The following is a 72,089-nucleotide window of genomic DNA, read 5'->3' as shown; positions in this document are numbered from 1 at the left end:
ATATATTTATATATTTAAACTAACAACACACTATCAGCTCATCTTAAATGGGGATTTTATTTTTCCTTGGTCGATTCTAATAGATGACCCTTTTGAAAAGATCTGCAACGCCCAAGTAGTCAGACCAAGGTGCTCAGCAGGGATTTTCTTTTATAATCAGGTCAAAAGGCAAATTTTAAGATAATCATCTGTTAAGCTGGTTTCCAATCAATAGAAAATGAAGAAGTCATCTCCCTGATCAGTAAATTAGAAAAAAGGAACATCATGCCTACCTTGTGATTTGTAGAAAGCTAGTATCCAAGCCCAGAATTACGGGGTGCTAGAGGAACAAAATGCTCAGGAGAGTAGAAGCTTTCAATAATCATAGGCATGGCTCATGTTACCCTCATTACCCTAAAATATGATCTCATTTGGAGCAGTGGTTATCATGCCACTTGGGATTCTTGCATTCCATGCTGGAATACCTGGGCTCAACTTTTGACTCCTCAGCTCCTCATTCCAGCTTCCTACTAATGCACATCCTGGGAGGCAATAGGTGATAGATCAAGTACCTGGGACCCTACCACCCATGTGGGACATCTGCTGTGAGTTCCAGGTTCCTGGCTTTGGTCTGGCCTAGCCCTAGGTGTTGCAAGTATTTGATGAGTGACCCAGTGGATGATGGTTTATCTCTTTGTGTCTCTTTGTCTTTGAGTCTCTCTCTCTCTCTTTCTCTCTGTCTCTCTGTCTCTGTGTGTGTGTGTGCCTTTCAAATAATATAAATAAATGAATAAAAATTTGAAAGATTTATTTTTGACAAATATTTATGAAGTTTTATATGGCTAGCTTCTCCATTGATGAATAAGCTGTTCTTTGAGGAGTAGAAAATTAGACATAGACAAACAGTTGATTCTGTTTAACCAGGAATTGATGTATATTATCACAAACATCTTGCTAACTATATTTCACCTTGATGTATGTGTTTAGGGGAGAAGGCATGGAGGGAATCACATAAGTGTTGCATTCACACCCAGGGCTTCTAAGTCTTAGCTTTCCTACATGAATTCATTTTACAAATAATCAATATTTAACACTTTACAAAATTCAAATACTTTCAAAGAACATATTAAAAAGAAACAGGTGAAGCTACTACCAACTCCGATGTGATTAAGACCTTGACCTAATGCCACTATTTTGAATCAGTCAAATTTCTCAGTTTGAGGACTGGTAACCAACTCCTTTGAGATTTAATGAAAGCTGTGGATATTCTCAAAAGAAAAATGCAGAGAAGAGACACATACCATTTTGGACACCTTTAATGAATTTCAAGGACCAACTTTGTAACAAAATGTTACTTATTTCAAAAAAGCCATATGTATAATAATACAAATAGCATCTTGTATTCATACCTTTTATAATTTTCATATAAATGTATTAGCAAAAACAATTCTTTGTTGGATCTCCCTGCTTTTCAAATAAAAAAATAAGGTCACCTTTTAAAAGACCCCAAAGAAATCCATTGTAATAGTGTTCTTCTACTGCCATCTAGTGGACATCTTGTTGAAAAAATTAACCAAAGACTACAAAGGAATTTTTTTCCATCTAATTTTCACCACCCCCACCATACCTCATCTGTGTTCACCATTAACATCTTGTTACACCTACTCCATCCTTCTCACTACACAATCGCATCCACACATTTTTTCAAACCATAGAAATGCATGTTGCTTACATCAAGATACTTCCTAAAATATTTCAACATGCATTTTCCAATAAGATTGACCTCATTAAATCACGTCAACACACCTAATAAATTCATCATAAATTAAATATACTTAAAAAGATTTATTTATTTGAAAAAATTACAGAGAGAGAGGGAAAGACAGCAAGAGATCTTCCATCCACTGGTTCACTCCCCCAGCACTGGGGCCAGCACTGGGGCGAAGCTGAAGCTAGGAGCCAGGAGCTACATCTAAGTCTCCCACATAGGTGGCAGGGGCCCAAACATTTGGGCCATCTTCTGCTGCTTTTTGCAGGCCATTAGCAGGGAACTGGATTGGAAATGGAGCAGCTGAAACACAAACCACCTCCCATATGTGATGCCAGCATGGCAGACAGTGGCTTTACCCATTACACCACAACACTGGCCCCATAAATTCATTATTCAGAATCCATTATATACTAAAATTTCCTCTGTCACAGCCAAAATATCTTTTACAGCATATGTTTTTCCAATCCAAGATCCATTCAACATTTACTCAGAGCATTTTGATGTTGTGCTTCTTTAGTTTTCCAAGTCCAGCACAATCCCCCTGACTTCCTCTTTCCATGTGACATCAAATATTTTAGAGTTGAGATCATCTGATGTGGATCATTCTAGAATTACCTGTTTCCTCATAATAAGATTCAATTTAAACATTTACAGCAGGAACATCATGTGAGTGACTTTGTAAACCTCTCACTGGATCATAATGAAGGTACATGTTGTCAGATGGAACCACTATCGGGGTTACCAAGCTTGGTCACTTGGTGAAGGTGATGACCACTTAACATTTCCATTGTAAAGGTACATCGTTCCTTTTAAAGACATAATCTATGTGCGCTGGTGCTGTGATATAGTGGGTTAACCTGCCGTCTGCAGCACTGGCATCCCATATAGGCACCAGTTAAAGTCCCAGCTCCTTCAATTCCAGTCTAGTTCTCTGCTAATGTGCCTGGGAAAGCAGTGGAAGATGCCCTAAGTGCTTGGGCCCCCGCATCCACGCAGGAGACCCAAAAGAAGCTCCTGGCTCCTGGCTCCTGGCTCCTGGCTTCAGCCTCACCCAGTCCTGGCTGTTGCTGACAGTTAAGGAGTGAACCAGAAAATGGAAGATCTCTATCTCTCCCTCTCTAATTCTGACTTTTAAATAATTTTTTTAAATATATACATAAAGCAATCTGTGTAATGAAATTTTGAGAGCCATTTACAACAATATCTTACTCAGTCATATCAGCATCTTCAGAGGATCCTCATCTAGGCCAATTATTATTTTAGGTTATGAAATGGCATTTTTCTAATTAATCATTCTTTCCACATTTAGTAGCTGGCATTCTTCTGTTTAAGAAAAAAGTATTTTTGTTTTTATTTTTTCTACTCTCTTTATTTTGAATATTACTATAGATTCATAATTTTCTTCTTATTCCAATGTATTATAAGTTATTACTATATTTTTTATGTTTAAATTTTTCCAAACTGGTTACGTAGATGTCCCTTCAGGTTGATCCTTAATGTCCTAATGTTTCCCTCATTCTCTAATCTTACTTTTTTGGTACAACACAATATCCAGGTTTGTACTTTCCCCAAAATCAGTTATCCCTCCAAAAACACTTGATTCATTTTAGTGGAAAGTCATATATAGAAATAAAGATCTACATTTGTGGTATGTTCATGGCTACTGCAGAATTATTGCTCCTATATCCTTTTAATTAATGGAAGGATATACAAGGAAATATCAAAACACACACATTTTAATCATGTTTCAGAAGACTTCATCTAACTGTGACTGAGTAGCTTGTCACAGGTGAATATTTTAACAAGGAAAACTAGAAAATGTATAGTTTTAAAATATCTTTTGTGAAGGAATCAGAGGGCTACTGGGGCAGACAGGTCTTAAGAAGGGGATATCGTTATGATGAGCCTTGCTTTTTGGACACTTCTTTTCCTTCAGGATATTTTTGGAATGAAGTATGAGTCTGAGAAGCTAGCAGAGCAGGTTTAGGCTACCTCATGGGACTAGGGAGACTAAAAGTCTGGAGCTTACAAGGCAGATGTATGTTGAAGGAACAAGATAACAGAGAAATAGGAGGAATAAAATCCAACATTTAGAATCAGTTTTCTTCTAGAGACATGTACAATTTAACATGCGCAGAGAATGAGACTAAACGGAAATCAGCAAGCATCAGCAAAATAGAGCATGTTTGTGACAGGCTCAGTGTGCCAGCTGAAAACATAGGAGTCCATATCTGGCAAAAAGGAGAAGCCCTGGCCAGCCCTGCGGCTCACTAGGCTAATCCTCTGCCTGCGGCGCCGGCACCCTGGGTTCTAGTCCCAGCCAGGGCGCTGGATTCTGTCCCAGTTGCTCCTCTTCCAGGCCAGCTCTCTGCTGTGGCCCGGGAGTGCAGTGGAGGATGGCCCAGGTGCTTGGGCCCTGCACCAGCATGTGAGACTAGAGGAAGCACCTGGCTCCTGGCTTCAGATCAGCGCAGTCCAAAGGCCACAGCACGCTGGCTGCAGCGGCCACTTGAGGGGTGAACCAATGGAAAAAGGAAGACCTTTCTCTCTGTCTCTCTCTCTCTAACTCTGCCTGTCAAAAAAAAAAAAAAAAAAGGAGAAGCCCTTGCAAACAACTTTGATTCTTAGCTGAATTCCTAGATAATCACTCTAGAAGTAGGCATGAACCAGGAGTAAATTGCAACACACAAAGACTGCCAATTATCCTTGAATCAGCAAAGACCTTAGCTGAATTGATGTGATCTGATTCCCTGAAGCCTGGCAGTGGAAAGGGGAATCCTCATTGGAGGAAGATAACATGATCTGACCCCTTTACATTTTTTCCACACATATTTGAATATTTGGTATTTAATAAAAATTTACTGGGGGCCTGTGCTGTGGCATAGTGGGTAAAGCCGCCAGCAGTGCTGGCATCCCATATGGGCAACGGTTCGAGTCCCAGCTGCTCCACTTCCTATCCAGCTCTCTGCTATTATGTGGGAAAGCAGTAGAAGATGGCCCAAGTCCTTGGGCCCCTGCACCCACATGGGAGACCTGGAAGAAGCTCCTGGCTCCTGCCTTTGGATCCGCGCAGCTCCAGTTGTTACAGCCAACTGGGGAGTGAACCAGCAGATGGAAGATCTCTCTCTGTCTCTGTCTCCGCCTCTGCCTCTCTGTAACTCTGCCTTTCAAATAAATAAATAAATCTTTAAAAAAAAAAAAACAATGGTACACCAATAAACAAGATCATGAGAAAAAAAAGAGAAGTCAGAACAAGTCAGAACCAAAGATAGGAGATTTTGGAGTTACTAACAGATTTTTTAAATAATTGTGATGAATATGTTCATAAATAAATATGGCAAGAGAGACTATGTCACCAATGAATTGGAATCTATAATAAAAAGCTAAATGGAAAGTCCAGATTAGAAAATACAATAGCTAAAAGTAAGATCTCAACAGATAGACTTAACAGCAGATGGAGCAACATTGAAAACGAGATTGATACATTAAAAGATGAGTCAGTAGGTAATATCTAGAAAGAAATGTGGGGGCAAAAAAGATGGACATTCCTGAATAGAGTATAAGAAATATATTAAATGTTGGTAAAGTCTAATACAAGTGTATTTGAGGGACTCAGAAAAAGGGCAGAGAATAGGGCAGAAGCAGCTTTAGAAGAAGTGGGCAAATTCCTTGACTAAGTTAATATTGAGGAGCTCAATAAAACTGGCACAGGATAGTCCTATATCTATGAACGATATGAAATCTGTTATTAAAAATATCCCAACAAATTAAGACTCCAGGCAGAAATGGTTTCACTAATAAATTATTTCAAACATGTAAAGAAATAACATTAGCTTTACACAAATTCCCCCCCCAAAAAAAAAGACAAGAAAAAAAAGGAACATTGATCATCATATAATTTTACAAAGCTAGAATAACAAAATATTAAATATTTCAATAAATAAGAATTACAAACTAGGGGTCAGCATTGTGGTGCAGCAGGTTAGGCTGTCACCTGTGGTGCTATCATTCTATAGTTAAAGTCCTAGCTACTCCTCTTCTGATCTAGTTCCCACTAATGTGGCTGGGAAAACAGCAAACAGTGGCCCAAGTACTTGGGCCCCTTCTATCAACATGAGAAATCCAGATGGAGTTCCAGAACTCCTGATTTTGGCCTGGCCCAGCCCTGGCCTTTGTGGTCACTTGAGAAGTGAACCAGCAGATGGAAGAATGATATTTCTCTCTCTCTCTCTCTCTCTCTCTCTCTCTCTCCCCCCCCCAACTCTGCCTTTCAAAATATAAATCTTTAAAAATGAAAAATAATATGAAGAGACTTTTAAAAGTTTATGGAAATGGAATTTAATTAAAAGATAACTTTATTTTGTTGGAAAGATTTTAGAAACCATGTATAGTTTTTTTCATTATACAGATTTCCATGAACTTTTCAAAGACTTCCTCAGGAACATGTGTGTGTGCGCATATGTGTGCGTGTGTGTGAGAGAGAGGGAATCAAACCCTGAAATATTTGTGAACAATATATCACAACAAAGGGAAGCTAAAGAGATGTAAATTTAGGAATGTCATGTTCATAGGTTGGAGTTTTGATGTCGTTAATCTGTCAATTCCTCCCAACTTGATTTATGGATTCCATTAAATTCCAATATAAAAAATCACCACAAATTTGATAGGAAAATTGATACACCTATATTGAAACTTATACAGAAATGTAAAATTCCAAGAATAACCAAAACAACTTCAAAAAACAAAGCTGCAAGATTATACAACCAGATATTGGGACGCAATATAATGCTACAATAATTACAATTAAGACTGTGTGGTACTATGGAAAGTATAAGCAGATGAATACAGCAAAGTAGAAATCATAGTAGCCCACAATTATATGATCACATGATCTTTGGTAAAGTCTTTACTAAGGTACAGAGCAGGCAAGAATGGTCTTTTTAGTAAGGGGACCTGACCCAGATGGATAATCCCTACAGTTTCCCAGAGAGCCAAAAGCACACACATAAACACACACACATAAACACACACAAAGAAAAGATATATAAATTGAACACCATCAAAGTAAGAAAGAAAATGTGCTTCAAAGGACACTATCAAATGGTGAGAAGACAATCCATGGAACAGAATAAAATATTTTCAAGCCATATATCCGATAAAGACTTTTATCCAGTGTGGGGAGCAACTCGGACTAGACTGTTACTGGAATTAAGACTTACTCTATGCATCTGCTCTCCCACAATATGGCGCTGAGAAGGGAGTAACAACTTCTACGCAGCTGCCTCTCGCCAACTTGAGTGATGACCTGCAGGAGCTGATGCTGCTCCTGATTGGAGGAAAGCAGCATACTCGGCGTGTGGGTAGCAGAGTTGGGATTGGTGAAAGAGGACTATAAAGGAGGAGAGAGACAACATGCACCAGGAACATCTATCTGAAGGAACACCTGAGCAGCCCCCGAGAGAGCTGGCCGGCGGTGTGCCGCTCCCCCGCGGAAGTGGGGAAAGTGGCAGGGGGAACCGCCCTTCCACGGAGGTGGAAGGGTCGGTAGCCAACCCGGGAAGAACCAGCAGCAAACCCGGGGAGGGCCGAGCAGACGAAAGAACAGCGCAGGGTCTTGTGTCGTTCCTCCAAGAAGAGGGGGAGCGACAATCCAGAATATTGAATAATTCTTACAATTCAGCAATGAAAAGACAACCCAATAAAAACCAGGCAAAAGATATGAACAGCATTTTCTCCAAAGACTATTAAACATTTGACCAACAAACACATAAGAAAATGATCAACATCAACAATTAGGAAAAAACAGATTAAACCATAATGTGATACCACTTCATATCTACTAGAATGGCTACGATCAAATACATTAAAATTTTTAGGCATGGTAGTATTGATATGGATGATCTAAGCAGGGAATTAGGTAGGAATAAATGAGCTGGGAGATATTTCCACAGCTTTTGTCTTGCAGCCCTGCACTGTGACTCCATACTCTTATATGTTGATCCAGTATGCCCACTTTCCCATAATGCACCTGTGTCTCATTTGGGACTGGGACTGGGACTGGGAAGGAAGAGAGGTTATGATGAACACGTGGAACTTAAACTCCATGTGGAGATGTCATGAAACTCCAGAAAACATCTCACATACTAAACCTCAGGCAAACTTCACCCTGTTTGCATATTCAATTTGAGGACAACCCCATAAAGGATACTATTGCACAGGAAAGTGGTCTCTGTTTTTTGGCCTTTCTCTTGCCTTCTCCCACTCCCTCTCTCCTCGCAAGCACCCTTCAGATCCTCTCATAGCAAGTATCTCTCTTCGCGGGGTTGCCCACACTCATGCGTGAATGTGTTCACTCTCTAAATAAATCATGCTCTCATTTGTACACCTTACTTAATACATCCACTTTGAATTGTTCTCATGTAGAGACAAGAACTTGGAATAAAAACCAGGAAATATATTCTCATAGAGGTATCAATGACACTGAACTTCTGCTTCTAGATATATATGCCCAAGAGATTATGAAAACCTGTTCATGCAAAAACTTGCACATGACTATTGATATCAGCTTTATTCATAATAGCCCCCAAATGGAAGCAATCCAAATGTTCAAATTAATGAAGTGTGGTATATCCATAAAATGAAATATTATTATGCTCTTAAAAAGAATAAACTGATACATACAACAACTAAAATGAACTTTGAATACATTATACTAAATGAAAGAAGCCAGGCACAAAAGATCACATATCATGTAACTTCAGTTGTATGACTTGTCTAGAATACAAAGTAGGCTGGTGGTTGCAGGGTCGGGGGGAAGTGGCAATGGGAAAATGACTGCTAATGAGTATGGGATTTCGTTATGGAAAGAAGCAAATATTCTGGAATTAGAAATTTGATGATGGTTTCATTGATGCAAAACTTCGTGACTATACCAAAGGAAAAAAAATCCCACAGAATTATACACTTTAAAAGGTGAACTCTGTACCTTAGGTTAAGGGTCTGAGAGAACCAAGCCTAAACAGGTCCTGTAGTGTCTTTTGCAGAAGCATCCACAAGTTGTGAGCCCCAGAGTCCCAAGACAAACACAGGCTCTGAGAAACCCCAAAGATACTGGAGGCTCTAGGGGTATAAAAGCACACCAGATAATAACAACAGATCCCAGAATAATCAGATGCTCCCCAGTGGTTTTACCCAGCTCTTGAATTTGTCTTCTCAAGCCACATATTCTCACAAGCATTGATCAAAACCATACCCTGAGTTCTGCCTGTTTCCCGGATTAAATTCAGATGTTCTGGAGCTGGTACTGAGGGCACAGTGGGTTAAGCCACCCATCTGCAGCACTGGCATCCCATATGAGTCCCAGCTCTTCTCCTGGCTGCTCCTCTTCCAATCCAGCTCTCTGCTTGTGGCCTGGGAAGGCAGTGGAAGATGGCCCAAGTGCTTGGACCCCTGCACCCACATGAGAGTGACCCAGAAGAAGCTCCTGGCTCCTGCCTCCTGCCTCCTAGCTTCATATTGGCCCAGCTCTGGCCATTGCGGCCATTTAGGGAGTGAAGCAGCAGATGGAAGATTCTCTCTCTCTCTCTCTCTCTCTCTCTCTCTCAAATAAATAAATAAATCTTTAACAACAAAAAAAGGTGAACTCTGGGGCCAGTGCTGTGGTGTAGTGGACTAAGCCCCTGCAGTGCTGGCATCCCATATGGGCACCAGTTCATGTCCCAGCTGCTCCTCTTCTGATCCAGCTCTCTGCTATGGCCTGAGAAGGCAGAAGAAAATGGCCTAAGTCCTTGGGGCCTCGCACCTGAATGGGGGACCCAGAAGAATCTCCTGGCTCCTGGCTCAGCTCCAGCCATTGTGGCCATTTGGGGAATGAACTAGCAGATGGAAAACCTCTCACTCTGTCTCTACCTCTCTCGGCAACTCTTTCAAATAAATAAAAAAAATTTTTTTAAATACTATACTAAAAGAAATTCTCAGAGAAATCTTATCTTTCTCCTCTACCCTTATTCCTACCCATTCCTTTTACATGATAATTTTTTCTTGCTTTCGGGTTTGTCTTTCCTGCGTCTTTTTGTAAAGATAAGTATATGTTCTCATTCCCTTTCTTACACGGAAGGTAGCATGTTATAAACTGCCTTGTATCTTGCATTTTTTACTGATTAACATAGCCAGGAAATCATCTTCTGCCAGCATGTAAAGATGTTTCTTATTCTTTCTATGGATACAGAGTACTCCATCAACTAATCCCTAGTCAGTGGTCATTCAGTTTATTTTCAATATCTCCTATTACAAACAACACCACAATAAATAACCTTGGTGTAAATGTTGTTTCATTTCTGTGGAAGTGTACTGTCATGCTACAGAAGCCCGAGGTCCAAGAGAACTCACACATAACATTCACTAGTTCCAAAGCAATCACCCAGAAGTACAACTGGGAGAGACATGGGTTCATGGGTTTACTCTACTTACAGAAGTGACTGATGGCAGCCAATCAGTCAGTAATCTGCACCTCCTTGTCATGGTGCACAGCATTAAATAGAAAGCATTAAACAACAAGCATAATTGGTAGTCATGGTCAAAGTAGCTGGGCTTTGTTCCCTAGTGTTCTACAGTAACAAGGCTATCAACTCAAGAACACAAGATGCCCCTGTATTCAACTTAAATTGCCCCCCAACCCAATGGTACTTTAAATGTTTACTCTAGGGAGGCATTTTTTTTTCTGGAGAACCTACCACCCCCAGGCATAAAATGCTCTTTCTCATGGGGGAAGGTCAGCCTTATGAACTTTCTCCACATGTATCTTTTGGCAAAACTACTAAAAGTGAGGTTGCTTTGTCAAAGGATTAAAATATTGCTAATATCTCTCTATTGAAGTCATTATAATTTCATACTACCACTAGCTGTGCTGGAGTTCGACTGTTTTCATAGAGTATTGCCCACAGAATGTGTGGCCAAGCTTGCCAGAACAACTCTATTCTCACTCCCAGCTCATGATTGCACTTCCTACTTATCTGAGAAAATTAAAATACTAAGAACCTCCATAGACTCCCATTGATGCCACCCTTTTGTCCATGCTGCTGTCTTATGGATTTCCATAGGCAAGCTGTCCTTACTCCTGTCTATTGTCACCTATGCATTTGAGCCGTCCTCTAAGAAAAGGAAGAAGAAATGAACGAGGAGGCATATAGAGAAGGGAGAGGGACTTCCCTTATGGTGGAGACACATGAATAATATGGAGTTGGGCAGGGAGAGGAAAAAACATACTTTCTGCTCTTAGTAAAGCAATGAAGACATTCTCTGTTAACAACATGGAAATAAACTCACCTCTTAATAGTTTCCTACACATTGGCCGGCGCCACGGCTCACTAGGCTAATCCTCCGCCTTGCGGTGCCGGCACACCGAGTTCTAGTCCCGGTCGGGGCGCCGGATTCTGTCCCGGTTGCTCCTCTTCCAGGCCAGCTCTCTGCTGTGGCCAGGGAGTGCAGTGGAGGATGGCCCAAGTACTTGGGCCCTGCACCCCATGGGAGACCAGGAGAAGTACCTGGCTCCTGCCATCGGATCAGCGTGGTGCGCCGGCTGCAGCGCGCCAGCCGTGGCGGCCACTGGAGGGTGAACCAATGGCAAAGGAAGACCTTTCTCTCTGTCTCTCTCTCTCACTGTCCACTCTGCCTATACAAAAAAAAAATAGTGTTCTACACCAGTAAATATCAAACTTCAATCTGCATCAGAATCACCTGAAGGGCTGTTAAAACCATTTCTGAGGGTAGGGGCAGAGTTTAGCTTAGCAGTTAAGACACTCCTTGGGAAACCCACATCCCATATTGGAGTGTCTGGATTGGAGTCTCAACTCCACTGCTGAATCCAGTTTCCTGCTAATGTGTACCCTAGGAGACAGCAGGTAATGGCTCAAGTAGTTGGGTTTCAGTCATCCACTTGGGAGACAAGGATTGAGTTCCCAGCTCCTGCCTTTGGCCTGGCCCAGCCTCTGCAGCTGCAGGCACTGGGGAAATGAACCAGCAGATGGAAGATCATCTCTGTCTTCCAAATTAAGTGAACAAACTTTAGAAACAGAATTTCTGATTCAGTAGGTTTTGGGTGGAACTAGCTAGAATTTTCATTTCTAGCATATCCCAAAATGGTAGTAATCCTACTCTTCTGTGGGGTCTTTGAAAAACATTTTTCAAAGCAGTGGTTCATTTTCACATTTTTTACATAGCAGGTCTAAATTCAGCACAATTTGCATTAACTTGTTTATTTGCCAATAAATTCCAAAGGTAGAAATGATTTCCTTTTCAATTATGAAATATAATACCTTAATACACACACACACACACACACACTCCCCTCTTGATTTCATTCCTCCCACCAACCACAGCTTGTTTTCTTTGCTCTTCTTTGAGGCAAAATTTCTCAAGAGTGCCTATCTCTGCCGTTTCCAATTTCTCTATTCTAACTTGAGTTCATTGCAATCATGCTTTCACCCCTATGACTCCATGAAAATTGTTGTCATCAAGTTTTACAACAACCTCCACATGGATAAATCTACTTTCAAGTCTAAGCTCTCATCTGACTTAGCAGAATTTGATCACTGATCATATCATTCTCCTTTTTTCCCTTGACTTCCAGAACACCATATGCTTTGTGTTTCCCTCCACTTCCTTTGAGAATTTCAATCTCTTTTGTAGGCTTTCCTCTCTTTCTTCACACCAATTTTGCTATTAGTCCATGGTTTTTTTCTGTAACTATTGCACTCACCTTACTACATGGATTTAAATATCATCTGTAAGCTGACGATCTATAAGCTGACAATCCCCAAATTTCTATCTCCAGACCTGAACTCCAGACTTACAACTTCAACTACTTACTCAACATATGCACTTGAATGCCGATAACTTACCTCAAAGTCAACATGACCAATTTCTGATCATCCCCTCAAACCTGCTTCTCCTGCAGCCTTTCTCATATCCATACTGATAGGAATTCCATACACCTAGTATTTCTTGAATTACTCTCTTTATCTTACACCTCATATCCAATCTGTCAGGAAATGGTATAGACATTTCATTCAAAATATTTCCAAAAATATGACCTTCTTAACCTCACTTCTTGTTTTTTTTTAAGATTATTTATTTATTTAAAAGGCAGAGTTAGAGAGAGAGAGAGAGAGAGCTGTCTTCCATCCACTAGTTCACTCCCCAAATGGCCACAACAGCCAGAGCTGAGCCGATCTGAGGCCAGGAGACTGGAGCTTCTTCAGGGTCTCCCACGCGAGTGCAGGGGCCCTGGGACTTGGGTCATTTTCCATTGCTTTCCTAGGCTATAGCAGAGAGCTGGATCGAAAGTGGAGCAGCCAGGACTCAAACCGGTGCTCATATGGGATCCCAGCACTGCAGGTGGCAGTTTTACCTGCTACACCACAGCGCCAGGTCCCTTAACTTCACTTCTTACCTGCTACTACTCTGGTTTGAGCCACCCACATTGATACAATAGGCTCATCACTGACATCCTGCTTCTTTGGCTATTCTAGAGTCTATTCAATACAACAACCCCAGTAATCAAGTGATTCTATTAAAACAAAAGCCAAGTCCCTCATATCCTCAGCTCACCTATCTACACTGACCCCATCTCACAAAAGCCCAAGTCTTCATTAAGGTCTTCGGGGCCCTTGATGTCACCTTACCCAATACCTCTGCAATTGCCTCATCAAATACTCTTCCCCTTGCTCTAAATCAGCCACACAGGCCATTCAGGCTGTTCAGCAAACTTATCAGACATGCACCCATTTGGGGAGTTTTACTCCAGCCATCTCTTCTGCTGGCCTGCACCTCCCTTAGATATAAGCTCTAACTCCTTTACATCTTTCAAATCATTCCTACTTAATGAAGTTTATCCTGGTTATTCAGCAGTACAACATGTGCTTCCCCTCAATTCCACTCTAAACCCTTCTCTTTCTGTTCTATTTCTTCTTTCTTCCAGAGTACTTTAGACATTCTAATGTATTATATAATTTACTTACTATTCTTACTGTTTCTTCTCTGCCTTACACCCATCTAGAATGTAACCTCCTTGAGGTCAGGACTTTTCATTTTTTCCCATAATGTATCCCAATCACCTAGAACAGTGTGCCCAGAATATGGTAGGTGATTTATTCATATTCACAGAATCAATTACCTAATTTTCCCTAATTCTTCCAAAAATTCACTGCCACTGCTATTCCCCTCAAGATGTTACCTTCCAGTATTCCCAACCTGCAGCTTCCATTCTCTCCACTGCACTTAACCCACACTATGTTCCAAAAAGAAATGGAAAGAATGCTCTTTTCTCCATAGGACTCAGGCCTAGTTTATGGTGTCAGAGGAAGAGCTATTGCTGCACATCAATCCCTTACCAATAGTCTGCCTTCAGGGACCACAAAGGAAACTGAAGTTCTACCAGGACCCAGACCCAATGTAATGAACCTATACATTTGAATCTTAGTTTTGGCTCAGAAACAAATTTCTGCTATAAAATGATGTGATTGAATTAGGTGAAGTCTTGTCCTTTCTAGTTCAAAATGTTACCACATTTCAACATAGTTTCAATTGTTAAGGTCATTTCCCAATGTACCAATTATTTGTAATGCTTATTTCAAGTATGACACTTTACTTTTTAAAAATTGTAAGTCAGATCACCTAAAAACTATTCTGTGAACTGTTTTATTATGAACATGCATCCCGTGACTTTTGATACCCAGTGACTTCATATTCTGATTGATTATTCATTAAGTGATTTTTTTGTCTCTCAAATGAATCAACTGGTTATTTGAACTGTGTAAATAAACTAGTTTGTAGCAGAGCATTGTGGAAGGGCATTTCTCTAGCTACAACAAGACATTGTGGCATTTATAAAAATAAAATAAACTACCCCATGACATTAAAGTAAATTTTACCTGAAGAACTTTGGCTAATTAGATAATTTTCAAGAATATAACTATGTGATACATTTTTACAATAAAATCAGTACCTAAGCGTACATAAAATTATGTAATCTGCTTTATAAAACTCTGTTCAGGAACATTTTTCCATGTCATTATACATTTCATTATTCTTAAGGGCTGAATAAGGAGAATTCTGGCAAATGAGCAGATTGAGCTGATGTGGATCCAACCTCATCCTTAAACGATCTAGGAATTCTGAACAAAATATAATACCCAGAGTCAGGCATTTGGTGCAGCGGTTAAGATGCTACAAGTGCTTAGCATCAAGTCCCAGCTCTGCTCCTGATTCTGGCTTCCTACTAATATGCATTCTGAAAGCAACAAGTGATGGTTCAAATGGATAGTTACTTGATGCACATGTAGTAGAACTGGATTCAGTTACTAGCTACTGAACTTCTGGGGAGTGAACCAGAATATGGGAGATTATATATATATATATATATATATATGTTTATATATAAAGATATATATGAAGATTTTATATATATATATATATATATATATATATAATCTTTAATACATAGCCTAGCTTGAAAGAAAAGTAAATTTCCAGAGATCATAAGGGAAGAATGAAATAAGACCCAGAACCAGGGTGACTATCCAAGCTTTACCATGAGAAATTCCACATCCATAAAAGGTTTTTGATATTTATCAACTGCTTTCTTCTGCACTTTTTCTGAAAACTGTGTAATTTTTCCCAGTTTTTCCTTTGATATGATTATATTCAAATATGTTTCAAGACTGGAACATCCTTATGGAATATCGTGGAGTGGCTGGTGTCATGGTGCAGCAGGTAAAGCTGCCACATATGACACTGCATCTCATATAAGCACTAGTTTGAGCCACAGCATCTCCACTTCCAATCCAGCTCCCTGCTAATGAGCATGGGAAAGCAACAGAAGATAGCTCAAGTACCTGGGCCCCTGCTACTCATGTAGAAGACCCAAATGGACTTCAGGCTCCTGGCTTTGGATTAGCCCAGCCCTGGCTATTGTGCCCTTTTCAGGAATGAACCAGCATATGGAAGATCTCTTTCTCTGTGTGTCAGTATGCCTTTCAAATAAATAATTCTTAGGAAAACATATTGTTGAATTATAGCTATATGATACATAGATAGATAGGTACTTATAGGATTTTTGCATCAATGTCCTTAAGTTAAATTTGTCTCTAACACTCTTTTCTTGTATTATTTTTAGCTGGTTATGACATCTACAGTGTGTTAGTTTCATAGATACGATGAGCAGTGTTTTCTGTTATTCTAATTTCTAGAATAATTTTTGTAGGATTGGGATTTCTTTTTCTAAAAGTTCAGTAAAATTCACCCAAACTATTAGAGTCGGGCCCCAGGAGAAATGAAGAGTGCAACGAGAAGCCTTTACCCTAAGCTCTCTGCCACCTGTAAAAACTGTCTCCTACATTTCCCTCCATATACTGGCCCTGCCCAAAGGTCTTTGATAAACTTTTAGTTTTTAAGTGTATGTCCCATTAACTTCCCTGTCATTCTTTTGGCATCGATAGTTGTGAAGGTAGTGGAGGGAGCTACATATGATAACCTGTCTGCCATACGTGACAACTTATGTTCAATGCAACCTTGGTTTTCTGATTTAAAGGAACTTTGAAAAAGGAAACTGAGGCCTTTTAAAACTTTAATTACTTTCCATTGCTCTTATGAAACATTGAGAATTACCTTTTGCCTTCCCAATGTCATCTTTTTTCGTTACTTGCTCGAAATTCCTTACAACTTTGGGAAACTCTTCCATGCTCTACCCATCAGAGGGAATATTAAGCACCTCTCCTGTGAAATCTGTTTATAAGTGTAAGACACTGTTTACAAATGTCTACCTCATTAGTTTGCAAGTTTCTTTGGAGCAAGGGCTGTGGTTGTTCGTTTCTATGCTTTTCCCTGCATTTAACAGTGTCTAACATACAATAAGCACTTGTTAAATTGTATGAAACCAGAACCATAGAATTTATTATCCAGAAGAATCTTATAACACCAAATGTGTACTATCTCAGTTATTTTCTGAGAACTTTACTGGTGGAGAATATAGGCAAGGTTATTTTTCTTCACTTATCATTTGGGTCAACATCACACAAGTAGAAGTGACTTAAGTAGAAGGATTTAGGAATTATGACTACCAAATAATACCTATTAGAATTCTACTTCTCATACTTACCCTCAGCTATCAAGCCATAACGTCAATGTATTTGGAATATTATAATCCTCAATTTTAGAATTTAAGTTTACAGATTCACATTGATAAGGTCATTTCTACCCACATATTCAACCTTAGTTTATTCTGCCAGTAAATGAATAGTGGCTCTGTGGTTCTGTCCTCATGGTGCACACAGTCAGTTTTGATGGTGCATTAAATTATTAAGATGCATGTATAATGAATTTCAATTAGGCAACAAATACATATACAAAATGTAGAATTCATGACAGTAAAGATGCTGTTCTTTTTAGTTTACTCACCTCTGTATCCCCAATTCCTAGAACAATGCCTGACAAAAAAAGTTATGCAGCATTAGAACATAGACAAGATACATTTACAAAATGCCATTATGGACACAATGTTCTTTACTACATTAAAAAGAATCCCTTATTGTGTGATTCATTAATTTTACAAAGATAGTAATATGATGTTAATAGGGGAAACGGGTGTGAAGTATATGGAAGCTCTTTGTAATACTACTTCAATTATTGTTTTGTAAATTTAAAACTACTCTAAAATAAAATGAAAATAACAGAGAATCCCTTAGTTAACAAAGCTTCATTGGAGGCTGACATTGTAGCATAGCAGGTAAAGCCACCACCTGTGATGCCAGCATCCCATATGGATGCCAGTTCAAGCCCCGGTTGCTCCACTTCTAATCCAGCTCCCTGCTAATGTACCTGAGAAAGCAGCAGAAGATGGCCCACATGCTTGGCCCCTGTACCCACATGGGAGATAGGGAGGAAGATCTTGGCTCCCAGTTTTGGCATGGCCTAGGCCCTGAGATTGCAGCCTTTTGGGGGAGTGAACCAACAGATGGAAGACACCTCTCTCTCTCTCTCTCTCTCTCTCTCTCTCTCTCTCTCTCTCCCTTTCTCTTTCTCTCTCTTTGTTTCTCTCTCTCTCTAACTCTGCCTTCCAAATAAATAAATATTTAAAACCAATAAAGCTTCATTGTCAATCATGCTGACATCCAAGAGAGATACTGTCCTCATTTTCCAACTTACTGAAGTTTACATCTTTCCAGATTCTTTACTAGACTCTGGTGGTCCAAGGAATATAGTGAAAGATCTTTGGCTTTCACCAATTGGTGATACTTGGTTCAGAGTCATAAAGTCTGGAGTTAGTAAGAATGTTTGTGATCTCTGGTTGTAAAATAGTCACCCTAATCAGGTTAAATTTAGGCTCTGCTTCGGAAATACTTCTCATTTAGCTAGTTGTCTTTTCATTTAGAATATATATGGTAATGGCTGCGAGAAATGAGTCAGACTATTAATGTGTCCATATTACTAATATGCTTATGATTTGCCCATCTATCTTTTGCAGGGCTTGATCATCCATGTCAGATATGGTTTGGTAGTGCATTACACACTGATATTGAGGATAGCACTTTGAATAACTATTTCCTTCCCACTCTTTTGAGGGTCTCTTTGGCTTTTAATCTGAATAAATATCAACCCTCAATTTCTTTAACTTTTCATCTCTGATCCAGCATTTATTCCACATCACTAATTGTTCAGCTAGCACCCTAAGCTCACATTCTTTGCCCACTTAGAGATAATCATTTTTCTCATGCCCTACAACCTAGATTTTAATTTTTTTAGAGAACAGATGCAAATATCCTCTGTATTGTTTTCAAAGCACTGCTTCAGACTAGCCTTATCTTCATAGATTACAGGTGATTTCACTGAAATTTCAATCTTATATTCTAAAGTACATGCTTCCTTATGCAGTTGTTTTATTACTTATTTTTACCCAAAGAACTTTTTTACTGTTGTTCTTTTTCATTTGGTTTCTCCTGAATGCAGCTTTTAAAACTTAGAGCGCCAGGCATTGTGGCGCAGCAGGTTAAACTGCCACTTACGATATCCACATCCCATATCAGAGAACCAGTTCAAGTCCCAGCACCTGTTTCTGATCTAGTGTCCTGCTAATGCACCCTGGGTTGGCCCCTACTATCCACATAGGAGACCCAGATGGAGTTCTTGTCTTTGCCCTGGCCCAGTCTCTTGGCTGCTGTGGGCATTTGGGAGTGAACCAGCAGATGGAAATATTCTCTCTCTCTCTCTCTCTCTCTCTCTCTCTCTAGCATATGGAAATATTCTATTTTCTCTCTCTATCAAACACACACACACACACACACACACGGAGGCAAAAATAAACAAGTAAAAAATTTAGATCAGCAGGATCATATTCTTGAAGAGTAGCTTTAAAAGCAACTACTTGTCTACTGAATTCTGCTGATTATTTGATATAAGTAACTTTTGTATTATTTCTTTATTTTTTTATTTTTTTTTTATTTTTTGACAGGAAAGTTAGAGAGAGAGAGAAAGACAGGGAGAAAGGTCTTCCTTTCCATTGGTTAACCCCCCAAAATGGCCACTACGGCCAGCATGCTGTGCTGATCCGAAGCCAGGAGCCAGGTTCCCCCCACCCCGGTCTCCCATGTGGGTGCAAGGCCCAAGCACTTGGGCCATCCTCCACTGCACTCCCGGGCCACAGCAGAGAGCTGGACTGGAAAAGGAGCAACCAGGACAGAATCCGGTGCCCCGACCGGGACTAGAACCAGGGTGCCGGCGCCGCAGGCGGAGGATTAGCCTAGTGAGCCGTGGCGCTGGCCATAAGTAACTTTTTTTCTAAGATTTCATTTTGACTTGGAAGTAACCACTCATCATAGCAAAAAGAAATCCACAAATCATCATTCTTTCTAATTCAATCATCCAATAGATATTTTATTCATTGATCACCTACTACATGCCAGACACCATCCTAGGCACTTGGGATTGTGATAGTTAATTATGTGTCAATTTGACTGGATATGCCCAAATATTTGAACAAACAGTATTCTGGATGTGTTTGTGATATTTATCATCATCATCATCATCATTATCATTTGAAAGATAGAATGACAGAAAGTGAGATCTTCCATCCATTGTTTCACTCCCCAAATGGCCTCAATAGCCGTGGCTGGGCCAGGCAGAAACTAGGAGCCAAGAATTCCACTGGGGTTTCCCCTCGGGTAGCAAGAATTCAAGTACTTGGGCCATTGTTCTCTGCTTCCTAGGCACTGGATTGAAAAAGGAGCAGCTGAGACTCTCTGATATGGGATGCTAGTATCCCAAGTGGTGGCTTAATCTGCTGTGCCACAATGCCTGAACCTGTGATGGTGCTTTGAGGTGAAATTAACATTTTTTAATCAAATGACAACTTTATTTTGATGCACAAAAGTTTGACATCATGCATATGAGGAGGTATTCAAAAACTTCTTGGAAAATGCATATTATGGAAAAAGTAAATTGCTAGATTAAGTAAGGCAGATTGTCCTCCCTCTGTGTGTCAGCCTCATCCAATCAGTCAAAGGCCTCAGTAGAACAAAAAGGGGTAATCCTCTCCTGAGTGAGCAAGAATTCCTCCTGCTTGAATACTGGGACACTCATTCTTTTTGAGTCTCAAATCTGTCAGCCTCCAGATGAGAACTATATCACTGGTTCTCAGACCTTTGAACTTGGGCTAGAACTAAACTATCAGCTCTCCTGGGTTTTCAGCTTGCTAATACACCCCTCAGATCTTAGAACTTATCTACCTCCATGATCACATGAGCCAATTTCTTATAATAAATCTCTACATAAACACACACACACACACACACACACACAATCCACAGTCTCTTTCTTGGGAGATCTCTAATTACAGAGCTACATTACTGAACAAGATATACAAATATACCTGCTCTAATAGGACATACATTCTGACGGGGGGGGGGGGCACATAATAAACAGTAACCATAAAAATAATTTAATCCTAGTAGGTCCACGGGTGAAAAATGTTATGAACAAAAAGGAACAATGTAGAGTGGAAACCAGGAGGGTAGGCTTCAGATTTTAAAAACTACTTCAGGGGCCAGTTTTTTGTAGCACAGTGGGTAAAAGCCCCAGCTTGCAGTGTCAGCATTCCATATGGGCGCCAGTTCAAGTCCTAGCTGCTCCACTTCCGATCCATCTCTCTGCTTGTGGCCTGGGAAGTCAGTGGGTGGTCCAAGTCCTTGGGCACCTGCACCCATGTAGGAGACCCAGAAGAAGCTCCGGGCTTTGGATCAGCTCAGCTCTGGCCATTGCGGTCATTTGGGGAGTGAACCAGTGGATAGAAGCCTTCTCTCTCTCTCTCTCTCTCTGGCTGTACCTCTCTTTTTTTAAAAAAGATTTTATTTATTTTATTTGAGAGGTAGAGTTACAGACAGTGAGAGGGAGAAACAGAGAGAGAGGTCTTCCCTCCATTGGTTCACTCCCCAGATGGCCACAACAGCTGGAGCTGCGCCGATCCGAAGCCAGGAGCCAGGTGCCTCCTCCTGGTCTCCCACGTGGGTGCAGGGGCCCAAGCACTTGAGCCATCCTCCACTGCTTTCTCAGGCCATAGCAGAGAGCAGGATTGGAAGAGGGGCATCCAGGACTAGAACTGGCGCCCATATGGGATGCCAGCACTGCAAGCAGAGGATTAACCTACTGTGCCATGGCGCCAGCCTCCTCTACCTCTCTCTTAACTCTTTCAGATAAATAAATCTCTTTTTTGACAGGCAGAGTTAGACATTGAGAGAGAGAGAAAGAGAGAGAGAGAGAGAGAGAGAGAGAGAGAGAGAGAGAGAGAGAAAGGTCTTCCTTCCATTGGTTCACCCCCCAAATGGCTGCTACGGCTGGAGCTATGCCGATCTGAAGCCAGGAGCCAGGTACTTATCCTGTCTCCCAGGCGGGTGCAGGGCCCAAGCACTTGGGCCATCTTCCACTGCACTCCTGGGCCACAGCAGAGAGCTGTACTGGAAAAGGAGCAACCAGGACAGAATCCAGCGCCCCAACTGGGATTAGAACCCGGGGTGCCGGTGCCACAGGCAGAGGATTAGCCTAGTAAGCCACAGTGCCGGCCTCAAATAAATAAATCTTAAAAAAAAAAAAAAAAAAAACTACTTCACCAATAGGACTTTCATAAATTCTGGCCAACTGAATTCTTATTTTTCTTCTACTTTTAAACCATTAATCATAAGCTTTGCTTGTTATTTTCATCCTATGGACTCATACGTACACAATCATAAAGACTGTGTCTTTTTCTAGTGAAATAGTTCTTGAAGATAAGTTACCTTTAAATCAAGGTTCAGACCCATTTTGCATATTTTGAACATTTGATCATGATTTTTCTTATGGTCACCAGGGACTGATTAATGTTCCTGGTTTCATGCAGTGTATTCCCTTCTAGTTTTGCCTTATTATTTCTTTTGTTCACAAGATTTATATTGTAGTTGCCTGGGCCAAAACTCTTATCCCCATCTTTCTTATACTATATACGCTACTCTTCATCAAATCCTGACACACTATATACTTTCTTACACTATATACGCTACTCTTCATCAAACGTGAGTAAGACCACCTCACCACTTTTACTGTTACTACCCTGGTATGTGTCACCACCAAATTTCCTAGCTGCTCTCCCTACTTCTGCACCAGTCTGTTAAAGTCTTCTCTCAATAAAAAACATAGTGCTCATGTTAAAACAAAAGGGCCGGTGCTGCGGCTCAATAGGCTAATCCTCTGCCTTGTGGTGCTGGCACACCAGGTTCTAGTCCCGGTCGGGGCACCGGATTCTGTCTTGGTTGCCCCTCTTCCAGGCCAGCTCTCTGCTGTGGCCAGGGAGTGCAGTGGAGGATGGCCCAAGTGCTTGGGCCCTGCACCCCATGGGAGACCAGGAGAAGCACCTGGCTCCTGGCTTCGGATCAGCCCAATGCGCCGGCTGCAGCATGCCGGCCGCGGCAGCTATTGGAGGGTGAACCAATGGCAAAGGAAGACCTTTCTCTCTGTCTCTCTCTCTCACTGTCCACTCTGCCTCTCAAAAAAAAAAAGTAAGATTCCATTACTTCTTAAAAGCTATTCAATGGCTTCAAAAGTCAAAGTGCCAAGTAAATCTGCCTACCCATCCCTTATTGTCATTCCCCTGACTTCAGCCCCCACATCTATCCCCCTTGCTCACTCTTCTTAAGCAATGATAGTCTCCTTCATATTCCTCCCCTATGTTCCTTTGAAGCATGCAAGGCAAGTTCTGCCTCAGGATCTCTGTACTTGTTCCTTCTCTCTGGAATGCTTATACCCCAGATAGCTGCACAGCTTGCTTCCTTATTTCCTGAGGTCTTTACTCAGACACCATATTCTCATTGAGGTCTTCTCTGAGCATCTTAAGTAAAAATACAAACCTTCCTCATATACCCCAGTCCTTTATTGTGCTTTATTTTTTTCTCCTTAGCACATATTATCTAATATACTATATATTTTACTTATCTTTTTGTTTTCTGACTACTTCACTAGAATATGAACTCTATAAGGGCAGAGATTTTTGTATGCTTTGTTCACTTCTATCTCCCCAGCACTATATTTTCTGATACATATTGTTGAACCAATGAATGAATACCCAAACATATTTGTATCCAAAAGTTGCATTGAAAAATATGGATTTCTCAAATCAAAAGGGAATTAGCAACAGGTCTGGTATCCATCAAATATCTCATAGCTTCTCCAGAAGCTGATGACACCATTGCCTTGAGAAATCTTGCAGTGCACCCAGTGTTCTTAATTATGGGATTGGGGGTGGTAGTTGTTGCCATCAAGCACACCTGCTCAGTAAATACACATTTCCCAGGCACAATGTCTTTTTTATTATTATTGGAAAAGCAGAGTTACTCCCCAATTGGCCACAACAGCCAGGACTGAGCCAGGCAGAAGCCAGGAGCTCCCTCCAGGTCTCCCATGTGGGTATAGTGGCCCAGACACTTGGGCTTTCCTCCCTTGCTTTTCTAGGCACATTAGCATGGAGCTGGATCAGAAGTGGAGGAGCAGCTGGGACTCAAACTGGCAACCATATGGGATGCCAGACTCACAGGTGGCAGTTTTATCTGCTATGCCACAACGCCAGGCCCTACAAGAACTCTTTTACACTCATTTTATCTGAAATCTGTGGAGCTACCTGGATCTGAAATTTCTGTAATAAGAGTTGCTTCTTTTATGATCACCAAACACCAAGATACCTTCCTGCAGAAATGCAATATATTAGAGAAATAACTGGATCATAGGAAATTTCAGTGTCCTCTCCTTTTATTCCTTCTTATTCTCTGAGAAACTACTTTTCTTAGGGCCAGCTCCGTGGCGTCGAACGTTAAGCCTCCGCTTGTGTTGCCAGCATCCCATATGGACTACGGTTCGAATCCCTGCTGCTCCACTTCCAATCCAGCTCTCTGCTAATGTGCCTGGGAAAGCAGAGGAAGATGGCCCTAGTCCTTGGGCCCCTGCACCCACGTAAAAGACCCGGAAGAAGCTCCTGGCTCCTGGCTTCAGCCTGGCCCAGTCCTGGCCATTGCAGCCATTTAGGGGAGCAAACCAGCAGAATGGAAGATATTCTCCCTCTCTCTCTCTCTCTCTCTCTCTCTCCCTCCCTCTCTCTCTGTATTTCTGCCTTTCAAATAAATAACTAAATCTTAAAAAGAAAGAAAGAAACTACTTTGGCTAGCTACCTCAGTTATGAACGCCCATAGAACCTGGTACTCATCCTCTCATATCCCTGTCATTACTGCTTTCCCTGGCTTCCTCTTCAGCTAGAAGAGCACTATGAAGGTAGGGTCAAGTCTCTATTGGTCATAACTATATCTCTAGGACACAGCAGGGGCTCAGTGAATGTTGAATGAATAAGGAGTCTACATCAACTTAAGTGCTACACACTTCAAAAGAGGAAAGTAAAGCATAAAAATATATTATTTTTAAAAGTATAATCAATTTATACATATCACAGAACACAACTGTTTTCTTAAAAACATGAAGAAAAGATAACAACAATATTTATTTCTGGATAGTGGGACTCTGAATAGTGGTTGATTTCTTTTTCTTTCCCCATATCCTTATCTACCAAATTTCCTATAATGTGTCTCACTCTTATGGTGGGAAAAGAATGTTATAAAATAAAAAGGGCAACACTACTAAAATGTTTTCATCTATTTTCCTCAAAATAGTTTCATATATAGTGAAATATGATCACTAGGTTCCCTCCACACACACTTTGCTTGAAGGTGAATAACAGCATGAACTCCTTATTTAGCACCAGCAGAAATAATGTTGATAAAATAACCCAAGTTGCAAAATTACATCACCAAGTTAGGGCTTGAAATGCCACCAATGTTTTACAAATAGTTTCTAAAATCCTATAAGAATTATTTTTTAGAAAGAATCTGGGGGTTAAACCTCTGCCTACAGTGCCAGCATCCCATATGGGTGTTGGTTCGTGTTCTGGCTGTTCCTCTTTCGATCCAGTTCTCTGCTATGGCCTGGGAAAGCAGTGGAAGATGGCACCAGTGCTTCGGCCCCTGCACCCATGTGAGAGACCCAGGAGAAGCTCCTGGCTCTTGGCTTTGGATCGACACAGCTCTGGCTGATGTAGCCATTTGCGGAGTTAAGCAGCAGATGGAAGTCCTTTCTGTCTCTCCCTCTCTCTGTCTGGGAAGGAAGGAGGGAAGGAGGGAAGGAGGGAAGGAGGGAAGGAGGGAAGGAGGGAAGGAGGGAAGGAGGGAAGGAGGGAAGGAAGGAAGGAAGGAAGGAAGGAAGGAAGGAAGGAAGGAAGGAAGGAAGGAGAGGAGGGAGGGAGGGAGGGAGGGAAGGAGGGAAGGAAGGAAGGAAGGAAGGAGAGGAGAGGAGAGGAGGGAGGGAGGGAGGGAGGGAGGAAGGAAGGAAGGAAGGAGGGAAGGGAGGAAGGAAGGAAGGAAGGAAGGAAGGAAGGAAGGAAGGAAGGAAGGAAAAACAATCTGTACTCTGGTTTGATGCATAAAAGAGAACTATCAACTTTATTTAACATTTGAAAGTAAACATGACAAAACTAAGAATAAATTTTGGGCTTTTCAAAGTGCCCCAACAAGTTTGAACTGGGAGAATCTCCGCTGCTCTGGAACACTGGTGTTCATCTCAACGGGAAAATAACGCTACGGGAGAAAAGTAAAGTAGGTTAAACAACTTGAAGGGACAAATATGCACACATCATGCTTTGTTATATAAGGAAATGACTGAACAAAATTTTCAAGCTCTTTATATTTGATATTATAATCAACTTCAGCATTTTCAGTTTGCCAGTACACCATTTTATATTTCTGTGAGGCATATACACAAAATAGACTATAGCAAATACCATAACACAGATAATTTCTGAAAAACAAAGTTAACTTCCATGCCCTAGTGAATGTCCCACAGAAATACATTGTGTTAAACTAGTTAAAATCTGACATGTGTGCACACATATATGTTGTATTAAATTATATAATGACTAGTGCTCAAACAGTATTTTGCACTTTGTGTTCTGTGTGGGGGCAAATTGATGAAATCTTAATTTATACTAAATTGATCTTCTGTATATAAAGAGAATTGAAAATGAATCTTGATGTAAATGGAATGGGAGAGGGAGTGGGAGATGGGAGGGTTATGGGTGGGAGGGAAGTTATGGGGGGGGGGAATCCATTGTAATCCATAAACTATACTTTGGAAATGTATATGTACTAAATAAAAGTTTAAAAAATTTTTAAAAAGAGTACTTCATAAAGTTTGTGGAAAGTGGAATTAAAAGATAAGTCTATTTTGATACAAAAACATTTTGAAATCCATTTTTCATAATATGTATTTTCCATGAACTTTATGAAGATACTTCCCACAAGGTAACATATTAGTATAAATAATAATATACATGTATTATTGTAACATATATTTATGTATTATTATAGGTAAATTATGTATGTATGTTACTATATCCACATTATATTTATAATATTTTCATCTAAGGATTATCTTTCATTTCTCCTGAGATAAGTCATTTTTCATATTCATCTAATTTAATCTCATTCCACATAATGGTGAACTGAGGTCCAGGAAAGTTAAGGGACTCGCCATACCTACACTATAAATAATGACAAAACTAGGACTATAATCAGAGTCTCCTGACACAAAGTTCAATGGTGTGTTATTCTACTCCTTTGCTTCCCTGTAATGGAGGCTAGGAATCAACATCTTAAATTGGAGTAGTGCATTACAATTTCCAAAGCATTTTCACATATGCTGCATTGTTTAAGTTACACAAAAAAATCTCAAATGATGGCATCAGGGAGCTGAACAGTAATGTACTTGCTCATGGAGACACTACTAGTAAACCTATTTTCTCACCAACCATTTTATTCTTAGTTAGCCTTTCTTAGTTACTTTTGGAGGAGACAACACAGGCCAAGTCTAGAGGATTTGCAAACCTGTTCAAATGAAGCCAAGGTAGTCCCTGGTATATGATTCTAGGATCCCTCTCTCAACCCCTCCTAATATGGCATTGTGCAGGTCTGGAGAGCAGGCAACTAAGAGTAACAACTAAGATCCAGTATTTTATCCCAGATCTGTCAGACTCCTAAGACACTGCTCCAATGATACATACACATTGGAGACCACAGCCATGATTACTTAGCAAGGGTGTGTATCATGTAGCCTAAAAGAGCAGGCAGATTTCATTGTTTTGTTCCCTCTGAAGGGCTGAACTATTTATATGATACAATGTGGCACTCAAACAAGTTGGTACTTGCCTTGTCCATTTTTCTACCACCCAAATATCACTTATGATAATACTATTTCAGAAGCTGGCCTTCCTGTGGTCCAAACATTATAGAGTAAAAATAAGTATCAGTCAAACCAAGATGTTAGAACTATAAACCTAACAAGAATCAGAGGTTGAGCCCTTAAATGCTCTATGCTATTGTCAATTACCTTTGGTCTCCTGATCCTTTCCATCACTTCTCTCATCATCCTTTTCTTTATCTATCACTTCAGCACCCCTCTTATGTTTGCTTTTCTGTTTCTTTAACTCCTTCAAAACTTTCTTGGCTTTCTTTCGTAAAGGATTGGCCCATTTGCTGTAATATGAAAAGTTCGAGAGAAACCTTATTTTTTTTTAACAATGATAGAATAACAATGGGGGTTATAAACAAAAGCATATTTGCCCAGAGAATTCTTAACACTTGCCCACTTGTTTTTTTTAACTCACTAGGTTTAATAAATATGAAGAAAATATTGGACATGGTTCATTCATATTTATCATTGTAACCATCATTATTATTCTGTATACAGTAATTTTGATCATTTGCTCCTCTACAACAGGAATATTATCCTATTTCCTCTGCTAACATCAGAGTTACAATCCTTTTCCCACCCAATTTAGATATTATCTTGCCTAGGAAGCCTTCCTTTTCACTCCTAATATAGAAGGTTTTGCCCTTCCCATAAAATTTTCGCCCTTTGAAACCAAACAGAATTGGTTCACATTACATTCACATTTACAATTTTCAAGACACTTTCACCCACTCTTGTTATCATTTGGTATTCAACCTCAAACTTTCTTGTGATTCTACAGGCAGTGGGTGGAGAGGCACCTAAGAGGCAACCACATTTCAAGAATTTGGCTAGGTGTTTTACATACTTTATTTAATCCTCACAACAACACTAGAGATGTATAATATTTCCTGTTTTTGCAAATTACTAAACTGGGGCTTGGAGAAATAGAAAAACTCACCCAAGGTCTCATATAGTTGGCAAATGGAGATGGAAGGATTTGGAAGTGTGTCTAACTTTAAAGTACAGGCTCTCTCTGTTAGACCACACTGCACTGTCAGCTAATAATGGCTAATAACAACAGGTATGATAGACTTCCTACATGTGAAGCCTGTATACAAGCACTTCATCTGCATGTTCTCATCTAATCCTTCATGACGATTTGATGAGGTAGGTACTATTTTTGTCATTCTTATTTTTCAGACGGGAAACTGAAGCACCTGAGGGAAAACAACTTTCCCAAGATCACCAAACTACTCAGTAGTGGAGCAAATATTAAAATTCAGACCGGCCTAAATCTGAAGTACAATCTCTCTCTCTCTCAGTGCTAATCTGACTCTGTCTCCTTGCCAAGCTTGTAAGTTCCATTAGGCTAGAACCTTACCTTATAACTTTTTATACCCCAAAGAGGAAATAGAAATGTTCATTGATTTTTATCAAGAAATGTTAGCCGATTTTGATGTTCATTGGACTTTCACTTTCTAAAGCACTAAATATAAGCCAAGGAGAAAAAAAATAGGAATGTTCATGGAAAAAGTAAGGAAAGAAAACACACAAAAAAAGATCTGCACACAATATTATGAAGAGGTAATGATAAATAAATAATAATTATATCCTCAGCTTAATTATAGGTAGTATACAGAAGAACATACCTGGACCATGACAGTTTTGCTTAGGTACACAGCGCAACTCACTCCTGATCATGTGAGACCCAGAGAAAAATAAGCCTGTCTTTGAAATGATGATTTTGAAGGTAATACTCACTTTTCTCCCCTAAAACTACATTACCTAGTTGTCACTGAGCTCTAGTAGGTAAGACAGATGTGGAGTAAAGAAACACCTTTTTCTCAATTAATCATAAAAAGTCTCAAGGCAGAAATGAAATAGTGAGTTAAAGCCAAAAATATTTTATATGATTTACCTATGGCCACTTTATGTTGCTGATGTTGTTACCTGCAGCCTCAAAAAATAAAAATAATAATAACTGAAACTACTATACAGTTCTCAGTCCCTTGGAGATAGATGTGTTTCATAATGCAGGATGTTTTTAGATTTCAAAAGGTAGTGTGACATGATATACGATCATATGAACTCCCATGGGATCTGAGGCAGCATCTCATAATCAAACATAGTAATGCTTCTGTAACAAAATATATAAATATTCATGCTGTGGTGTAGCAAGTAAAGCCATCGCCTGTGGTGCTGGCATCCCATGTGGGCGCCAGAGTCCCCGCTGCTCCACTTCTGATCCAGCTCTCTGCTATGGCCTGGGAAAGCAGTAGAAGACGGCCAAGTCCTTGGGCACCTGCACCTGCTTGGGAGACCCGGAAGAAGTTTCCTGGCTCCTGGCTTCAGATGGGCGAAGCTCTGGCCATTGCAGCCAACTGGGGAGTGAACCAGCGAATGGAAGACCTCTCTCTCTCTCTCTCTCTCTCAAGTGAACCAGCAAATGGAAGACCTCTCTCTCTCTCTGCCTCTCCTTCTCTCTGTGTAACTCTTTCAAATAAATAATAAATAAATCTTTAAAAAAAAATAATAGGTGTAGCAAGTGTAAAACAAGGAAACAGCTAGAAGACAAGGCACCCATGTCAAAGAGTAGGATTCTGAAGTGCAGTATTTCACAGACTCAATTTTTAGTGACCGACAATGTGTGATATATGGGCATGAAAGTGGATGTCCATTGATGAGTTTAGTGGGTTGATATTTTCCCTGTGTTTCTTCTAAATCAAATTAATTCATTGATACAAATTATCAATCTTTAAAGATAAAGAACATTACACCAATTTTATAGATAGAAAACATAGTTTAATTTTCCATTCCCTAGCCACAAAGATATTCAAAAAATCCACAGAAAAAAATCAATGCAAGTATGTAGTGATTTACCTAATGCACAGTCTAGAAACCAGGGATTCTCAAACTTGAGTATCAATGAAAATCACTTGATGAGCTTTTTAAAATAGACTCCTGTACCCTACCACAAAAGTTTCTGATTCAGTAGGTCTGTAGTGAGGGCTGAGAACATGAATTTCTAACAAGCTCCCACAGGATGCTGATGGTACCAGTTCAGAGACCCCAATTTGAGAACTATAGCTCTAGACTCAAAGAAGTATGATACTTGTTCCCTTATCCTCAAGGAAGCTACAATTTAGCCAAAGAAAACCAATAACAGAAAACAAAGAATAATTATGCATTAAATTTTGTGGATCAGAATACAAGTGCAGGAGTAGGTGCTGTGACACAAAGGGTTAAAATCACCATCCTGTATTGGAGTACCTGAGATCAAATTCCACCTCTGCTTCAAATCCAGCTTCCCGCTAATGCATCCTGGGAGGCGGCAGATGACAGTACAAACGCTTGGCCCCTAGGCAGCCACATTGAAGATCTGGATGCAATTCTGGGCTCCTGGCTTTGACCTGGCCCAACCGTCGTTGTTGTGGGCACTGGGGGACTAAATTAGTAATTGGAAGATCTCTCTCTCTCTCTCTCTCTCTCCTATCTATCTATCTATCTCTCCCCCTCCCTCCCTTTTCCCCCTTTCTCTGTGTGTCACTCTGCCTTTGAAATAAATAAAATATAAAACTAATTTTTATAAAAGAAATACAAGTTCAAAAAGAGTTTCCAAGAAGAGAGAAAACATTGTGTCCTGGAACAGTTGAAAAATACTTCAGAAAAGAACTTGGGAGGCTAAAATTTGAAGAACAGAGACTATACAAATAAGTGAAGAAGATAAAACACAATTGAAGATATGGGAGCAAGATGGACAAAAGAACAGAGGCAAAAATAAAGCTCCTATATGCCAAGTAAAGATACCTCCCTGCCTGAAGCAAAAGGTATATGCACAGAATGTAAGTAATATTACTAGAGTTATAGAATAAATCCAATATAGACAGCTAAGCCACAGCCCTTCAAGAAGACATGCAGCAACAAGATTTCACTGTTTTTATTTATACTTTTTTATTCCTTTTTCCTAGAGTAGAAAAAGCTAGGAACTAAGAAGATGGGTTGGTGAGGCCAGAGTTGTGGGACAGTAGGTTAAGCCTCCACCTGCAGTGCCATCATCCCATAAAGGCACTAGTTAATATCCCAGCTGCTCCTCTTCTGATCCAGCTCCCTGCTCGTGGCCTGAGAAAGCAGTAGAAGATGGCCGAAGTGCTTGGGCCCCTTCACCCACATGGGAGACCCAGAAGAAACTCATGGCTCCTGGCTTTGGGTCAGCCCAGCTCCAGCCATTGCAGCCATTTGGGGAATGAACCAGCAGATGGAAGACCTCTTTGTCTCTCCTTCTTTCTCTCTGTAACTCTGCCTCTCAAATAAATAAATAAATCTTAAAAGGGGGTGGGGTGCCGGCACTGTGGAGTAGCATCCCTGCAGTGCCAGCATTCCATATCGGTGCTGGTTCAAGTCCCAGCTGCTCCACTTCTGATCCAGCTCTCTGCTTATGGCCTTGGAAAGCAGTAGAAGATGGCCCAAATTCTTGGAGCACTGTACCCACATGGAAGACTTGGAAGAAGCTCCTGGTTCCAACCTTCGGAGTGGCCCTGCTTTGGCTGCGGCGGCCATTTGGGGAGTGAACCAGTGGATGGGAGACCTCTCTCTCTCTGCTTCTGCCTCTCTGTAACTCTGCTTTTCAAATAAATAAATAAATAGATAAATATTTAAAAAAAAAAGAAGGGTTGGAATCCTTACCCTGTCATTATGAAATCTTGAGCAAGAGGCCAAACCTCCCTGCATCTCTGTTTTGAATGTCAATAAGATAACGTATGTGGAAATGCTAAAAAACTGGAAAATGTTAAATGCATGCTATTTTTAAAAATCTGTCTCTCTTTTATGGACTGTGACTTTCTACTTTGGACACTGATAAATGTTCCTTATTTCACTATGTGTTCCTTGAGAGCACAGAGCATGATCTGACTCACCTCTTTGTCCTTTACCACATCGAAAACAAGACTTAGATCTCAGATATTCTTGAATGTACTGTAAGTTCTTGAATGATAGAATGAAATGAAATAGTACTATTTTAGGAAAATGAGTCTGGCAATATATTTCATCATACATTAGAGGGAGAGAAGATTAAGAGACCATGTATACATCCAAATTAACTTGGAAGACTTCCTTACTCATTCACTCACTCTTTTCCAAAGGATAAAGCCATACATTCCCTATTTACATACCAGGAAACCTCTTCAAGACCTACCTCCTTGTCATCTTCCAAATATACTTCCAAATATACTCCCAGATATTGTTTCTCCTTTAAGAAACTTTCGGACTGTACATATCATTTTAATGCCTTCCTCAGTTCTACTATACCTTCCCTTTGCCCCTTAGATACCAGCCTTGGTTCTCTTCTCCTTCTCTTCTGAAATCACTTGCCCAGGACAAGAGAGAACACAAGGCCTGGACTAAGTTGTGACAGTAAAATGGTAGGAGGGGTAAATCCACGACTCATCCTAAAGGAAAACCAAAAAATTACAGGAAGGCTACAAAAATAGATTATATATTAAAGATAAAGGAAAGGAAATACCAATGAATCCAAGGTTAGACTAAGAGTTGAAAAAAATCACTGATAGAAGTGGAGAGCTATCATGGGGAGATGATTTGAGAGAAAGAGGTGAATCCACTTTTGCACACATTCCATTTCACATACTAACAAAACATTTAATTAACAACATTATTTGGAAATATGGAACTGGTAGAGGTGAGGATATCAGGATTCAGATTTAAGAGAGACTCACCCAGAGAATCTAAGAATATTGTGGTCAGAAAGGACCTTACCCAATTATCAAACTCAATTTTCTACTTTGATTTTATAAGAAAATCAATACTCAAAGAAGTTAAGCTCACTCATGAAATTGATGGCAGAAGCAGAATTAGAACACAGGTCTTTTCAAATGTTCTTTCTACTATATATTTCTAGTCTTTGATAAATTAGTGCAATGATTTTGGAAACAACCACAATTGGGAGAACAAAGAAAAACAGACTAAGAAGGATCAGAATGGAAAAAGGAACAATGAAATCCAAGGGAGAAAAATTTCAAAAAGGGAACAGGCAATAATGTACGATGTGACAAAAATGTCAAATTGGATGAAAATTGAGAAAAGGCCACTGCATTCTTTAACGAAGTTATTAGTTACTTGGCAACAGACTGTTCTTTTTAATAGTACCTACTGTTCTAAAATTCTCTAAAATGTTGCCCCTGGAGTCCTTGCAATGGCAACACCTCAGACATATAATCCACATTTAATTAGGTTCTCTTATTATTTCAGTAACTAAATTACTTTGAACAGTGTCCAAGAAGAACTGACTTTATACGAATTTCACATCTCTAGTGACTCATATTAGAACAGAGTGCCAGTTTGCTCACATTCTCATCTGACATATTTTATCAAAGTTCTTAGAGCCTAGTCATATTTTTTTTACATTTTATAGATTTCATTTCTTTCCTCTGAATTCATATGTACATAATCCTAAGAACTTCAAACTTTCCAGCAGTTGGCTAATTACCACATAAAGCTTTTCAAAATAACATTACTAGGTATATTATGTAGTATAACAAAACATACAAACATGGAGATTTGAAAATGTAAATGTCTATTTTTTAAATTCAATGGGTGATGATTTTTAGGCAATTTTGACATATTTATTCTCAATTCTTTACCTCCCATTCTAAGAAAATAAGTAGCATTACAGCTATCAGCATAATGAAAACCACATTATAATACAGAGAATCACACAGCAGGATTTGTCTAAATGTAGAAATTTTCAGCAACAGCCATCTGGCAAGTAGCAACACTGGAAGTGTATGGGGGATGTGCTTTTTACATCATCAGTGTATGAGACAATCTACAATCTTTTAAAAACATGGCTTTTATTAGTCAAAAGAAAACAGTTATGCCATTTACAGACCGAGTTCTGAATTTTTTCTTAATTCAAAGCTACCAAAGTCAATCTGATAGGAAGAAAACTATGAAAATGCACTTCACTTAAATTTAACAAGCATGATATTAAAATGTTTGAATTTCCCACCTTACCAAAGATATGTGCACACTCAAGTATAAAATTACTATATAATACACAAATATTTAACTGGCATATGTACACAGATTTAAATCTAAAAACAGATAAATATTAGAAACTGTATTTGGCACTTGAGACTACTGTCCTTTATACTTTATTACTGTAATGGAAACAATTCTGCCAGCTTCTTCTCCCCTCTCCTCAAGCCCCCCCCACTTCCTTTTGTCCCCATCCATTTAATCTTTTCCTTCCTTCTCCTCTAAGAAAGTCTTAAGCCTACCAGTGACACTTAAACCTAATGAAGCTTCTGATCCCTATTAATGAGGATAAAAATAGATCTTACATAACCTTGAGGATGCAATGAATTTCAAAACACATCTTATATGCTAATTTAACAATTCTATTAGTAGCAAATTCTTAGAAAGCTTTTCACTTATGCTTTCTTCTCTCCTTTGTTTATGTGCAACCAGTTTAAGCAGGCTCCAGCTTTCTGTGTACCTGGTTCATATGACATCTGAACTTGAGCAGAAGTAAACCAGAAATTCAGTTACAGACTATGGCAAGCCAGCTCTGCTTATAAATCACAAGCACTTAAGAGGTCTATAGTGAGGAAATCCTCACCTGGGTATAATGAATTCTTTGAGAAGGCCCCTTACCCATCTAGTTCAAAGCTTGTCCTCAGGTCCCCAAAATCCATCTCAAATGGCACTCCTGTGTGGAGTCTCTCCCACTCTCCCACTCTCCCAGTCAACCCTGATCTTCACCACTTCAGAACATTTGGTATTACCTTATCTGTATCCCATCTTGTTTTGTTCTTTAAATTTATTATGTATGAGATTTGCTTTAAGGTGGATTTAAACTACTTAAAAGTGGGCCCATGTCTTAAGGTTCTATATCCTCCATGATACCTAGCACAAGCAAACACAAATTTAATATGGTCAGCTGTGGAAAACATGAGTTAGACATCAGAAGAATGAAGTGCATCTGGCTCTGGAGAGAGATTATCTCCTTCACCTAAATTGCTTTGCTTTCTACACCCTGCTCAGAGTATCTCTTATTTTTCTCCTTCCAACACTTGCCAATTGTTAGCTCCTTGTGCGATCTAAAAATAAAAGCCACTGTCCACATTGCAGGAACCAAGGAAAGTCAAAATATTGTCCATTTTTGCTTCAACTGAAGGCAAAAAGAGGGAAGCTACAAACATCTTTCCCTAAAGGAATGCTCACATATTTAATGTATAAGACAGGACTCAGCAGGAAGAGTAGCTTAAGGGTATCTTCCAATGCTAAAAAAACAAAAGCATTCTTCCAATAGAGGCCCAAATCATTACTGTAGATTTGCACTTGGCTTTTAGCTCCTTTGATTTAGACAAGCAACTATGCTTGACTGCTTTATTTTCCTTCTTCTTAAGCTACCACATGATGATTTTAGTTGCTGCATCTATTTTCCTGGAACGAGATTATTTTTCCCCCTCTAATATTTTATCTACCCCTTTATTCTTTGAAATGGAGAAAAGGAAGTGAGTTAATGTGATAGGTATAAGGAGCTATCTTACCCCCAAAAGGGGTGTTGCAGCCTTTGTCTTCCATTTAGCTCCTTGTTCAGTAGCAGGGGTGGGATTTCCATTGCTACAAAATTATTCCCCTTGCCTCTAAAATCAGCTCACTAGTAAAAGCTAACAGAGACCCATATATGAACTACCATTTTTCTTGAAAGCTCAGAATTATGCTGAAACTGCCACCTGCTCCAGGGTTATGACAGGCAGCTCTGGATGACAGGACATACTGCTCTTACACAAAATAGTAAAATATACAAAACATAATAAACCAAAATATATGATGGTCAATATGTGTACTTATATTGTTTAAATTTCTCAAATAGTTTGTATTATGGAGAAAAAGTATATTCTTATCAGGTGATAATTCTTTGGACTTCATTTTAGAGAAAAAATCCAATGGGCCTGAACATCTCCACAAAACCCCTTGGCAGAGGCATAACACAAGGGCCATAAAATCAAATTATACCAAGCTTATTATCCTAGAAATTCTTTAAATTGCATGGCATAATCCTAGCCACCAATTTGTAGCAAATATTTCATTTTTATTCATGGGGTTGCTGAATATGGAACCATGCTTTGAAGGGAAGAAGGAAGGATAAAAGAAATTTTACTGCTTCCTATCATCTGGCCGGAAGAGAGACAGATCAAAAAACAAAGATTACCCACTCACATAGGAAACTAAATGAAGTATGAGAAAAGAATTGACTGTCATAAGCAAGCTGGAATAGCTGAAATGATCTGACCCGACGGTGGATTTCAAATGGTCTGTTAAAGTGGTATAAGCAAAGATCTGATGATCTTTATGGAAAGTAAGGTAAATATGTGATCTAAATCTTTAGTGAAATCAAAACCTTTTTCTGACAGTTCATATACTATTTTCCCAATAACTGGAACAAAAATGTTTAATGTTCAACAGGCACATTTTCTTTGGCAGACAATTTAAAGAGATATTTACTCACAGGGTTGTAGTAGTGTAAATCCTGCACTGTACAACACAGAGTGTTGAGGACTTCCTTAATATTTGTGCTCCAAGCCCTTCATTCTAGTTCTGGCCTTGCTCTATACCTCTACATTCATTTTGTCCCAATAAATGTGGAGCTATTAAAGAGAAAAATACATCATGCAGGGCATTTGGCTTAGCCATAAAGAAGACTTTGTCCCACATCAGAGTCCCTGAGTTTGATACTCAGCTCCAGCACCTGACTCCAGCTTCCTGCTAATGTAGATACTGGGAGGAAATGGTGATGGCTTAAGTAATTGTGTTCTTATCACATATGTGGGAGACCTGAATTAAGTATACAGCTTCCAGCTTTGGCCAGGCTCAGGACCAACCCTGGCACCTGCAAGCATTTGGGCATTTGGGGAGTGCAACAGCTAATAATCTAACTTTGCTCTCTCTCTCTCTTTCTCACTCTCTCTCCCTCTCCCCCCCCCCTTTCTTTGCTCTCGCTCTTGCTCTCACTCTCTAAATTAAGTACATAACTTTTAATTGTTAAAAAAAAAAACCTGGGGGCCAGCGCTGTGGTGCAGTGGGTTAAACCACTGTCTACAGCACTAGCATCTCCTATGGGCATTGGTTCAAGTCCCAGCTTCTCCACCTCTGATACAGCTCCCTACTAATTTGCCTGGGAAAGCAGCAGAAGATGGCCCAAGTGTTTAAGACTCCTGTACCCATGTGGGAGACCCAGATGAAGCTCCTGGCCTGGCCCAGCCCCAGCTAATGGGGTCATTTTAGGGGGGTGAACCAGCAGACAGAAGATCTCTCTCTCTAACTCTGTTTTCCAAATAAATAGTTGGGGGTAGAGAGGAGGAGGGAGGGAGGGAGAGAGGGAAAATCATTATATTCTTACAATTGTATCTACAAATCACATTGAATCTGTTAAAAAACTAATTAAAAATTAAAATTTTTAAAATTAATAAAAAGCAAACATGGAAGCATCATACTAGTGTCCGCTGAGATTTTATATAAGATTATAAGAAGAAAATTGGTACAAACTGGCTTGAAGATAAATGAAGGATTTAAGATCCAGTGGTAGATGACCACTAAAAACCAATGGAAGGTGAATCAGTGGAGGCTAACACTTCCAAGAATCCTGATTTGCACTCAATAGCCACTCCCATTCCACACATTCTCAGCTTGCTGATTTATTTTCCCATCTAATTGGAGTTTTATTTTATGAAGAAATGTCTGAACACTATACAAAAGGACATCTTGAATCTGGAAAAGTATAATAACTTCCTTTTTAAAAAATATACATTAACCCAAACACAATCCTTGGGTTTCACGAAGGATATGAACAAATGTGCCAACACAAATATCCACATATACTCAGCAATCAGCAAATAAAAGTTTATGTTTGCCTACCTCCTCCGGCAAAGAGAGCAGCAATAAATGGGCAGAAATCCCAGGGTGATCATGGTGATCACACCAACCCCAAACATCCGCAGCATCTGTGTAGGCTCTGTTGGTTTAATTATATCCTGTTACTTTTATGAGTTAAGCAAGAAAAGCAAGTCTGAGCTGTTCTACACTTTATAAAAAAAAAAAAAAAACTACCAGTCAATAATGTAAAATGAGGATGCATTCCTATATGACAAGTAAATATCCCTGCTATTCTATAAGTACCAGGAGTTTATGAAATGTTCCTGAAATACAAACAAGGGCTACATTTTGAATATATGCTCCTCCCTCAATAGAAGTGTTAACAAAATGATGCTACTGTCTTTGTTAACAGATTATTACAGGAGCCTGCATTGTGGCACAGTGGGTTAAGCTGCCACCTGCAATGTTAGCACTTCATATGAGCTATGGTTTGGGTCCTGGCTGCTCCACTTCTAATTCAGCTTCCTGCTAACACACCTAGGAAAGCAGCAGAAGATAGCCCAAGTGCCTGGGCTCCTGCAACACAGGTCGGAGACCCAGATAGAGTTCCAGGCTTCTGGCTTCAGTCTAGTACAGCCCAGGCTGTTGAAGTCACTTGGGGGGTGAACCAGCAGATGGAAAATCTGTCTATCTGTCTCTCTTTCTCTCTCTCCCTCTTTTTCTGTAACTCTGCCTTTCAAATAAATAAATAAATATTTTTTAAAAAACCCATATTATTACAATACATAGTATATATTTCTTCCTAAGGTCGTAAGTGTGCTTTTTCCTCCACTACGTTATACATTCTAAAGTACTCAAGAAACAAATTAATCTATGAAAAGTTAACTCGGTAAATAAATGGCTTAAGTGGGGGCTGGTGCTATGTCATAGCGGGTAAAGCCGCCGCCTGCAGTGTCGGCATCCCATGTGGGCACCGGTTCAAGTCCCAGCTGCTCCACTTCTGATCCAGCTCTCTGCTATGGCCTGGGAAAGCAGTAGAAGATGGCCCAAGTCCTTGGGCCCCTGCACCCACGTGGGAGACCCAGAAGAAGCTCCTGCCTCCTGGCTTCAGATCCGCATAGCTCCAGCCGTTGTGTCCAATTGGGGAGTGAACCAGTGGATGGAAGACCTCTCTCTCTCTCTCTCTCTGCCTCTCCTTCTCTCTCTGTGTAACTCTTTCAAGTAAAATAAATAAATCTTAAAAAAAAAAAGAAATGGCTTCAGTGAATTTTTCCCTGTCTTTGAAGTTCAGTCTGTAAGTGTATTGTTACCACAAAAGAAAATACTTGGGTTTGCATTACTTGAATACTTGAAAACTAACATTGACAAGATACTTATGTAATGAATCAGGTTTCTATTTCTGGATAAAATTAGAAATGAAATAAAGATTTGAGCTACTTAAAGGATGAAAATAATGACAGTGCTTATAAGCACTGTGAACCCTTTTGTGTTTGAGGCATCCAAAATTCCAGTGTTCACTAGATTTTTCTCTTAAAATTCTGTTCTTCTTTTCTGTGCTTCATGCACTTAGTGTCATTTTTTGGTTAATATTTTACCCACTAATGGTATTTGAGTCATTTCATCATTTCAATAAGGTGTCTATAAAATTTTAAAAAATTACATAGTGTATTTGAACGAGTTAGTGAAGAGTAAGAAAAAAAAACTAGCTTATTGAGACTGTAGATGTTCCATTAGTTAAATTTCAAAATTTTTAATAAAGGAACTTTCAGAGATAGGTTGAGACCCCACGATATTCATTAAACTAGCTCCTGTGATGTGGAAAGGAATCCCAGAAGCAATGGAGGACATGTGAGGGCATTTACTTGCCATGGTTGTGGTTGTGGTGTGTTCGTACTTAAATATAGGTAGTGACACACTGAAATTTTTGTTTCCCAATAATCTGGAGTACTGTCCTGCATTTATCTGTGCTAAAATAACTATAAAGTAATGGAATCTACAAAGAAGAAACTTTATGATTGCACTGTATTTGGAAGCCTTTGTACAGCTTAGGTAAAATTTCCATGACACAAAGTATTTGGACTTTAAAGTTTACTATTATAAGGAAGAACACATGGCATTATTCCATGTGCTAAAATAATAGCTTGTTTATTGAATTTCAGAAGAAAAAAATATGAAATGAGTAATTATCACTGCATTAGCTGTAATGTTAAATTGGCAAGTTGTAGCATAAAACTTAAATCTGTGTTTCTCAAATGTGAACCACAGTAGTCTAATGATGCTTTGTATATACTGTAAGGGCTACAAATAGTCTCAGCACTGAACATGTATTGATACCACTCAAATGAACGCAACCTTTGATATAGGTATTTTGATATGCCTCAGAAAGTATTGAGTGTCTGCAAATTTGTTAATCTGTTTGATAATGAAGATACTTCCTGTTCTTTTGTTGTTGTTTCCTGTTTAATTTTGAATTTTTACATTTTTACTACTGTTAATTTAAATACAATTTGTTCAATGATTAAAATGGGGCTGTCAGTGAAGAAACATAAAAACAGCCTCATTCACATAACTGCTTAAGTAAAAACTACATTTTGTGTTCTATGTTCATATACTTTATTTTTTTGACAGACGGAGTGGACAGTGAGAGAGAGAGACAGAGAGAAAGGTCTTCCTTTTGCCGTTGGTTCACCCTCCAAAACTGCGGCCGGCGCACTGCGGCCGGAACACCGTGCCGATCTGAAGCCAGGAGCCAGGTGCTTCTCCTGGTCTCCCATGGGGTGCAGGGCCCAAGGACTTGGGCCATCCTCCACTGCCTTCCCGGGCCACAGCAGAGAGCTGGACTGGAAGAGGGGCAACTGGGATAGAATCCGGCGCCCCGACCTGGACTAGAACCTGGGGTGCCGTCACCGCAAGGCAGAGGATTAGCCTAGTGAGCCGCGGCACCGGCCCCTATGTTCATATACTTTTAATGATCTGTATTTCTGTTTAAATATAAGTGATGATGTTTAGGCTTTGTTTCTGCATAATGAGCCTTTTTACCATTGATTAAATGAAGGAATATATCTTTTTGAAGAGATTTATATTCTGTAAATAAAAATTGGTGGAAACAATAAAAAAGTTAATAAAAATAGTTCCAGAAACAATGAATAAAACCATCAGTATTGCAAAAAAAAAGAAAGAAAAAAGAAAGAAATGGCTTCTTAAACGTTTACTTTCAAATTACAAAACATTAAACAAGGAATCAAGAATTTGCAGGTAAATAAGCATATTTTAGTCTTATATTCATTGGGAAATGTATTCTAATATGATTAGAGAATTGCAAGTCATTGTTCAATTTTTCCCTCTACAAGAACCAAATGTCTCAGGGCCTGCGCTCCAGCATAGCCAGTAAAGCTGCCACTTGCAGTGTCGGCATCCCATATGAGCACCGGTTCAAGTCCCGGTTGCTCCACTTCCCATCCAGCTCTCTGCTATGGCCTGGAAAAGCAGTGGAAGATGGCCCAAGTCCTTGGGCCCCTGCACCCTCAGGGAAGATCCAGAAGAAGCTCCTGGCTCCTGGCTTCAGATCAGCGCAGCTCCGGCCATTATGGCCAACTGAGGAGTGAACCAGCGGATGGAAGACTCCTTCTCTCTGCCTCTCCATCTCTCTCTGTGTAACTCTGACTTTCTAGTAAAATAAATAATCTTTTAAAAAAAGAAACAAATGTCTCTTCACAAATAATAAAAAGGGCAAAGTGATTAATGAATTATAAATATTATATGACAGTATTAAAACTGTAATACAACATTCATGATCAGGTTTTAGTTTCCATTATTAATACTAGATGTTTAACAAAGAGCTATAAATTGAAAAAGGACTATATTAACCAAAGATATTATTTTGCATGCATCCTTTTTGTAGTATTTGTTAGTGTTTCATAAATCAAATCTGTTCATCCTAGAGCCAACTGATAATGCATCCCCACTAACCAAAAAAAACAGATGGTTTAGTCCCCAAAACTTTGTAAAAAAAATCACTAAGAGAAAAATCAGTCTATTTGTATTATATCATACCTTTTATATTCAATCATATTACTACACAGTTTTCTGTACCCATTGAACCTAAGTATAAAAATGGAAAGTTCACCCTGTGCCTTTAGCTCTTCAATCGGCAGGTTCACATGTCAGATAAAACTATGATCAAATAAATGTGTTATGCTTTTCTCTTGTTAACCTGTTCTCTTATATAGGCACATGGACCATGACCTGTTATGATGGGCAAGAAAGAGATCACCTCCTTTTCTGTCTCTGTGGTATCCCAGCCATTGAGTGTTAAACCTCAATGGGACAAAAGACAGCGACTAAAGCAAAGGAAGAAAACTAGTTTTTCAACTGTCATAGTCACTCCCTATAGCCTAAGCAGAAACTGCTCATGAATCTTGACCACTTCAGAATTTTCTAAGGACAGCATTGCTCTAGGGCTGGGGATGCCCTTTAAGTGGGAAGCTGGAAGACACAAATGTGATCTTACTCCATTGTGATGTTTTTCTCAATTTTTAAAATAGAAATAAAACAAATGGAAGAGAATGTACTTACTGTCTCTTAATGGGGCAAAGCATCTTAACTTAGTTGTCTTGGATGATGAGAAGCAGCACTTATATCTCAAACATTCACTCTCTCCAAGATCTTTCTTCCCATTACAAGGCTTTACCACTTGCTTCTCCTTCACAGTGCATGCTTTTAAAAACAGAAATTCAGGAAAGAGAATTAACACATCTAAGAAATACTTTCCCTATTAAACAATTACTGCAAAGCAAAACTTTAGAAAAGAACATTTAAGCTGGTACATTAAAAGAAAAAAATAAGTCATACATCGACATAGTGCTGAATGAAGAAAAATAAGGGTTAAATTAACAACACATCATTATTTAATATCACCTTTTCAATTTTAGGTGAACTGCAAAAATATGTCATTAATAGATAACTGGTGAGGTAGTTTTAAAAATCATGAAGTAGTAGTGATACAAATATAACACAGGAGGAATTAAACAACAGACCTAATTCCCTTAAAACTCACACCTTGTTAAAATGATGCCACAGATATCCTCTCACTTAATTTTACTAAGATACAGAAATGGGGGCCAGAGCTGTGGCATAAAAGGGTAAGCCCCCACCTACAGTGTCACAGTCCCATATGGGCACCATTTCAAGTCCCAGCTGCTCCACTTCTGATCTAGCTCCCTGCTAATGTGACTGGGAAAGCAGCAGAAGATGACCCAAGTGCTTGAACCCCTGCACCCATGTTGGAGACCTGGAGAAAGCTCCTGGCTCCTGCCTTTGGCCTGGCTCAGCCCCCACTGCTGCAGCCATTTGGGGAATGAATCAGTAGATGGAAGATTCTCTCTCTCTCTCTCTCATTCTCTCTCTATCTCTCTGCTTTTCAAATAAATAAATAAATAAATAAATAAGAGAAATTCATTGATGAGAATGAATGCAAATAAAATTCACATAGTTTACTGCTAGAGAGTAAAGTAAGTGATACTATTGGTATTAACCCACTTTTTGTGAACACTTAACATATGGCACCACGACATTTTAAAATTCTTTAAAATTCTTTTAAATTTTAAAATTATTCCTTTAGGCTTCAAGTTCTGACTCTAATTTGAATAGGCAATGATTTATGGAATGAACACTAAAAATTATGCAATCGCAATAAATGTGGACATATCTGAATCTAAAACACTTGTAAGCTCAAATATCTATTTTAAAAACATCCTTCTTTATATAAGAAACAGGAGACAACCCCCACAATATGTCTTAAGGCCATAAAAGAGTCAGTCCAATTTCCTATATTGTTAACAACTAGAGACTTTTTTAAAAAGGTTTTATTTTTATTGATTTGAAAGGCAGATGTAGTGAGAGGGAGAGACAAAGAGAGAAGCAGAGAGGTTTCTATCTGCTTCCTCAGTCCCTAGATAGCTGCAATAGTCAGGACTGGGCTAGGCCAAAGCCAGGAGCCTAGAACTTCATCCAAGTTTCCCCCATTGGTGGCAGGGGCCCAAACAGTTTTCTAGGTCATTAGCAGGAGCTGGGTCAGAAATGGAGCAGCATAAACTTCAACCAGCACTCATGTGTGATACCAGTACTGCAGGCAGTGGCTTAACTCACTGTGCCACAACGCCAGCCCCTTAAGACTTTAAAACTAAAACTGATTTAAAATTTTTAACTGTCTTTAAAATATTTCTTTCTTTATTTACGAGGAAAAATGATAGAGACTGAGAGAGAGAGAGAGAGAGAATCTTCTATCCACTGGCTCACTCCTCAAATGGCTGTAACAGCTGAGAAGCCAGGAACTTCATCCAGGTCTCCCACGTGGGTGGCAGGGACTCAAATATATGAGCCACCATCTGCTACTCTCCAGGCACATTAGCAGGGAGTTGGATCAAAAGAGGAGTATCTAGGACCTAAATCAGCACTCTAATATGGGATATCGCTGTCTCAAGAGGCAGCTTAGCCTGCTGTGCCACAATGCCCATGCCCATGACTGATTATTTATAATCATTCTAAAGTACTTCAATATCAGCAAAGAACAATATAATTCTCTTAAGAAAATTCTAAATTCTTAGTATATTTATTATATTCCTTTTCATTAAAGATCGACAATTCCTGAAGTTAGGGTAAAAATAATAATCGTTACAATGCATTAGGAACCTATTTGGGCCAGACACTTTGCTTTACACACATTACTACTAATCTTTGCAACAAACTCCCAGACTGAGTTTTACAAACTCCATTTTAAAAATAAGTAATTAAAGGAATCAACGTAACTTGTGCAAGATCACAATTTAACGCATTACCAGTTGTCCTGGATATTCATTTCCCAAGCATTTTAGACATGTGAGAGTTTATCCTACTTTACTATTAAATACTGTAAACAATTTGTTCTTCATTTCTTCCTGGCCTAGAGAGACTCTCCTCCTACATAGTGGACTGTATGTGGAACACATACAATTACAGGTATCACATACCCAGAAAAGGGTGACAATAATCAGGAGCTAATCAGAGAATGGATGGATTTCCCACATGCTGAGTTTCTTACCATTGGCATTATTCAAACATCACTTTCCTGGAATGTAATAAAGAGGGTTTAAATCATAAGAGACTAGGGGTTGGCACTGTGGCACAGCGGGTTAAGCCATCTTTACAACCAACATCCCATACTGGCACCTATTCAAGTCCCAGCTGCTCCGTTTCCAATCCAGCTCCTTGCTAATATGCCTAGAGAAGCAGCAGAGGATGGCCCAAGTGCTTGGGCCCCTGTACCCATATGGGAGACCTGGATGAAGCTCCTGGCTCCTGGCTTAGGCCGGGCTATTGCGGCCATCTGGGGAGTGAACCAGCAGATGGAAGCACTTGCTTTCTCTCTCTCTCTCTCTCTCTCTCTTTCCCTCTCTCTGTGTAACTCTGATTTCCAAATAAATAAATCTTTTAAAAAATCATAAGAGACTAGATGGCATAATCTTTAAGTTCCCTTATAATGCCAAGCTTCTAATATTTTATATTTAAATTGCAGCTGATAGACTTTATGCTAAATATTAAAACTAATGTTCAGAATCACATTATTAAGAATTTTGAAATTACTTGTAATTTCAAAGAACAAAAGGGCAGAACAATTTTTATCAAGTTTAAGTATAGCTTTTTGTCCAAAGGGAGAAGGATCAACTAACTGCTCAACTGTCCCTGCTCATCTGTCTCAAGGCTATCATTTTATTCTGCAAGAGATGAATGCTTTATAAACATCAATCTAATGAAAAATCAGTAGACACTTTCGTTGGTAATGCTTAAGTGGTAAGAGTATTTGTTTTCAATTATACAGGAGAGAAAATAAATGTCAAAATATTTCACATTTTATAAACCTATAGCTATTCTTTTCAAAGAAGACAGTATGTATATTTTATAAATATTTAATTATGATTTTCAAAGATTTGAACCCAGTTAGGTCAGTTATTTCTATTAAAATGAAACAATTTGATTTTGGGGGGCAAAATTATTATTTCATACAATTGATTTTGACTTCACTTACTGTGCCAGGTTGGAGAAATATTTGAGAAATTCAGATATCTTATTTAGGTTATTTTAAAAGGTGGTTTCAGTATTTGTATAATGTAGTTATTATAGATAACTACATGACAGTTTACATCTGCTATTTTCATAAGCTTTTAAAGCATAAATCATTATTTGTTGTTGATCATGATTCAACTTTGGCATGCCCTAAACAACTGTCTTAGTATATGCAACATAACACCCTCTCAGACTTCTTTATGTTTCACTCATTTTGACCATGGCAGTATTTTTTGTTATTTTAGGAGCTCATTTAATTTGCTCCTCTCATTGGCAGTAGCTATCATAGTGTCTATTTTGTACTTAATAAGAAACATAAAGACATTTATATAAAATCATAGAATTCAGTGGTAGAGACTGGAATCAAACAATGGATAAAATTCTGTGCTTATATGCATATATCAAATTCTGTTACTATAAGTTAGTCATTATTTTAATGAAAGGTTTATTTTATAATTCACATATATCAATTTATATGAAGCTTCTCCTTGAAAGGGCATCACATGCTGTACAAAATAAAAAAAATAAAATGTGTTTATTTGTGGTTAATAATTCTCAAGGGTCATCATATGCTTGATAAACACATTATATACAGAATCACAAAACGATGATATGACTCGAAACCAGGCCTTTTTATCATTAAAACAGATGGGAGAACATCTGCTATATTCTGTAACATCAGAGCCACATAGTATCCTACCTAATGCTACAAAAGACTAGGATTTCATAACACTGGGTCAATGACTAATCTTAGGCAATGCCACTAAGATAAATTGGGAAAGGTTTAGACATTTGTAAAGGAAAAGTATTTTTTTAAAGAGTAACAGATCTTTACAGAATGCATTATAAATTTTGCAAACTCAGTTCTATCCCACTCCAATCCTCTACACTATAGTGCTTCCTAAACATTTAACTACTGTTTTCAAAACAAGGACAGTGGTTGGGTGGGGTGGGGTGGGAGCAGTGGTGATCGAACAAGAACTTACTTGTTGGAAAGAAAAATTGCGACAGAGATTCCCACATGGATTCTCCTTCCAGAGATTGTTCATCAGCATGGTCATCGTTCCGCAGGACATTTGCAGATTCAGAATTTGAGGTTCCTTAAAAAGAAGTTAAATGATCAGACCTAACATATAAAGTATCCATCACTTTCAAAAACCTTTTAATGGTAATTGCCTTCGCTTAAATTAATTAGACTGGGGGCCGGTGCCGTGGCTCACTTGGTTAATCATCCGCCTGCAGCACCAGCATCCCATATGGGCGCCGGGTTCTAGTCTCAGTTGCTCCTCTTCCAGTCCAGCTCTCTGCTGTGGCCCAGGAGGGCAGTGAAGGATGGCTCAAGTGCTTGGGCCCCTGCACCCACGTGGGAGACCAGGAGGAAGCACCTGGCTCCTGGCTTCAGATCGACGCAGCGCCGGCCTTAGTGGCCATTTGGGGAGTGAACCAACGGAAGGAAGACCTTTCTCTCTGTCTCTCTCTGTCTATAACTCTATCTGTCAAATAAATAAAAAAAAATTATCTGTTACTCTAACAGGTAACAGATATTATATTTAAATAACAGCTTAGACATTATTAACAACCAGAATGTGACTCTGCTATGAAACTGAAAATATATTACATTTCTAAATGCTTAAGCTATACTCTGACACATGCCATTATTATTTTGTTAACTGGTTTATAGTATATGAACTTGCCTGACAAAAGCATTGTTTTTTAGAGGCTTAATTAACTGACAAATTGGAAATGGTATAGATCACAACTAAATCAGATACTATTACAGAACCTCTTTGGCAAATACGTTGGCTTCATTGTATACTGATCTTTATACAATGTAAAACCTTCCTTATCCTTCTTTCTCATTACTTCAAAGAATCTATTTTAGTCTTATTTGCACAATTTCCCTCCTGTATTAAAGAAAGGATAGCACAATTTGTACTATTGGATTGTTCCCAACAATCCAATAATGTCACAGTAGTCCATTATATGACTCAATTATAACTGAGTTAACCATTTCCCCTCAGGAAGACATTCAGGTTCTTTACAATTTATTGATATTATAAAGAATGTTGAAATGATTATCATTGGGTTATCATTGGTTTGAAATGATTATCACTGGAGCCATATATTTGCAGATATTCACAAAAATTCTTTAAGATGAATGTATAAGGAATGCTTATTAACCATATCCAAAAAAAAAAATCCTTCAAGCAAGGTTAACACAAAGTACACTTCTGCCAGTAGTAAAGGCAAGTGCCAGTTTTCTTTCACTCTTGCCTTTATTTTCATAATTTGCCAATTTGACAACCAAGATAAAACAAAATTTCTTTTACCTTAATTTGTACCTATAGTCATTAATAAGCATTTATCGTCCATTCATTTGTTACATAGCAGAGAACTTAAACTGTTAATCTGCTACATGTTGTAAATATTTTTCAAGATAGTCAGTTACCTGTACATTTTTATTTATTAATATAAGAGGCAGAGACAGAGAGAGAGCACACTCCTCATCTACTGGTTTACTCCCCAAATACCAGCAATGGGCTAGGACTGGGTTGTAGCCGTGGTCCAGAGCCCTGAACACCATACAGGTCTTGCAAATGAGTGGAATGAATCCAATTACTTGAGCCATCATTGCTGTGTTTGGGGAGGTTCATAAGTTTTTTTTTTTTCAATGGAATCAAATCTATCTATCTCTTAAAATTTTTGCCTTTCAGGTCATATTTAGAAAGACATTTGAACTTCAATACTTCTAAAAGTTTTGCAGCTTCCCTTTTTAAATTAAGATATTTAATTCACCTGAAATATATTTTTAGACTATGTTGTGAAGTAGGGATACATTTTTTCCAGCCCTTCTAACATCATTTATTAAATTCACCCCTTTCTTTTTTTTTTTTAAGATTTATTTATTTACTTAAAGCCGGCGCCGTGGCTCACTAAGCTAATCCTCCGCCTGCAGTGCCGGCACCCCGGGTTCTAGTTCCAGTCGGGGCGCCGGATTCTGTCCCGGTTGCCCCTCTTCCAGGCCAGCTCTCTGCTGTGGCCAGGGAGTGCAGTGGAGGACGGACCCAAGTGCTTGGGCCCTGCACCCCATGGGAGACCAAGATAAGTACCTGGCTCCTGCCATCGCATCAGTGCGGTGTGCCAGCAGCAGCGCGCCGGCCGCGGCGGCCATTGGAGGGTGAACCAATGGCAAAGGAAGACCTTTCTCTCTCTGTCTCTCTCTCTCACTGTCCACTCTGGATGTCAAAAAAAAAAAACACATAATTTTGCATTTAGAATTTTTTCACTTTATTAATATAACTAAGTGCCTTGTATTAGGGCTTGTATTGTTCCCTGCCTCTTCCAAAAATATTGGAATTTTAATCCCAGTACCTGAAACTATGACCCTATTTGGAGACAGCATCTTCATGAAGGTGATAAGGTTAAAAAAAAGTTCATCTAGAGGGGGCTATAATCCAGTATGACTGCTGTCCTTACATAAAGAGGAAATCTGAGCCGGCTCCACCACTCACTTGGCTAATCCTCCGCCTGCGGCAGCAGCACCCAGGTTCTAGTCCCAGTTGGGGCGCCAGATTCTGTCCCGGTTGCCCCTCTTCCAGTCTAGCTCTCTGCTGTGGCCCGGGAAGGCAGTGGAGGATGGCCCAAGTGCTTGGGCCCTGCACCCGCATGGGAAACCAGGAGGAAGCACCTGGCTCCTGGCTTCAGATCAGCACAGCGCGCCGGCCGTAGTGGCCATTTGAGGGGGGGTGAATCAACAGAAGGAAGACTTTTCTCTCTGTTTCTCTCTCTCTCACTGTCTAACTCTGCAGATCCAAAAAAAAAAAAAAAGGAAAGGAAGTCTGGACACAGACACAGATGCTCACAGAGGTAATATCTATAGAATAGACTCAGGGATAAGATAAACATCTATAACCCAAAGAAAGAGGCCTTCTCTCAACAACTCTTAGTAGGAACCAACTCTGTTAACACATTGATTTTGACTTTTAACCACCAGACAATAAAATTCTGTTTTAAACAATCCAGTTTATGACATTTGTTATAACATCAAACTAATATCCACCAGTAGGTAAAATAATTTGGCCATGACCTTGGAGAATTAACAGTGAAAGTATGTAGTTCTGGAACTAAAAATCTCTTCTTGTTCATAGACAGAGACTTCTGTGTTCTCTTAGATGTAATGCCACCAAGAGGTTGAGTGATTTGAGGTAATTCTGGGATGCCTCCAGTTTGAATTGTCATTAGGATTCCCAGACCACATGGCTTTTCAGGCTATATTTATGCATGTAGACATGTAGACTAGTATCTCTCTCTCTCTCTCCCTCTCTCTCTCTCTCTCTCTGTCTTTAGAGATGCACATAGACTAGTAGCATATAGGATGAGGAGACAAGGAGTTTGGGAACTTGGAGTTCATTCTCAGCTACTTCACCAATTATCTGTAGTTTGTTGAGTCGATCCTTATTTTTCATCATTTTCAAGGCAGACAAAAATAAGAAATAAAAATAGGCTAATAGCAATAGAATGCAACAACACATCAGAAAGATCATCCACCCAGACCAAGTGGGATTTATCCCTGGTATGCAGGGATGGTTTAATGTGCGCAAGACAATCAATGTGATACACCACATTAGCAGACTGCAGAAGAAAAACCATATGATTATCTCAATAGATGCCGAGAAAGCATTTGATAAAATACAACACCCGTTCATGATGAAAACTCTAAGCAAACTGTGTATGGAAGGAACATTCCTCAATACAATCAAAGCAATCTATGAAAAACCCACAGCCAACATCCTATTGAATGGGGAAAAGTTGGAAGCATTTCCACTGAGATCTGGGACCAGACAGGGATGTCCACTCTCACCACTGCTATTCAATATAGTTCTGGAGGTTCTAGCCAGAGCTATTAGGCAAGACAAAGAAATTAAAGGGATACAAATTGGGAAGGAAGAACTCAAACTATCCCTCTTTGCAGATGACATGATTCTTTATTTAGGGGACCCAAAGAACTCTACTAAGAGACTATTGGAACTCATAGAAGAGTTTGGCAAAGTAGCAGGGTATAAAATCAATGCACAAAAATCAACAGCCTTTGTATACACAGACAATGCCATGGCTGAGGAAGAACTTCTAAGATCAATCCCATTCACAATAGCTACAAAAACAATCAAATACCTTGGAACAAACTTAACCAAGGACGTTAAAGATCTCTACGATGAAAATTACAAAACCTTAAAGAAAGAAATAGAAGAGGATACCAAGAAATGGAAAAATCTTCCATGCTCATGGATTGGAAGAATCAATATCATCAAAATGTCCATTCTCCCAAAAGCAATTTATAGATTCAATGCAATACCAATCAAGATACCGAAGACCTTCTTCTCAGATCTGGAAAAAATGGTGCTGAAATTCATATGGAGGCACAAGAGACCTCAAATAGCTAAAGCAATCTTGTACAACAAAAGCAAAGCCAGAGGCATCACAATACCAGATTTCAAGACATACTACAGGGCAGTTGTAATCAAAACAGCATGGTACTGGTACAGAAACAGATGGATAGACCAATGGAACAGAATTGAAACACCAGAAATCAATCCAAACATCTACAGCCAACTCATATTTGATCAAGGATCTAAAACTAATTCCTGGAGCAAGGACAGTCTATTCAATAAATGGTGCTGGGAAAATTGGATTTCCATGTGCAGAATCATGAAGCAAGACCCCTACTTACACCTTACACAAAAATCCACTCAACATGGATTAAAGACCTAAATCTACGACCTGACACCATCAAGTTACTAGAGAACATTGGAGAAACCCTTCAAGATATTGGCACAGGCAAAGAATTCTGGAAAAGACCCGGGAGGCACAGGCAGTCAAAGCCAAAATCAACTATTGGGATTGCATCAAATTGAGAAGTTTCTGTACTGCAAAAGAAACAGTCAGGAGAGTGAAGAGACAACCGACAGAATGGGAAAAAATATTTGCAAACTATGCAACAGATAAAGGGTTAATAACCAGAATCTACAAAGAGATCAAGAAACTCCACAAAAACAAAACCAACAACCCACTTAAGAGATGGGCCAAGGACCTCAATAGACATTTTTCAAAAGAGGAAATCCAAATGGCCAACAGACACATGAAAAAATGTTCAAGGTCATTAGCAATCAGGGAAATGCAAATCAAAACCACAATGAGGTTTCACCTCACCCCGGTTAGAATGGCTCACATGCAGAAATCTACCAACAACAGATGCTGGAGAGGATGTGGGGAAAAAGGGACACTAACCCACTGTTGGTGGGAATGCAAACTGGTCAAGCCACTATGGAAGTCAGTCTGGAGATTCCTCAGAAACCTGAAGATAACCCTACCGTTCGACCCAGCCATCCCACTCCTTGGAATTTACCCAAAGGAATTTAAATTGGCAAACAAAAAAGCAGTCTGCACCCTAATGTTTATTGCAGCTCAATTCACAATAGCTAAGACCTGGAACCAACCTAAATGCCCATCAACAGTAGACTGGATAAAGAAATTATGGGATATGTACTCTTTAGAATACTATACCGCAGTAAGAAACAACGAAATCCAGTCATTTGCAACAAAATGGAGGAATCTGGAACACATCATGCTGAGTGAAGTAAGCCAGTCCCAAAGGGACAAATACCATATGTTCTCCCTGATCGGTGACAACTGACTGAACACCAAAAAGGAAACCTGTTGAAGTGAAATGGACACTATGGGAAACGGTGACTTGATCAGCATAGCCCAGACTGTTAATGAACAACTTAATACATTATCCCTCTTAGAATTTTTTTTGTCTGTTCTACTTAATATGAATGGTTTAATTCTGTAATTAATACACAGTTATTCGTAAGTGTTGAAAATTAACTGAAATGTGATCCCTGTTAAACATAAGAGTGGGAATAAGAGAGGGAAGAGATGTATAATTTGGGACATGCTCAAGCTGACTTGCCCCAAATGGTAGAGTTAGAAACATACCAGGGGACTCCAATTCAATCCCATCAAGGTGGCATGTACCAATGCCATCTCACTACTCCAAGTGATCAATTTCAGTTCACAATTGATCATAATGAAAGGACTAAGAGTCAAAGGAAGCACATAAACAAGTCTAGTACCTCCTAATACTAACCAATAGAATAAATAAAGGGGAGAGTGATCCAACATGGGAAGTGAGATACTCAGCAGACTCATAGAATGGAAGATGTCCTAAATAGCACTCTGGCCTCAGAATCAGCCCTAAAGGCTTTCAGATCTGGCTGAAAAGCCCATGAGAGTATTTCAGGCATGGAAAGCCAAGACACTCTGGCAAAAGATCTCTGTGAGTGAGATCCCAGTGGAAAGAACAGGTCTTCAAAGAAGGAGGTACCTTTCTCTGAAGGGAGGAGAGAACCTCCACTTTGACTATGACCTTGTCTAAACAAGATAAGAATCGGAGAACTCAGAGGGCTTCCATAGCCTTGGGAACTCATGACTGGAGCATAGGGAGATTACTGATGCCATAGACAGGAGTGTCAATTGGTAAAGTCAACAACAGGAGTCACTGTGCACTTACTCCTCATGTAGGATCTCTGTCCTTAATGTGCTGTGCATTGAGATTTAATGCTATAACGAGTACTCAAACAATATATTTCACTTTGTGTTTCTATGGGGGTGCAAACTGTTGAAATCTTTACTTAATGCATACTAAACTGATCCTCTGTAAAAAAAAAAAAAAAAGAAAAGAAAAAAAAGAAAAGAAAAGAAATTATCAACTCCCAACTTGACTCTCACTGGGATTAAACATGACAATAGGTCTGATCTGATTTCATCATCATTTAAAAAAAATCATCTATTATTTTTCACTTTATGTTTCTGTGTGGGAGCAAACTGTTGAAATCCTTACTTAATGTATACTAAGCTGATCTTCTGTATATTAAGATAATCGAAAATGAATCTTGATGTGAATGGAAGGGGAGAGGGAGTGGGAAAGGGGAGGGTTGTGGGTGGGAGGGATGGTATGGGGGGGGAAGCCATTGTAATCCATAAATCGTACTTTGGAAATTTATATTCATTAAATAAAAGTTAAAAAAAAATAGGCTAATAGGTAATATTTTCAAATGTCTTTAGTTATGGGGATGAAACCCAGCAATTATTTTCTGTGTATACTACAATTTATTTATCTGTTATCTTCAGGGAGATAATGAAACACTGCACCTAGATGATCTAGAGACAGCCTGCCATGTACCTGATTAAGCTCCAAGCTTGCTCTTGCTTTTACCCTGAGAGCACATGGTACAGCTGGAGAAGCCCTAAACTAGGAGTTGTTCTGATTCTGTCACCAGCTTGCTTTGTGCTTTCATGAGTCACTTTATCTCTTTAGACTTTAGGTAACTTGTCTCAAAATGAGAAAATTTCATTAGGTAGGTATTTCTCCTGCCCCAGTCATTTGCATTATTCCTTCATAACATTTGATTATTTGAATGTTATTCATTTTTCTCTGTAAACTACCTCACTTTTACATAAATATTATTTAGTTAAAGTGGAAACTGTAGCTTAAATATAAATACAAAACTAGCCATATTTGCTATTAAGAGAATTACAGGATTTATAAAAAAAATAAATATCCCAATCCCACAACAGCTGGGGAACTCCAGGCCAAATCACACAATTCCATCTGCATCTCCTACATGAATAGCAAGGACCCAAATACTTAAGCCATCACTTCATGTCTTCCCAGAATGTGCATTACCAGGAAGCTGGATCAGAAGCAGAGGAGGGGCTGGAGCTGTGGCATAGCAGGTGAGACCACTACCTGCAGTGCTGGCATCCCATACGGGCACTGGTTCATGTCCCGGCTGCTCCACTTCTGATCCAGCTCTCTGCTATGGCCTGGGAAAGCAGTAGAAGATGACCCAAGTCCTTAGGCCCCTGCACCCGTGTAGGAGACCTGGAGGAGGCTCCTGGCTCCTAACTCTTGGCTTTGGATCGGCACAGCTCCGGCCGTTGCGGCCAATTGTGGAGCATACCAATGGATGGAAGGCCTCTTTCTCTCTCTGCTTCTCCTTCTCTCTCTGTGTAACTCTGACTTTCAAATAAATAATTAAAAATCTTAAAAAAAAAAAAAAAGAAGCAGAGGAGCCAGGACTTGGACCAGGCACTTTAATGTGTGATGCAGGCATCTCAAATGGTGACTTAACCACTGTGCCAGATGCCCATTCCTCATTCCGCCCTCCCTCCACAAATCCTGAACTATTCTTATTATGTTTATTCCCAGGTATCACACATATTTTGCTATGTGAATATGATCTATCTTCCCATGTTTTCTAGCTGATTACTAAGGGATCTACTTATCTTTGTTCATGTATTTTCTGACCTTGACTATTGGTTATCACACTGTTCTTCAGTTTCATTCCAGATGAAGAATCATATTATAGATGGTTTAATAGATGGTTTTGTCTCCTCTCTTTCCAGTATTCACAACTAATTTTTCTCTTCTTTCTTTGCATTACCTAGAACTCTTAAAACTATATTAAGTAACAGCTATGATAATGAATGCTCTTGAGTCTTTCCTAATTTTAATGGGAATGTACTAGTATTTTATTATGAAGTTTGACATTAGCTGCTGATTTAAAATAGATATTTCTTATTAAATTAAAGACATTCTTACAGTCATGGCTTACTACAAAATATTGAATATGAATATATTTTCCGATGTTAAAATATTCTGGTATTTCTGAAGTAAAGCCCACAAGTTATAAAGGTCTAGGTAGGATTTGTGAATACATATTCCTAAGTAAAATTTTTCTGTAGTTTTCTTTTGTGTGCTCTGTAAGTAGTTTTTGGCATGATAGTTATATCTACTTCATAAAATAATCTAGGAAGGCTTTTATACTGTTTCCCATAATTACACAGTTTAAACATCACAGAAACTATTTGATAAATTAAAGGTTTGAGAGCATTCATCCATATAGTCTGAGTCTATTTTTGGAGGGAGGTAATCTCTTAATTTTCTACTTCTTCATGACACAAGAAGAGCGCTATAGTTGGAAGACTTTTATAGTTGGACTTTTGCACTGTATTGCCCTTTGTTTGCTCTGTGTGCACCTTCCCCAACTGACTGTTGTTGCTACTTGACTTAGCCCACCATATGAAGTGTTGCCTGGCAGCAGTATCCTGCAGCCTGAGTCTCCACTTTAGGTCCTATTTAGAAAGTGGTGTGTTCTCTGGAGTTGCTCCAGGATAGACTGGCCCCTCAACTTAGGGTCCTAAACTTCAGAATACTCTAGCCTCCAGCCGCTGCTGGAAAAGCTTGACCTTAGCCTGAGGTGAAGCACAGATGGCTCTGACTCCCCTTTCACACCTGGCTTTCGTTTTTTTAAGATTTATTTTATTTATTTGAAATACAGAGTCACAGAGAGAGGTAGAGACAGACAGAGAGAGGGGCCTTCCATCCAGTGGTTCACTCCACAAATGGCTGCAACAGCTGGAGCTGGGCCAATCCTTAACCAGGAGCCAGGAGTTTCTTCCGAGTCTCCCATGCGGGTGCTGGGGCCCAAAGACTTGAATCATCCTCTGCTGCTTTCCCAGGCACATTAGCAGGGAGCTGTATTGGAAGTGGAGCAGCTGGGGCTTGAACAGGTACCCATAAGGGATGCCAGCGCTGTAGGTCAGGACTTTAAATTGCTGTGCCACAGCACCAGCCCCTGACTTTCATTCTATATTTCAAAAAACCACCCAAGTTTCCTGCATACAGATGGCATATGGCACCTTCTAGGTTTACACGTTTTTAATCATTATCAAACTTTTGGCCATTTCAATCTGAAATCATTGAGGCAATTCAAGTTCCTTATCCAAATAAATGTCATCAGTGGCATCCTGAACAAGTCTTGAACATATTTAACCTGCCCTCCACCTGTGGTTTCTTCTCTACTCCAGGACATTTGATCAGTATTTCTCAAAGTACCACTAACAGTACCCAAGAATTTTAGGTGGAACCTAGATTCACAACATATGGATGTATTAATCTTTGTTATCTATGTATTTACTTAAATGTGTAGAAGAAAAAATACAAGTAGCGTATCAAACCTATCATGAAGCTGAACAAGACTGATATCATTTGGCATCTGGAAAACTTCTATAAAACCCCCTTTCATATTTCTGTTTTTTCTTTCCCAAGACAACTGTTCCCCTTCGCTTTCTCCCTGGCTCCAAAATCTCTCGTCAGCCAATGTCCTAAACTTTTCCTCAGATCATCTTCTCTGCAAACCAGTCCCCAGTTTCTTTCCCTTCCCCCACTGTTTTTCACATACAGAATAATTTCATCCTCTTAACATCTAATTTGCATCCTTACTCACATCAGCATGCTCAGCAAATAGTAGGAGTCAGCTTTCTTAAATGGCACCAGGAGATGTTTAAAAACCAGTTATTATTCCCTGTCACAAAGAATTTTATTTTTTAATTTCTCTGTTAACAAAAATGACTGAAAAGATAACTACATTTCAGAGGAAAAGAAAACCAGTCTCTGTGCAGAAGGCTTCATGGGCATGTGACCTGTGCAATGGTACAGAGTCCCCACTCCTGGAGAGGTCCCATGCTTGGATTAATGTTCTGCTATTGCCATCCTGAAATACATAAGAGATTTTGAACAAGGATTCATGCATTTTCATTCTGCAAATTTTGTTGCCATCCCTGCCCTGGTGTGAGGTCTGCCAGACAAGGAACTGAATGACTGCAATTGAGGAAAAAGAATGAGAGCATTGGCTAATGGTAGCAGTTTCAAAAGGATTTTTCTGTTGCTTTATTAAGTTGAGAGTCTCTCTGTTGTTTCTGAATTTCTGGACCTTGGCCTCAAACAGACCAAAATTTTCATTCTAGCTCTGCCACATACTAACTGATGAACTCTGCCTCAGTTTACTCATCTGCAAAATGGAAATATTTATATTGAAAGTATTAAATAAAGTCATATATGAAGGGCTTAGTGCAATATTAAATGAATATTTTGTTATGTATCTTTGTCTATTTTTATTGTTTAAATATTTAACTTTAGTAACATTATTTCATTCTCAGGATACTTCAGCAAATGGCAGAATTCTTTTTCTCTCTACCTTTCATATCAAAATAAAAAATATGTAATAATTATTTTAAAAAGGTGCATGGCTTCTATGAATGTAGCTATAAACCTTATTCAGGGACATAAAAAGAGACTTGAATGAATGGAAAAACAAAAACTGTTCTTATGTTTAAAATTTTTTGTAAAGTTATCAGTTCTCTCCACTGAGCCTACATTTAAATGAATCCATGCCTGCCACATGAAACAATGAATGTTTTTAAATTAATGTCAGATAAGTGAACATAATTATATAAGAATCTATTAGGATTTTTTTTTACTTGACAGAATGATTCTAAGTTTAATCTAAAAAATTCTTCAGAGGCTGCACTGTGGCACAGTAGTGTAAGATGGAGTGCTGGTTTGAACCCTGGCTACTCTGCTTCCAATCCAGCTTCCTGCTGATGTACCTGGGAAGGTAGTAGAAGATGGTCTAATGTTTGGGCCCCTGCCACCCATGTGAGAGACCTGGATGGAGTCCCTAGCTCTTGGTTTCACAGGCACTTTCTACCAAATATTTTTAAAAGGATTAATATATATATATATATATATTTTAAAAACTCCTCCAAAATAACAGTCTGAAGAGCTAACCGGTGTCTGAGCAACTACAGCACTTGAAGAAAGGAAGCCACAATACTGTATTTCCCTCTCCTAGCCCTGTAGAGTGGCAGACTTGCAATGAAAAGTCACACAGCAAGCATCTGTTCTGTTCCTACCAGAATCAGTCAGAGTCAGGGCAAAGCACAGATTCCTTGCATCTTGCAACTGTGGAAGTTTTGGGGCATTAGCCCCAGAGCTACACTCACTCACTCTACAGGATACAGAGGGATTTTCCACAGCTTCTGGGGACTAGCATCAAAAGCAGCCGAAAAAAAAAAAATTTGTTCCCACCCTGGGATATCTTGGGAATGACCCCACTGTACCCTGCAACACAAGGACTGTGATGGTATGTTTTAAATGTCCAAGTCCCACTGAAATCTACCTGTGGGCCTAGGGAAGAACCTACCTGTATTCTACCTCTCTGCACTCATATCCGTCAGAGCAAAATCTCCTGTATACCTTGTAATCATCCTGTAGCACTAGAACAGGATTCAGTTCACATCCCCTAGTTCAAGAACGAGGGCTGTTGACGTTATAAGCCACAGTACCAGTTGGACTCTTCTAGCAGTACCTGAGGAAGGGCCCATCTATGTCACATAGTCCTAGAGCCTAATAAATTGTTGCCACGAGCTCCAGCATCACTCAGGTTTGCAAGCCAAGAACAAGGCCCTGGCTGTCACAATCCCTAGGGAGACTGACACCAAACTCTGTGAACTGAAGATACATACCCTAGGAAATGTACATTCATCTCAAAGCCACAATTCTATCCCTACAAACTGCAGCAGACTACATCACTGTGTCACTTATGGATACAGCCGACATTAAGACAAAAGAAATCAATCAGAGTCTACAATGCTGGGCTCACCTAGAACCAAAGCCAAAGCAACAAGCCAAGTGACACTTTGCATTCCAGCTAAGCCATAAACTCTTTTTTTTTGAGGTAATAATAATTTTTATTTTGCTACAAATATACATACATAAGAAAAAACAGCTAAAAAGATACACACCAAAATATAGGCATTGTAGTGAGATCCCACTTGATTTTTATTTTACCCTTTGCTCATTTCTGCATTTGTCCCTTTTCTTACTGTGGTCTGCTGTTTGGCTCCCATCCCTCCCTCCAAGGTACAGGCCCAGGGAGAAATTTAAGAACATGGAAAAGTGGACTGAGCACATTCTTGAGTTAAATTAGTGCAAGAGAGTGATGTAAAGCAATCCAAAGTTAGATAAGGTACCAATACTCTCTAAGCATCATAGGTTGAATTACGTCATACTAGAGATGGGAATGGCGATAATAAGACCAGATGACTAGGTGAAGGCCTTACCTAGAGATCTAAGCAGTTTGATATGTCAATTACATTTCAAGGCAAGATATGTATTTTTTAAGCTGTACAAGGACAAAGAAGGAAAGTCGGAAAACAAGCTAGTCAAATTGTTATGCAATGTAGAAGGTCAATCTTGATGTCCTCTAATCTCAGAACTAGACATTTTTCCTTTCTTCTAGCTGGAGGGGAGAAGTAGAGAAGAAAATTGCTATGATTCTAGATTTGATTTTCCTAATGCCCAGTGAATAAGAGGCTACTTGGGAACTGCCACTCCTTAAGAAATTATCCACTCCACAAAGGGTAAGTGTGGGAGTCTAGGGGAGAAAATAAGGAAGTAAAACGGAAAACAAAAGGACAGCTGAAGGAATGGTGGTGGCAGGTTCCACACGGGGCACTGTTCCTATCTGAGGAAATGTCCTTTTCCAAAGGCCTGGACAGAGAGACCCAGGCAGGCCCTTCCATTTTCCATTCTGATCACCCTCATTTGCATCCTCACCACCATGTCTGTCTGGCTTGGGGACTGTATGTGGAAATCTTCAGTGAAAAATTTCTTGCAACTTTTTCATGGTTATTCATGCAAAGCCAGAAGAGTAAAAGTGGTATAGACTAAGTCTTCCCCACACACCCAAAATCTGTGGCAGGCCCAGTGTAGGCAATGGTGCAACGAAGAGCCATTCAGGATGGCTTTGCTAGAAAGATAAATGAGTTCATTTCCTTAGCGGTGTGAATCCCTTTGAGACAACAAAGAAAAAAGGAGTTATCACCTGAATTCCACTACAATTAAATGCAACACACACTAAATTAAAATACCATTTCACTTTAACACTTTTATATGCTTTAACACAGAAGAGTAATTTTTTTTAATGGTTGAGGGAGAAATAGGGTCCAACGTTGTGGTCTAGCAGGTAAAGCCATTGCCTGCAACACCAGCATCCCACATGGGTGCCAATTTTTGTTCCAGCAGAACCACTTCTGATCTATCTCCCTGCTAATGGACAGCAGTGGAAAATGGTCCAAGCACTTGTGGGAGACCCAGAAGAAGCTCCTGGCCCCTGGCTTCATCCTGGCCCAACACTAACCATTGAGCCACTCAGGAGAGAACCAGCAGATGGAAGAGATTCTCCCCCTCCCCTGCAGATCTCTCTATAACTCTACTTTTCAAATAAATAAAATAAATCTTTAAAAAAGAGGAATAAATATTCCAAATATTTGCTGTTTACTTTTTATAATCTGCTTCTTAGCCTTTTTTTTTTTAAGATTTACTTATTTGTTTGAAAAGCAGAGTGACAGAGAGGGAAAAAGAGATCTTATATCTGCCATGTCACTCCCCAGAAAAGGCCACAGCAACAGGGATTGGGCCAGACCAAGTCTCCCATGTTGGTGGCAGGGACTCAAGTACTTGAGCCACCATCCACTGCTTCACAGGTGCATTAGCAGAGAGCACTCCAATATGGGATGCAGGCAACCCAAGCTGCAGCTTAACCTGCTGCACCATATTGCCAGCCTTTCTGAGGTCAAAAATGAATAAAGTCTATCTAATAAAATAGCCAAAGGGAAGCAAAGTGGTGTCGGATTGTGCTGTACAGTTCTCTGATTCTGTGTGTGCTGTCAGGGTGAAATATCAAATGATAAATACAGAAGACAGAAGAGGGCATTTTCTGGGATCCTAAGACTGTTTCATATCTGCGTCCCTGCCTTTGAAATACAAGGTAAAAATGTGTAAGGCTGAAGGAGAAAACAGATTTGGATCAATGAGGAGGATGAATACAAACTCTAAAATAAACTGAATTACCTGGTGATCTCCCTCTATGGCCTTGTGTGCTGATTAACACATTCAATGGTCAATGTCCCCACATCCTAATCTTCAAGTCACAAAGGCAAAAAAAAAATTAAAAAAAAAATTCTGTGATGAACTTTTTCCCCAAAATCCCTAGTAATTAGGCTGTCATGTGTTGGTTGGTTAAATCTGATCGGTTGTCTTGTCTGCTTTATTACTCTGACTTATCTGAGTGGTGGGAGGAGGTAAAGAAGATCCCCACTGATTGATGAAATTCTGCAGTGCAGTGCAGGCAAAGCAGAATTCCATTAAAAAAAAAAAAAAAAAAAAAAAAAAAAAAAAAAAAAAAAAAAAAAAAAAACCACCTGCAGGGACACACCAGTGAGAACAGGTGGGGAAGAGGGAAGAATGAGACACATGAAATCAGACCTCTACCTACCAGAATGCACTTAGAGATCAGCAAAAGGAGCTCAGCCGGACACCACCCGCCCTGATAAACACTGACTTTCTGAGATAGGAGAGTGGCTTCATTTGACTTTCCAGGGATTGAAAATCTTCTCAACACAAAGAGCAAAAGCACAGGAAATAATCTTATAGGAAGACTAAATGAAGTCCTGTGGTGTCCATTAACATGATATATGTAATGAATTGAGACTTTGCTCTGTCGTCTTCTATTATGTTAATATAAAACTCATTCCATAAAGAAGAATGGAAGATTATACCAGATGTGCAGATGTTAATGTAGGGATACAGAAGACATGAAGAAGCAATGGTAGCCTGATGCCTCCAAAAGAATACCATAATACTCCAAAATTAGATCCTGACCTGCAGTGAATCTATGAAATGACAGATATAGAATTCAAAATAATGATTGTGGGGAGATAGAAATCACTAAGAAGAATCAAATAGAAATTTTTGAAATGAAGCAAAAAATATGAGTGAGAGCCTTAACCAAGTGAAGAAAAGAATTCTGATCTTGAGGACAAGATTTTTTAAATAATCCAATCAGTCAAATAAAGAGAGAAAATAATGAAAAAGAATAAAGGGACTGGTGCTGTTGCATACTGGGTAAAGCCACTGCCTGCAGTGTTGGCATCCTATATGGGTGCCAGCCAGTTCAAGTCCCAGATGCTCCACTTCTGGTCTTGATCTCTGCTATGGCCGAGAAAGCAGTAGAAGATGGCCCAAGTCCTTGGGCCCCTGCAGCTGTGTGGGAGACCCGGAAGAAGCTAATGGCTCCTGTCTTTGGATCAGCGCATCTGTGGCCATCTGGGGAGTGAACCAGCAGATGGAAGACCTCTCTCTCTGTCTCTACCTCTCTCTCTCTCTTTCTCTACCTCTCTGTAACTCTGCATTTCTAATAAATAAAAATGAATCTTTAAAAAAAGAAAAAAGAAAAAGAATGAAGAAAGTATGTGAAATATAGGATATCATTACAGGACCAAATATCCATACTACAGGTATTACTGAAGGAGAAGAAAAGGAAAAAGGCAGTGGTAACCTGCTAAATTGAGTAATAGTTGAAAATTTCCCAGACCTTAAAAGAGAAATAGACATCCAAATACAAGAAGCTCAAAGAACCCCAAGAAAACTCAACCAAAAAAGGTATTCACCAAGGCAATTTGTAGTAAAATTGTGAAAAGATAAGGAAAAGGAGCGAATCCTAAAAATAGTAATAGAGATGTGTCAGTTACATATAAAGGAAAACTAATTAGATTAACAGTAGACTTTTCAGCAGAAACCCTATAGGCCAGAAGAGAGTGTAATGATGTGTTCAAGGTCTTAAAAGAAAAAAAAATCCAAACAAGCATATTATATCCATCAAAGCTATCCGTTAAAGGTGAAGGATAAATATATTTTCCACATGAGCAAAAATTGAGAGAATTCTCCAGGAACCCAGACCAGACATACAAGAAATTCTGGGGGCTGGCGCTATGGCAAAGCAGGTAAAGCCACCGCCTGCAGTGCTGGCATCCCATATGGGCGCTGGTTCGTGTCCCAGATGCTCCAATTCCAATCCAGCTCTCTGCTATGGCCTGAGAAAACAGTAGAAGTTGGCCCAAGTCCTTGGGCCCCTGCACCCACATAGTAGACCTGGAAGAAGCTCCTGGCTCCTGGCTTCAGATCAGCACAGCTGCAGCCATTGTGGCCAACTGCGGAATGAAACAGCAGATGGAAGACCTCTCTCTCTCTCTCTCTCTCTCTCTCTCTACCTCTCCTTCTCTTTCTCTGTAACTCTTTAAAATAAATAAACCTTTTGAAAAAAAGAAATTCTGGAGGAGGTCATGCATTTTAATGAACATCATGAAAACACACGACACTTCCAAATTGACTAATGAACAGGTTTATCTGTATCCAAAAAACAAAATGACTGGTGTTAGTTCTTATTTTTTTTTAAGATTTATTTATTTGAAAGTCAGAGTTACACAGAGAGAGGAGAGGCAGAGAGAGAGAGAGAGAAGTCTTCCATCCAATGGTTCAATCCCTAATTGGCCACAATGGCCAGAGCTGCACCAATCCAAAACCAGGAGCCAGGCACTCCTTCCCGGTCTCCCAAGTGGCTGCAGGTGCCCAAGGACTTGGGCCATCTTCTACTGCTTTCCCAGGCCATAGCAGACAGCTGGAGCAGCCAGGACAGGAACCAGTGCCCATACGGGATGCCAGCGCTTTAGGCCAGGGCATTAACCCACTGTGCCACAGTGCCTACCCCTCAGTGTTAGTTCTTATCTATCAATACTAACCTTGAATGTAAATGGATTAAATTCTCAAGCCAAAAGAGGTAGGTTAGCTGAATGGATAAAAACCAAGACTCTGCTATATGCTGCCTACAAGAAACCCACTTTAGAAAAACACACATAGACTGAAAGAAACGGGCTCGAAAAAGATATACCAGACACAAAATCAATAAAGATACATGGGAGTTAAAACACACGATCAAACAAATGTACCTAACAGACATTTACAGTACATATCACCCAACAGTTACAGAAAACACAATATTTCTCATCAGCACATGGAACATTTTCTAGGATAGATCATATATTAGGCCATCAAAATACCAGTGACATTCTTTACAGAACTAGAAAAAGCAATCCTGAAATTCATATAGAATCACAAAAGACCCAAAATGGCCATGGCAATTCTAAGAAAAAAAAATCAAGCTGGAGGCATCACAATACCTGACTTTAAGGCATACTACAAAGCTACAGTAATTAAAACAGCACGGTACTGGCATAAAAACGGACATATAGATCAATGGAACACAATAGAGGGCCCAGAAATTAATCTATGTCCTACAGACAATTGATTTTGAGAAAAATACTCAGACCATACAGTAGAATAAGGATAATCTCTTCTACAAATGGTGCTAGAAAAGTGAATGTTATTGGGGCTGGTGCAGTGGCACACTAGGTTAATCCTCCACCTGCAGCACTGGCATCCCATATGGGCTCCTCTTCCAGTCCAGCTCTCTGCTGTGACCTGGAATAGCAGTAAAAGATGGCCCAAGTGCTTGGGCCCCTGCACTCGCATGGGAGACCAGGAAGAAGCACCTGGCTCCTGGCTTCGGATTGGCACAGCTTTGACCATTGCAGCTATTTGGGGAGTGAACCTAAGGAAGGAAGACCTTTCTCTCTGTCTTTCTCTCTCTCACTGTCTGTAACTCTATCTGTCAAATAAATAAATCTTAAAAAAAAGAAAATTGAATGTATATATGAAAAAGAATGAAATTAGATCCATAACTTTCACCATATAAAAAAATCAACTCAAGATAGGTCAAAGACTTAAATTTAAGACCTGAGACCATGAAATTGCTGGGAGAAATTATAGAGGAAACACTCTAAGACATTGGTGTAGGGGACAACTTCTTAGACAAGACCTTCAAGCACAGCCAACACAAGCAAAACTACACTAATGGGCTTATATCAAACTCAGAAGCTTCTGCACAGCAAAGGAAATGATCAACCAAATGAATATATATTCAACAGAATGCGAAAAATATTTGTGAACTACGTATTCAACAAAGGATAAACATCCAGAATATATCAGCAAATCAAAAACTCAACAACAACAACAACAAAAAAAACAATCAATTCAGCTAAGGAATGAGCAAAAGACCTCCACAGCTTTCAAAGGAATAAATACAAATAGCCAACAAATATATGAAAACATGCTCAACATCATTAGTCATCAGGGAAATGCCTCAAAATCACAATGAGATATCATCTCACCCCTGTCAGAATGGCTAATATCCAAAAGATCAAAAGTAACAAATTCTGGTGAGGATTTGGAGAAAGGGGAACACTTATACACTGTTGCTCAGAATGTAAATGAGTGTAGCCATTGTGGAAAACCGTAAGGATATTTCCTTTAAAAAATAGAAATAGACATGCCATATGATTCAGCAATCACACTACTGGATATATACCCAGAAGACATGAACGCATTACATCAAAGAGATACCTGCACTGTGGGGAGCAACTCAGACTAGACTGTTACTCGAATTAAGACTTATTCTATGCATCTGCTCTCCCACAATATGGCGCTGGGAGAGGAGGAAACAGCTTCTACACAGCTGCCTCCAGTTCAACCAATAAACTGTAGGACCTGCTCCTGATTGAAGGAGAGCAGCGTACTCGGCGTGTGGGTAGCAGAGTTGGGATTGGTGGAAGAGGACTATAAAGGAGGAGAGAGACAACATGCACCAGGAACATCTATCTGAAGGAACACCTGTGCAGCCCCCGAAAGAGCCGGCCTGCGGTGTGCCACTCCCCCGCGGAAGTGGGGAAAGTGGCAGGGGGAACCGCCCTTCCACGGAGGTGGAAGGGTCGGTAGCCAACCCGGGAAGAACCAGCAGCAAACCCGGGGAGGGCCGAGCAGACGAAAGAACAACGCAGGGTCCTGTGTCGTTCCTCCACGAAGACGGGGAGCGACACTGCACCACCATATTTACAGCAGCACTGTTCACAATAGCCAAAATCTGGAATCAAGGAATATGTACATTATCATATTAATGTATAAAGAAAATGTTGTATATATTCCCAATGGAATAACATTAAGCTATAAAAAGAAAGAAATTCTGTTTACATCAAAATGGATGCAAATAGAGGACATCATGTTGAGTGAAATAAATCACATGCAGAAAAACAAATACCACATATTCTCCCTTACATGTGGGAGCTAAAAATAAAAAAAAGACAAGACAAAAAAAAAAAAAAAAGAAATGCCTGTGTGTATCAGTATTGTGGCAAATATATTTTTGTAAAAGTTTTTTATACCTTTTTCAAACCAATGGTTAAGAATATCATATTCAGGGCCGGTGCCCTGGCTCACTTGGTTAATCCTCCACCTGCGGCACCGGCATCCCATATGGGTGCCAGGTTCTAGTCCCAGTTGCTCCTCTTCCAGTCCAGATCTCTGCTGTGGCCCTGGAAGACAGTCCAGGATGGCCCAAGTGCTTAGGCTCCTGCACCCACATGGGAGACCAGGAGGAAGCACCTGGCTCCTGGCTTCGGATCGGCACAGCTCTGGCTGTAGTGGCCATTTGGGGGATGAACCAATAGAAGGAAGACCTTTCTCTCTGTCTCTCTCTCTCACTGTCTAACTCTATCTGTCAAATAAAAAAAAAGAATGTCATATTATTTTAGTAATAATGATCTCTGATTACTTAATATTTATTGTATATGTGTGAAATGGTCACTTTTCCAGTCAATTGTTGTTTATATCCCTTGCCTATATTCCCACCAAACCAGGGTTTTTTGCTTTTGGTTAAACTTCTTATTTGGTGAAGCATTAAGCTTTTTTTTACTGTAATGTAAATTTAAACTATGTTATCTCAAAAACAGAAAAAGAAAGAATGGGAGAAAGACAGGCAGATAGAGGAAGAGAATATCATTATATTTTTATTTCTTTTATTTTTTTCTTTTATTTAATAAATATAAATTTCCAAAGTACAACTTTTGGATTACAGTGTCTTTTTCTCCCCATAACCTCCCTCCCACCTGCAACCATCCCATCTCCCACTCCCTCTCCCATCCCATTCACATCAAGATTCATTTTCAATTCTCTTTATAGACAGAAGATCAATTTAGTATACCCTAAGTAAAGATTTTAACAGTTTGCAACCACACAGAAACACAAAGCGTAAAGTACTGTTTGAGTACTAGTTATACCGTTAATTCACATAGTACAACACATTAAGAACAGAGATCCTACATGGGGAGGAAGTGCACAGTGGCTCCTGTTGTTGATTTAACAATTGACACTCTTGTTTATGGCATCAGTAATCACCCTAGGCTCTTGTCATGAGTTGCCAAGGCTATGGAAGCCTTTTGGGTTCACCGACTCTGATCATATTTAGACAAGGTCATAGTCAAAGTGGAAGTTCTCTCCTCCCTTCAGAGAAAGGTACTTCCTTCTTTGATGGCCCATTCCTTCCGCTGGGATCTCATTCACAGAGATCTTTCATTTAGGTCATTTCATTTTTTTTCCACAGTGTCTTGGCTTTCCATGCCTGCAATACTCTCATGGGCTTTTTAGCTGGACCTGAATGCCTTAAGGGCTGATTCTGAGGCCACAGTGCTGTTTAGGACATCTGCCATTCTATGAGTCTGCTGTGTATCCCATTTCCCATGTTGGATCATTCTCTCCTTTTTAATTCTATCAGTTGTTATTAGCAGACACTAGTCTTGTTTATGTGATCCCTTTGACTCTTAATCCTATCATTATGAATATCATTATATTCTTAGAATTTTATCTATGAAGTATACTAACTCTGTTAAAAACTAACTAAAAATTTAAAAATTAAAAGAGAATGAAATCACAGAACACATGCACTTTTTTAGAAATATATCATAATTTCCATATTACTTGATGCAAAGCTGCAGTAATCAAAATAATATGGTACTGGCATGGGAACAGGCACACAAGTTACAGAAAAGATTTGAGAGTTAAGAAATAAATCCACAAATCTATGGTCAACTGAATTTGTAAAGGAGTGTCAAAACCATTTAATGAACGATAACTAATCTTTTCAACCAATAGTACTGTGATAACTAGATATCCATTTACAAAAGAATCATTCTGGACCTATAACACATCATATATAAAAACTTAACTCAAAATGGGCCAAAAATACAAAAATAAGAGCTAAAATCATAAAACTCCTAAAAAAAATAGGAATAATCTTCATGATTTTTAGTTTAGCAAAAAATGTTTATGTATGATAGCAAAAGCACAAGTAGATAAATTGGATTTTCTCAAAATTAAACATTTTTATACATAAAAGATCTGATAAAGTGAAATGACAACTTTCAGAATGGAAGGGAACATTTGCAAATCATATATCTGATAAGTATCAGTATGCAGTATATATAAAGAACTCATAGAACTCAACAATAAAACCCAAAAGAATCCATTTAATAATCAAAGTATTTGAAAAGGCATTTATTCAAATACATACAAATGGTCAACAGTCACATGAAAAGTTTATCAATCTTATTAGTCATTAAGGGTATACAAATCGAAAACACAAGATACACTTCTCATCCACTAGAATGGCTAAAATTGAAAGGGGGTGGATAACAAATGCTGGTGAAATTGGAAGACTTGGACACTGGTGGTGGAGATGTAAAATGGTTCAGCCACTTTGTAAAACAGTTTGGGATATCCTGAAAACCTCAAAATGGAATTCCCATATGATCTAGCAATTCCATTCCCAGAGAATTGAAAATATTTCTACACAAGAACATCTACATGAGTTTTCATAGCAGCACTGCTCATAAAAGTCCCAGATTTTTCCAAATTTGATAAATTTCATAAATTGATAAATAAAATGTAGTCTATTTGTACAATGAAAAATGTGCCCCACAAGTTTCAACTTGGGGTGACAAAAATATTTTAGAACTGGGGAGAGGCAAGGAACACAAAAATTTAAACACACCACATTTCTTGAATTGGTTACTTTGAAACAGTTAATTTACGTGAATTTCACTTCAATTCTAAAAAAAAAATGAGAGAGGTGTTTTCTGAGGAGAATTGTGGAAATCTGGGCTTTTTTGAGATGAAAATCAAGGAAGGAAGGTGTTTTTCAAGGGGCTTTAGAGGGTAGGACTTTCTGACTGGAGGGGAGAAGGGGCAGGTTTTTATGAAGAGACGCGACAAAAGGAGGGACTTTGAAAGGTTGAGGAGGGTGGGAGAGTGAGAGCAGAAAGCCCTTTGGGAGGACCTGTGACCCGAGGGCCTGGAAGGCCATCAGGAGAGGACAAGGCGTGAAGGCCAGAAGGGCGGGAAAGCTGGTTGTTGGGACGCGTCATCGCCACCCCTCCCCCTCCCTCTCCCCCGACCCGTAAGAGCTGACGGGTGGCCAAAGCCGGTACTCACCGGGTCTGAGGTAATAGCACAGCAGCAGAAGAACCCAGAGGGACAGCGTGAGCATCCTAAGGCGCCTCTGGCCCCACATCCTGGCCACAGAGTGGCGCATCTCAACCCGCAGGTCGCGCAGAGACGCCCGCCAGCCAGGCTGAGGCACAGCAGCCATGACGGCCTTGCCTCTCAGATTCTTGGCCCCGGCATGTGACCCGGTAGCCGGTTTCTCTACACTGTGCTCTGCCTCACAAGGCCCCTGCCTTGGGCGTGCATCGCACAACACCCGGCTTTTGGAGCTAGTCCTCCCTTTCTCTGGCCTAGCCTCGGAAGGCATGGCTCTCCGCGTCTAGCTGAAACGTCGCCTTGCCCCCTAACCGTCGTTGTCTCAGAAGCCCTTGCGGTGGCCCGTTACCCAGAAATCCTTGGGGAAGTGATGTTCGCGTCACATGCAAATTCTCGCGAGGCTTGAGGCTGGTTCCCTCCTTTGACGCCTACTCCGTGGTTCCACGTGCCCCACCCCTTTTTAAACACTTGGACAGTGTCTTGTACACCCCTGCCCCCACTCAAGGCTGACCTTTTTAAGTGCTTGTTAAATGAATGAGGCTTGAGGCCCATGCCAATAGCGAGACTGCTTGTCGTACATCAACAAAAAGGAGTGACGAATTAGACTGTCACAGCGACCACCACGTCCGTGAAGGCATGCGGCGGCCATGAATCCAGGATCCACCTGTCTGGTTTACACTCTGGGGAAATAGATTCCTTTAAGGCAGGCACTGGGATATTTTAATCCGAACAATCCTCCCATCAGAAGCCAGCATGCCAGGGAGTTTCCGCAGTTTGCTCAAAGGTACCTTCTCCAACCCTAAAAGTCGTGGTATTACCAGGTGAGGTTTTTCTTAGAATCCAAACCACCCAGGAGTTTGGTGTGGCTGTGGGTCAGAGAGGCTGGAAGTTGGAGGTTTGTGTCATTTTCCAATCATGGATCCTTTCCAGTAGCTTCTATCATGCTGAGGCTGAATAGGCAGAATCTGACACCTTGCTTCATACCTGGGGGCTGATGGAGTTGGTTTGTAAGGACTTTGTTGGGTTGATGGTTTCGTTTGTTCCCTTCTAATCCGGAGCTCAAGTCTACAGCCTTTCACAGGTTGAGATCCCAGAACATAGCTGACCCTCACCAGGTGCAGGGGACGGTGACAATGGCCAGCACAAATGGTGGCCGTGTTGGGTGAACAGGTCATTGCACATAGCGAGAACGGAGAGCACCAGGTGTCCTTCACTGCCTGGTAGGCAGTGCCACTGCCATATGGAAGTAAGTGTCTTCCGTGAGCCCATGCTGAGATT

General features: G+C 39.7%; 1 protein-coding gene across 1 annotated transcript; it reads right to left on the bottom strand.

Annotated features, from left to right (window-relative positions):
- Window positions 1-25,778: 25,778 nt before the first annotated feature.
- Window positions 25,779-71,177, bottom strand: FMR1NB (FMR1 neighbor). The gene is made up of 6 exons (XM_008273460.4): window positions 70,764-71,177; window positions 47,566-47,679; window positions 43,055-43,195; window positions 38,522-38,618; window positions 27,743-27,888; window positions 25,779-25,935 (listed from the first exon to the last, which is right to left on the bottom strand). Exons 1-6 carry the CDS (start codon window positions 71,080-71,082, stop codon window positions 25,919-25,921), a joined length of 834 nt encoding a protein of 277 aa, XP_008271682.1. The 5' UTR covers window positions 71,083-71,177; the 3' UTR covers window positions 25,779-25,918.
- Window positions 71,178-72,089: the final 912 nt, after the last annotated feature.

Source organism: Oryctolagus cuniculus, chromosome X (assembly GCF_964237555.1).
Source record: "Oryctolagus cuniculus chromosome X, mOryCun1.1, whole genome shotgun sequence".
NCBI lineage: Eukaryota > Metazoa > Chordata > Mammalia > Lagomorpha > Leporidae > Oryctolagus > Oryctolagus cuniculus.
The sequence above is the reverse complement of the archived record's forward strand: the minus strand, read 5'-3'. Positions and strand labels throughout refer to the sequence as shown.

Bases quoted from the DNA above. Each gene is read 5' to 3' on its own strand.
- FMR1NB (XM_008273460.4), bottom strand. From the start codon at position 71,082: ATGCCTTCCGAGGCTAGGCCAGAGAAAGGGAGGACTAGCTCCAAAAGC. The intron at 47,680-70,763 runs GTGAGTACCGGC...CTTCTTTTTAAG, and splicing joins GTGCTATTACCTCAGACCCG to GAACCTCAAATTCTGAATCT. The intron at 38,619-43,054 runs GTAAGTACATTC...TTAAACCAACAG, and splicing joins CTTTGCCCCATTAAGAGACA to AGCCTACACAGATGCTGCGG.